The 71,255-nt window shown below is 38.0% G+C and overlaps 6 protein-coding genes across 6 annotated transcripts in view; 2 read left to right on the plus strand and 4 right to left on the minus strand.

The window, feature by feature from the left end:
• Positions 1-19,058: 19,058 nt before the first annotated feature.
• On the minus strand, positions 19,059-24,074 carry LOC127649618 (uncharacterized). The gene is made up of 4 exons (XM_052134818.1): positions 24,028-24,074; positions 22,454-22,692; positions 20,932-21,089; positions 19,059-20,535 (listed from the first exon to the last, which is right to left on the minus strand). Exons 2-4 carry the CDS (start codon positions 22,610-22,612, stop codon positions 20,028-20,030), a joined length of 825 nt encoding a protein of 274 aa, XP_051990778.1. The 5' UTR covers positions 22,613-22,692; positions 24,028-24,074; the 3' UTR covers positions 19,059-20,027.
• A 2,388-nt stretch (positions 24,075-26,462) lies between these two features.
• Positions 26,463-27,907, minus strand: LOC127649342 (CD59 glycoprotein-like). Its single transcript, XM_052134397.1, has 4 exons — positions 27,800-27,907; positions 27,525-27,577; positions 27,148-27,270; positions 26,463-26,806 (listed from the first exon to the last, which is right to left on the minus strand). The coding sequence occupies exons 2-4, from the start codon at positions 27,574-27,576 to the stop codon at positions 26,694-26,696; spliced, it is 288 nt and encodes a 95-aa protein (XP_051990357.1). The 5' UTR covers position 27,577; positions 27,800-27,907; the 3' UTR covers positions 26,463-26,693.
• Positions 27,908-35,498: 7,591 nt separating this feature from the next.
• LOC127649454 (cytotoxin 1b-like) lies at positions 35,499-37,589 on the minus strand. Its single transcript, XM_052134547.1, has 4 exons — positions 37,488-37,589; positions 37,074-37,139; positions 36,156-36,275; positions 35,499-35,741 (listed from the first exon to the last, which is right to left on the minus strand). Exons 2-4 carry the CDS (start codon positions 37,120-37,122, stop codon positions 35,629-35,631), a joined length of 282 nt encoding a protein of 93 aa, XP_051990507.1. The 5' UTR covers positions 37,123-37,139; positions 37,488-37,589; the 3' UTR covers positions 35,499-35,628.
• Positions 37,590-42,173: 4,584 nt separating this feature from the next.
• On the minus strand, positions 42,174-44,719 carry ly97.3 (lymphocyte antigen 97, tandem duplicate 3). Its single transcript, XM_052133411.1, has 4 exons — positions 44,606-44,719; positions 43,981-44,033; positions 42,952-43,074; positions 42,174-42,428 (listed from the first exon to the last, which is right to left on the minus strand). Exons 2-4 carry the CDS (start codon positions 44,030-44,032, stop codon positions 42,319-42,321), a joined length of 285 nt encoding a protein of 94 aa, XP_051989371.1. The 5' UTR covers position 44,033; positions 44,606-44,719; the 3' UTR covers positions 42,174-42,318.
• Positions 44,720-47,123: 2,404 nt separating this feature from the next.
• Positions 47,124-54,487, plus strand: LOC127649774 (gamma-crystallin N-A-like). The gene is made up of 6 exons (XM_052135006.1): positions 47,124-47,148; positions 50,161-50,405; positions 50,472-50,491; positions 51,489-51,500; positions 53,581-53,682; positions 54,099-54,487. The coding sequence occupies exons 1-6, from the start codon at positions 47,124-47,126 to the stop codon at positions 54,259-54,261; spliced, it is 567 nt and encodes a 188-aa protein (XP_051990966.1). The 3' UTR covers positions 54,262-54,487.
• Positions 54,488-57,034: 2,547 nt separating this feature from the next.
• LOC127649430 (activin receptor type-2B-like) overlaps positions 57,035-71,255 on the plus strand; it is a 20,911-nt gene continuing 6,690 nt past the window's right edge. Inside the window, exons 1-7 of the mRNA XM_052134508.1 lie at positions 57,035-57,477; positions 62,208-62,415; positions 62,671-62,780; positions 66,739-66,890; positions 68,732-68,875; positions 69,007-69,150; positions 71,084-71,229. Coding sequence (XP_051990468.1) covers positions 57,426-57,477; positions 62,208-62,415; positions 62,671-62,780; positions 66,739-66,890; positions 68,732-68,875; positions 69,007-69,150; positions 71,084-71,229 — 956 coding nt within the window. The 5' untranslated portion in view covers positions 57,035-57,425. The remainder of the gene's footprint in view (positions 57,478-62,207; positions 62,416-62,670; positions 62,781-66,738; positions 66,891-68,731; positions 68,876-69,006; positions 69,151-71,083; positions 71,230-71,255) is intronic.

Here is a 71,255-nt window from a genome sequence, read left to right on the forward strand (position 1 = left end):
ACGAATGAAAATATATAAACCAACTTTTCAGTGAAGTTATTTAAGTATTTCCTAGGGGGAAAAGGGACATGACATAATAAATCTTTTGATGTAAAGGCCAAGACGTTTATGCAACTCATCTGTGGTTAATGACTACTACTGTCTTGGAAAGTAACAGAGTAAAAGAATGACGTGTATAACGCTTGCCTCTCCTTTACGACTCACAATTGTATTTCATCATATAGACTTGAGAATGTGACTTTATAAAGACTCTAGTGTAGAAGAAATTAACATTCATGTCTAAATATGTCAGCTAAGGTTTGAAGGTGTGTCTTATTTGCTTATCAAGGATCCATTATGAAATCAACCATACCGGTATGCCTGATTCATCCAAAAAACATCTTTCAGTGGTTTCAATACTGGTGAGAACTCTAAACTCTTTACTAATCTGACACAACAGTTCAGGTCAAAAGATTTCTCAATTGAATAAAGTAACAAGTTTAATCGGGTGTGCTTGTTCCCTGCTGATAAAAATAAATAAATACAAATAAAACCAGCATAGACTCATAAGATACATCCAGCTATTTCATTTCTCAGGGGTTGATTTTTATTCAAACAAACAGATTCAATTTTTTTTTTCCTTTTTGATATATGAAGGTCACATTAAAACTGACTTGGAAACTTTTTGCCATGAATTTATTATTTACTTTTGGTACATTTCAAATTACGTTTATGTATAGAGTTGACTGTTTTAGCCTTGTTACAGACCCATACTAAACACTAAAAATTAAAATCAAATTGTTACATGCATGATAATATAAACAAAGTGTAAATCAAACATAAACCATTTTAATATTTATTGTGTGAAAAATGATTCCAAAAATGACGGCGTCCCACAGTTGTGGCATCATTTCCACCACCACCACGTGTATGCTGAGCAAGTGGGTAAAAGTGTCAGTGAAGAGCACGCTTGAGATATGGAAAAATCACTTGTGATGTATCACTCTCACTTGTCTATTGGGCAGATCAAGCTGTTATTTTGCAAATGATGCAAAAAGTGTGAAATTATTATTTAATTGTGTGTCTTTACAATTCTTAATAAAATGTTTACAATGTAATTTGCCTTAGAAAGACAGAGTCAGACACTTTATTTGAAGATGTTCATTCTTTTTAACAATACAGAATTTGTGATGTGCTGGAAATGACAATGAGGTGACTTTCAGAAGAAAATTCCAAAATTATATAAATCTCCTATAAATTATTCCACAGTGCTAAAAATGCACCAAGTCACACACACACACACACACACACACACACACATACACACACACACACACACACACACACACACACACACATGTTGGTCTACCTATCATTATGAGGACTTTCCATAGACATAATAGTTTTTATGCTGTACAAACTATAGATTCTATCCCCTAAACCTAACCCTCACAGAAAACTTTCTGCATTTTTACATTTTCAAAAAACATTATTTAGTATGATTTATAAGCTGTTTTGCTCATGGGACCGACAAATTGCAAACCTGCAACGTCAACAATTTGGGGTTTTACTATCCTTATGGGGACATTTGGTCCCCACAAAGTGATAAATACACGCTCACACACACACACACACACACACACACACACACACACACACACACACACACACACGTTGGTCTACCTATCATTATGAGGACTTTCCATAGACATAATGACTTTTACACTGTACAAACTATAGATTCTATCCTCTAAACACAACCCCTAAACATAATCATCACAGAAAACCTTCTGCATTTTTTACATTTTCAATAAAACATTGTTTAGTATGATTTTTAAGCGATTTGAATTATGTTGACACTAGAAATGTCCTCATAAATCACATTTATAGCATAATACCCTTGTAATTACTAATTTGTAACTTACAAAATTGTCCTCGTAAATCACAAAAACACGCACACACACACACACACACACACACACACACACACACACATGTTTGTGCAGCTATCATATGAGGACTCTCCATAAACATAATGTTCCCCGAACAGAAAGCACGACACTCCAGCCGCCCCCCGCATTGCTCCTTCTTCCCACGGGATTGAGGACGGTGTGGCTGGTGATGGAGGTGATCTGGGGATGGTAGCGGGTGCAGCTCCGCCGGGTACGCCCCCTCGGGCCACCTGCCCCCCCAGCACGCACGTTGACTCCTGTCCGTGCTCGAGGTAACAGCGGCTCGCCTCACAGCCAGTGGATGAGCTCGCCGCTGCATCGCGGCATCTGACGCTGACTTGCCTTCGGGCCAGCACGCCCAGGCTGAGGCTGATGCGCAGATGACCGACATGCTTTCCCGGGCTGCCGATTGGAACCTTCCATCCTCCCCACAGCCATCGCGGTTGGATGACTGGTTCCTGGGGTCTGGGCGCCGCTCACAGCCTCGCCCCCCCCATCTCTACGCCCTGAAGTAGCGCTTATTCGCAAATTGGTGTTCTTCCCGGGCCGAAGACCTGCAGAGGTGCGCAGTTAGGTCAGTGCTCTTATTCCTGCAAGAGAGGCTGGAGGGGAGGCTGTCCCCTTCCACCCTAAAGGTGTATGTTGCTGCTATCGCGGCCCACCACGACGCAGTAGACGGCAAGTCCTTGGGTAAGCATGACTTAATCACCAGGTTCCTAAGAGGCGCCCGGAGGTTAAATCCCTCCCGGCCAAGCCTGTTCCCCTCCTGGGACCTCTCGGTAGTCCTCGCGGGCCTCCAGAGACCTCCCTTCAAGCCGCTAGAATCAGTTGGACTCAGGGCCCTCTCTCTTAAGACTGCCCTGCTGATCGCACTCACCTACATCAAGAGGGTTGGGGACCTGCAAGCGTTCTCTGTCAGCAACACTTGCCTGGAGTTCGGTCCGGCTGACATATGATCCTAAGACCGCGACCAGGCTATGTGCCCAAGGTTCCTACATGCCCTTTAGAGACCAGGTAGTGAACCTGCAAGGTTGGGCAACACCCAATACCTTTGCAAGATTTTACAGTCTCAGGGTTGAGTCAGTATCATCCCGTGTTTTCTCAGGTCCGAGCCAGTAGAACTCGGTAACACGCTGATGGGCTGGCCGGGTGAATTGCTTGCATATAGCGCCCTTTCCCTCGGTTGAGGTAAAATTGTGCGCTTTTTCTCCCAGGAGATCCCACTCCTCAGATATTTGGATGATTCCTCCCCAGCCCTTGTGGGTCCGCAGTTCAGCGGAGGAACTAGCCGTCCAAATCCACTGCGGAGACTCAATCTACCCTATATTGGAATAGGTGCTCCACAGGGTAGGACTCCTACATGGACTCCCCCTGTGTGTATTTTCTGCGGTACAGTCCCCTTGCGAGTGGACCAGCGTCTCCCTTAGGCAGTTCCAGCTGCCCTCTGGTCGCCGTGCTGTAGCAACTCCCCCCTCCTAGTGAGGCTGGATCTACCACTGCACCACTTCCACATGCCGCCTAAAAAACCCATGTGATGTATTCACCACCTTACCTCCCCTTCAGGGCAGGTGTGGTTTCCACAGGGTCTTTTCCCCCTGAAAGAATAGGAAACTGGGTAAGGGCCCCGGCTGTTATTGCTCTATGAGAGAAACATAGAGAGAAAAGAGGCCCAGCCAGGCTCGGCCCATTCCCAGGTTGGCAAGCGTCGCCTTGTTCCCCTGTTCAGGGTAACCAGAAGGATTCCGACAACTACTTTGGGGCATTGGGGAAGGTTACTTGCAGTCTGAAACAGCTGGACCCCTAGTGTCGCTTCAACGACACAAAGTCGAGAGAGCAACAGACGGGGAATGTCTAGGTTACGGATGTAACCTCCGTTCCCTGATGGAGGGAACGAGACATTGTGTCCTCCCGGCCACGTCGCTGAGCCGAGCCACTGTAGTGGCCGGACCATTTCCGGCTCCTCAGAAAAATCCTGAATGAACTCGACGTATTTCCTCGCCTTTGTACCCGTATGTCCAGGGGCGGGACATGCAAATACTGTCTGCATTTTTTCATAGATCAGAGGCATATTCGGTACTCAAGAGAGACCCCTAATGTCGCTTCTCCGACACAACGTCTTGTTCCCTCCATCAGGGAACGGAGGTTATATCTGTAACCTAGGCGATTTTTATACTGTATGAACTATAGATTATATTCCCTAAACCTAACCCTCACAAAACACTTTATGCATTTTGACATTTTCAATGAAACATTGTTTAGTATGTTTTTTGAGTGATTTGAATTATAGGGGACACTTGAAATGTCTTCATAAACCAGTTTGTTACCTAAAAAAAGTCCCCGGAAACCAATTAAACCTGCCCACACACACACACACACACACACACACACACACACACACACACACACACACACACACACACACTCACTCACTCACTCACACACCAAGTAATATCAGGAAGCCCTCAAGAGCATATTTGATGCTACTATCAGACAGGGGTTATGGCAAGCCGTTTTAACATTTAATCATTTTAACCTACTAGTCTCTATTTTCATGCTACTAGTGCTTATTTTTTAGATACTAGTATCTATTCCATTAAGTATTAGTACTTATTCAATAGCGACTAGTGCTTATTATTTAGGTACTAGTGCTTATTCAACAGATACTAGTGCTTATTCTTTAGGTACTAGTACTTATTCAATAGATACTAGTACTTATTCATTAGATACTAGTCCTTATTTATTAGATACTAGTGCTTATCAATAAGCTACTAGTACTTATTCAATAGATACTAGTACTTATTCATTAGTTACTAGTACTTATTCATTAGATACTAGTACTTATTCATTAGATACTAGTACCTATTAAATAGATACTAGTACTTATTCATTAGATACTAGTACTTATTCATTAGATACTAGTACTTATTTCGATAGTCACTAGTAACTATTCTTTTGTTACTAGTAACAAAAACATTTTTTTGCCATTGACTTCTATGGGGATCTGTCATTTAGATATCAACTATTCAGTTCTGACTAGTATCTATTCCAATTGTGACTAGTACATATATATTAGATACTGGTAGTTATTCTTTAGGTACTAGTACTTATTTTTTAGATACTAGTACTTATTCATTAGCTACTAGTACTTATTCAATAGATACTAGTACTTATTCATTAGATACTAGTACTTATTCATTAGATACTACTACTTATTCATTAGATACTAGTACTTATCAATTAGCTACTAGTACTCATTCAATAGATACTAGTACTTATTCATTAGATACTAGTACTTATTCAATAGATACTAGTATCTATTTATTAGATACTAGTATTAATTCCAAATGTTACTAGTAAGATTTTTATTTTACTAGTAAGATTTTTAATTGAACTATACAGTGGCCGTTCTGACTAGTCATAACATAAGACTAGTAAAAAGCAGTTGTGACTAGTAAGATAAGAATAGTTACTAGTAACATCTGGAATAAATACTAGTATCTAATTAATAGGAACTAGTATCTATTGAATAAGTACTAGTAGCTAATTAATAAGTACTAGTATCTAATTAATAGGTACTAGTATCTAATGAATAAGTACTAGTATCTAATGAATAAGTACTAGTAATATTTAAAAAGATACTAGTCAAAATTGGAATACTTACTAGTCATAAATTAATAGATGATATCAAAACAGAATAGCTACTAGTATCTATTAATTTGCAGATATCTTCAATGTCATAAGGAACTAGTAAGGAAATATTAGGAGATATCTTCTTTCAAGCAGATTATTACATAAACATGAGTACTCTCAGCCATCCAATCAGAGTTCATATGGTAATGTAGGCTAAACTACGGCAATAGAAGAAGCTGATTGGTTAAGGGGAGAAAAGATGCGTTTAATATGACTTTTACATATAGACCATACTAAAGACTTAACTGCCAATAATAAAATCCAAACAACCGGTTCATAATTACCAGCCAAACAACCACAATCCAGAGATTGTGACTTTTGGAGAGCATTCATAATTCACATAAAAAAATGTGGATAGTCTGCGTCTGATATGCGATTGAATGTCAAAATTAAAGTAGCATCCACTATATTAGGCTACATGCCTATTCATTATTATATTTTTTATACTGCTCACTCGCACACAGGTCTGCAACACAAGATTTTCATAAAGGTAATAACTTGTCATTTTGGTCTGCTTGGGTTATTTCACGACAGATTTGGTAAGATTTCATAAGGTGACTGAGTTACTAGTTCACAGTTCCAATACGTTTTTTATTAGCCTATTCAGCAATAGTGTAAAAGGCCGGTAAATAAAATACAACCTTAACATTGTAAACACAATAAACATGTAGGCTATGCGAATTTTACTTCCCTTACTTTATGACAAATCCTTCAATAAATGGTATTCAGAAAACAAGATTTAAAAAAATAAGTAGCCATGTAGGCTATAATAAAAAATATACAGTAGCCTAAAGCCTTTTGTGCTCTTTATTACAAACAACATTTAGCCTATTTAAACGCCAAGGCTAAACGAATTTATTTGTATCGAAACTGAAATTGTAGGCCTACGCACGTTGGGTTCGCGCATCTCTCATTCGGTCCAAAAGTTTCCATATTTGCAATGTAACATTTGCATCTATTAATATAAAGTCGAGTCCCAACATAGGCTAAATCCGCAACTTCACATCAAGGGATATGAGTTTGACTAACCGGCACAGCCTTTATATTTTAGGCTGACAAATTAAATTAAGCAACTTTTTATGTTTTGTTGACTGTTTTATGTGGTCTCATGAAAGTGCGTAACTATACCACAAATTTAATTTATCGTGCCATTTATACACCAAAAATAGTTTTTGCATGTAGGCCTAGCTATATGATACGCAGTTTTCGCGTGCATATGATATGGCTACTGTTATACAGCCTACGCACGCACTCCACATCCCTAATCTCAAGAGATTTGCAGTGCGTAGCATATGCACGCAAAAAAAAAAAACTATTTCTCGTATACATAGCACGAGAAATTAAAGGGTAACTAAACCCTAAACCAACTTTTTTTAGTTAATGATCTGTAAGCATGGGGCTTTATTAGTACTGGTCATTGATTCAAGTAATTTTTTTTTGACATTTGTGTATAAAGTGTTTTAATTCTACAATATATGGTGTAAAAACGTCTGAGTGCTGCCCTCTTCAGGATGAACGGTGGCTACTGCAGTTGAATTTTCCTATTGGCTGTTGCGGTACTTCGTGACGTAGGCGGTGACAGCTGACGTAAGCAGGTTCCAGCTCACCACGCCAGATTCATGTACATGTCGTCTTGCGACCGTGTGAGGAATAATAATAGGCTTGTTTGAGATGAGCAAAATCTGCGCAGAACCGATCACCGGTGATCAGCGCGTAATGCATGCCGGTTAGAAATGTGTCCGAGAGCGGTCGGCCTTGCTCTGATGTCATGCTGATGTATGTCAAAAAACTCTCGCGAGCGCAAGGCGCACGTGTCGGATTCTGCAGTCGCGCGCAGTTGCTCTCCACCGACTGCGCTGATCAAAAGCATGATGGGAAACGACTTGCTGACGACACAACTTAATGCTCATTGGCTGCGATTGTCAGCTGATATTTTTTTCCCTTAATTCTAAGAAGTCCATTACCTATAGCCTAATACTATTTACTTTTTCTATAGTACTTTATTAGTAATTAGTACATGTGCTTTATTTACCCTTTTATTTTTATTTTCTTATTTTGAAGTCCTGTTTGTTGTAATTTTCTCTTTATTGTATTGTATGCTTGTGTTAATTTTGTACATTGACATTTTTGTACCACATTATGCCATTAAATAAATTAGTCAATCCATCAATACATGCATACACACATCTAATGTGACGGTTTTACAATTAGGCCTCATGTTTGTGTGTTTTTATCTGATATCTTTATCTGGGTATGTCTTATTCCTGGAGTGCAGTAAACACAACCCACACATGCTAATTTCTTAATTTAGAATGTGTTTTTGTTTCATATTATTTTTGAATAATAATTAGCTGTACACAATTTTCCTAATCATTAAACATGAAATTCAAACTTACATTAAGGTGACAAACAATTGTGTAATATATTTATATAGAATATTTTTCATGTAAAAAAGGGATAGTTCACCCAAATATTTGTTTTTCTTTGGGTAAACTATCCATGAAGTAGGATACACATCATTAGGTTAATCAGCTGTGCCATATCCCACTCTGAAGTGTTTATCCCATAATTAGGGATAACAATGTAAATTTAGTGCAGCATCTGTATGCTCAACATTTCTCATTATGGCTTTGATTATAAAAGGCACCCACAAAGTTAACAATTGTAGCAAGATGGAGAATGTGTTATTAACACTATCAGACTCCCAGGGAGCAATAACATTAACAGTAAGCAAAGAAATTGCTGAGACAATAAAGAATGGTGATTAAAAAAAAAAAAAAAAAATTGGTTGCTTGATGATGGAATTAATTTTATTTTATTGATTGAAATTCCTTTTTACAGATAAAAAATATGCAACCCAAGTGAGAAATGCAGAACAGAAACAAGGTAAGGCATTTTTTTTAACCATAATAATATTTAAAATGATCATGGGGATTTTTTATTATTTTTTACACGACATAAGTTTCATTAGATGCAAGTTGCAACATACCACTCTAGATTTATATCCCTACCATTTACTGAATAAGCCATTTTAAGTAATGAGCACTGTTCACCCTCGGTGATTCTCCTCATCATAACCATCTTCGTGTACAAACAGTGGCATTTCAATTGCATCCACTTCGTCTGCGATAAAGAACGCGAACGCGATCTCTTCCATTGCTGACGTTTGCAGTCCACAACACAGCGAGATTCAGGAAGTGTCCGGCTTGCCTGCACTTTTTTCACTCCTCCCCTCACTGCAGCCGCCTACTCTCACCTACATTTCAGGCGAGGCAAGGCGCATCTCAAACAAGCCTAATAACATAGAGTCTGACAGCAGCTGTCAATTAATCCGTCACTACGAGTCTTAGGTGCCCCCCCCCCCTTTTATTTTATTAACTGAAAGTAACGGCGCGGCACGTTACAGGCTCACGCGAATGATGAAATTGTAATTGTTTACATATAGACCAAAAAGAAAGATTAATAACTGAATTTACCCAAAAGACAGTTCAAAAGTTTATATGTTTCTTAATTCTTAACAGTGTGTGCTGTGGAATGATCAAAAGCTGCAAACGTTCGCTGATGCTTATAGCAACTGTAAGTGGCCACTGGAGGCCGCTAGATGTAGTGCATTCTCAGTCAGGTAATTCATGTGACTGGGTTTGAGGCTGTGAGCCCAGGAACCTGTATAAACTGATCATTCGATTTGCACATGCCTGACTTCTCTCATCTCAGAATATCAGGGAAATGTAAGTTGACTCAGGTTGTGAAATCCTGGTGCTGTTCACTTTACAATATTAATTAGTTGATGTATTTTCGTTTTTCATGGTGTTTTTGGTGAAGTTTGCTTTGTCTTATATCCACACATTTGTGTGCTGTTTTAGTTCAGAGACCTTCAAGCTAGCGGCTAATTCTGAAAAGCAGCAAATCTAAAATTTGCACCCTTGGTGAGCGGAGCCAGGTGTGTATCATTTGGCTCCATGTATAAAAGGCGTCAAAGATGTAAAATGTCTATTTTGACTGTTATTGGAAATTGTTTTGTTGTTTATCTTGTACCAGGAAAGTGTATGTGTTAAGTGAGCAAATTATTGTCTTTGGTTGTTATTTTTAAATAACTTTAAAGGTCATTTGATTTGCATTGCACATGTACAAATGCTTCTTGATGCTGTAAATGAGGTGAGGATTTTTCTTGTGAATTTGTGTCCAAAGGTTCATTAACCAGCTATTTGTGTTTACTTTTAGTTTTCACGGTGCTCACGCTGATTTTGGAAGAATAAAAAATTATTGCACCCGTTAGAGACTCTCTGCCATTATTAAGGAGCCAAGGGCCGCAACAGTGAAAACTCGTCGCTGAGTCATCCACCAATGCAGACGTCTTCATCAGCCAGTGGACTCAAGATCATCTGATGTTTGCACGCCAATATATGGATGCCACAGCTGCAGTGAGAGACTTTGTCTGACTAACTGGGTAAAACCAACCTCAGATACACATACAGGAGCACTACATTAAAGTCAACGTGTTTTTAAAGGACTATGTGCTCAGCTAATTCATCACATGGGACATTGGACCTCTAGAGAAATCAAGAACTGCCATATTCTAAATAATTCCAAGAAAGGTTTTGAATGTGTAATACAAAATACGGTAAATGCTAGATCCATAAGGTTGACCAGTACAAAGTCTAAGAGTCTAAGAGTAGGTCAACGTCATCTCATAAGATTTTAATTCCTGAACCTAACAATATCTGAGGAGCAAAATTGTCTGACTGAAGATTATCAGCAGTATTCTTGTTTATGACGTTCAGTAGCTGTTTCTGTTTACTCTCCTTGCTGTGTCCACAAAGTGTAAATGTCTGATGTGAGTGGTAATATATAGTTTTAAAGATAAGTTAAAGCCACCACTCATCCAAATTTGAGTCTAGACATAAAACACTCTAAGGCTTTAAAGTACAAACAGATCCGTTTAGACCAACAAGATGTCATCACCTGCTGAGGAAATAGACAAGACCCCAGAAGCACAACAAGTCAGGTCGAGCTCCCGTGACCGTAGTTTAACAACAAAGGGTCAAGAATTACATGATCAGGAAGCAAAGAGGAATGAAAAGGCATTCAGCAAAGCCTATGATTCTTGGAAACACACAGCAAAGGAATTCAGAGTAAAATTGAAGGCTTTCTGCTTATCTGAGGACCTTGATAAAATTCAAACTAACATTAAATCCAAACAAGCTATAGTACATCAAAATTATGAGCCCATTCGACGCTAACCATACCACTACTCCTGATATTGTCAAAAGAATGGATGCATGTGACACTCTTACAGCTGAGATTTGTGACCTTGTCAGTAAACGACTTGAGAACATAGATGAGGCTTTCAATGACCAACTAGAGAAAGAGAGGGTGAGAATAGGCTCAATAAGGATGAGTATGAGTCAGTCTTTGGAAATACTGAAAACAGAAACAGTAATTTCAGAGTCATCACAAGGATCTGGCAACCACTCAAGCGCCACCTCCAGGTCCTCTAGCAAACGTGCAGATGCAGAAGCAGAACTGGCCGCCAAGGTAGAACAGGCAAAAGCCATGCAAAAAATACACTTTCAACAGGCGAGACTCAACAAACTGGAGAGTGAATGGAAACTCAAGGAAACACAGATGCTAGCAGAAATCAAGCAAAAGGAGGCTGAAATGAAACTAAAGCTAGTAGAGGAAAAAACAAGGTTACAACAGCTACAAGCGGACAAGGAAGTGAAGGTAGCAGCAGCTCGGGTAAGAGCGTACAACAATTTTGAGGGTTTTGAAAGCTTTGAGGAGGAGACTGACCATAAAACTCAGTATAGTGGGCAAAATGCTGGACTCAGAATCCCACTAAATCCACAAGCAATGCCATTCCAGCCTCATCCCGCACACTCAGAGGTGCCAGTAGCTCAGGAGGTCAGCCTAGCCCAGGCAATTGCAAGCTCACTTACCCTAAGCCGTCTACCTGTCCCGGAACCAACCACGTTTACTGGTGATCCCTTAAAGTTCATAGACTGGAAGATATCCTTTATGGCTCTCATCGACCAGAAGCCTCTCCCGGCTAGTGAAAAAATGCTCTATCTAAAGAGTTATCTTGCTGGTGAAGCACGCAAAGCCGTTGAAGGATTTTTCTACCGAAATTCAGAGGAGGCATATCAAGGTGCCTGGGCAGTCCTACAAGATAGGTATGGAAGTCCATTTATTGTCCAAAGGGCCTTCAGAGAAAAGCTCATGAAGTGGCCAAAGATAGCTGTAAATGACCCTATTGCATTAAGAGAGTTTGCAGATTTCCTTCAAGGTTGTGTTGAGGCCATTCCTCATGTTAAGGGCCTGGGTATTCTAAATGATTGTGAGGAAAATCACAAGCTCCTTAAAAAGCTACCTGAGTGGATGGTGCGCAGATGGAGTCGTATTGTTGTGGAAGAGCTAGACAGATCTGGAGACTATCCAAGTTTTGCGCATTTCACAGAGTTTATGCAGAACGAAGCTCGTATAGCTTGTAACCCAATTGCCTCACCCCTTCTGATGAATGTTAAAAACACGGACGAGAGGATTCCAAGGAGAGCCAAGGCGCTCAACACAAGCACTCAAATGAAAAACCCCACCTCAGGAACTCTGGAAAACGTGAAACCAAGGCCACCTTGCTTAGTTTGTAAAGATGAAACGCATGGTGTTGTTAAGTGTCCAACCTTTGCAGCAAAGACTACAGATGAAAAGAAGGCCTTTATCCATGAAAACCACCTGTGTTTTGGGTGTTTAAGAAAGGGTCACACAACCAAAGACTGTAAAAGGCGACACACCTGCAGTACATGTGGTAGACGTCATCCAACCTGCTTGCACCTAGAAAGAAACCAAAACCCTGTCAAATCTGCAAGCAAGGATCCCGTAGCCACAGGAGACCATGGAAGCAAGGAAATTCACAAGGTGATGGCCCATGCATTGACACAGCATGTTTCTGCCACCTCTAGCATTGTTCCAGTTCTTGTGTCATCAACAACAGAGCCCCAGAAAGAAATTCTCACTTATGCTCTACTCGACACACAGAGCTGACTCAACGTTCATCTTGGAAGATTTGGTCACCGAACTAAATGTGAACACTCAGTCAGTGCAACTTAAACTCAGCACAATGACAGCTGTCAACACAGTCATAGCAAGCAAGACTGCGTATGGCCTACAAGTTCGGGACTCAACTCTGAAACTTATATCCAACTACAGCAGACCTACACACGAGACTTCATCCCAGTCGACAAGTCTCACATTCCTACAAGGGGTACAGCGCTTCAGTGGCCTCATCTGAAACATCTTATAAACAAGTTACATCCACTCCAAGATTGCGAGGTTGGACTGCTAATTGGTTATGATTGCCCGTCAGCACTAGCTCCCTTGGAGGTCATCACAGGTGGTGAAAATGAACCTTTCACGCAAAGGACAATGCTTGGCTGGAGCATTATAGGGTCCGCCAATCCCCACTTGGATAGACAAGGAAATGAGAGCTTTGTGCATCGTGTTGCAGTGAAAGAGGTGCCAGTGGCCACCGATGTGCTGAAAGTACTGGAATCAGACTTCAACGAGAGGAGCTATGAGGACAAGTACGTGTCGCAGGATGACGTTCATTTTATACAGCTCCTTAGTGATAACATTAAGCAGAAAAAGGATGGACATTTTGAGATTCCCTCCCTTTCAAGGGCAGTTGTCCTCGGCTCTCCCTAACAATAAGAAGCTGGCTACTGTTCGGCTGCAACATCTTAAGAAGAAGTTAAAAGCCAACAAACAGTATTTCGACCATTACACCGCCTTCATGGAAGAAACTATCAAGAAAGGTGATGCAGAGCCAGCTCCTCCATTCTTGGAGGGAGAAACTGTGTGGTATATTCCACATCACGGGGTGTACAACCCCAAGAAGCCAGGCAAATTAAGAGTCGTGTTTGATTGCTCGGCAAAGTTCCGGGGATTTCTCTAAACGACACTCTACTCACAGGCCCCGACCTAATTAACTCTTTAGTAGGAGTCCTTTGTCGCTTTAGAAGGGAAGCAGTTGCTGTGATCTGTGACATCGAGAGGATGTTCCACCAGTTCAGTGTCTCACCCGAAGTTCGCAACTACCTAAGGTTCCTATGGTGGGAGGGTGGACTGTTAGAAACAGAACCGCAGGAGTATAGAATGACAGTCCACATTTTCGGTGCTGCGTCCTCCCTGGATGTGCCAATTTTGGTCTTAAGTATCTGGCACAGCAACACAAAGTTGACCACTCGACAGCTTCAGTATTTGTGGAGAAGAACTTCTACGTGGGCGATGGGTTAACCAGTGTTCCAACAGTCAAAGAAGCTAAGGAACTAATTGTCGAAGCACAGAAACTGTGCAAAAGTGCAGGTCTACGTCTGCACAAGTTTAACTCAAATCAAATGGAGGTCCTTTCCTGTGTGGCACCCTCAGAAAGGGCAGTAACCACTGATCCTCTCAACCTTAATCCAGACACAACACCAGAAGGACACATATTGGGCATTCAGTGGTCATCAGAAAACGACACATTCAGCTTCAACATTGACGCAAAGGACCACCCCCAACTCGCCGTGGTCTATTGTCAGTCGTTGCATCTCTGTATGACCCACTCGGGTTTGTAGCTCCCTTCACTTTGAGTGGCAAGTGCATCCTACAGGAGCTATGTCGTAGAGGTATTGGATGGGACGATCCTATTCCTGAGAACTTGCATTCACGGTGGGAGGAGTGGAAGAATGGTTTACAGAGGTTAAAGGAAGTTGCCATACCCAGATGTTACCATCCTCAAAACTTTGGTAAAATTGTTAGGGTGGAACTGCACCACTTCTCAGATGCCAGTAATGCAGGATATGGTTCATGTTCCTATCTCAGATACAAAAATGACAAGGACGAGGTTCATTGCAGTCTTGTAATGGCCAAAGCGAGGGTTGCACCTACTGAAAATCACAAGCATTCCAAGATTGGAACTCTCAGCCGCAGTCACCGCAGCCAGGATGAGTGTTATGCTGAAGGCAGAACTCGAGATGAAAATTGAACAAGAACTCTTCTGGACAGACTCACAAGTAGTGCTGGCTTACATCAGCAATGAGGCACGAAGGTTCCATGTGTTCGTGGCAAACCGCGTTCAATTGATAAGAGAGATTACAGACCCAAATCAATGGAACTATGTAGATACAGCACAGAACCCAGCTGACCACGCCTCTAGAGGTCTTCATGCAGCAGACATCTCTTCGACTCGCTGGTTATCAGGGCCCAAGTTTCTATGGGAACAGGAAGTGCTACCTACACCTAGGCCTTCAACCGAGCTGCTCACAGGTGATCCTGAAGTTAAATCGATTAAAGTGTTTGCAACTCAAGTCAGTGACTGGAACGACATTCTAAGTCGCCTGAGCCGGTTTTCCACCTGGACAATGCTTGTTAAGGTGGTTGCAAGAATCAAAAGACTAGGATCTAAGCTAAAATATCACGGTGAAACTGTGACTGTCGAGGAACGTAGGAGGGCTGCTGAGGTGGTAATTCAGCTCGTCCAGCAGCAAGCCTTCCCTCAAGAGCTAAAGGCACTGCAAAGGAGCCCTCATGGGGACATAATTCCAAGTTCCAGTCCTCTTCTTTGTCTCGACCCCATTCTGGATGGGAGACTTCTTCGCGTTGGCGGAAGACTTAAGGGATCCTCCCTCAGTCAAGAACTAAAGCACCCCATCATTCTCCCAAAAGACAGTCACATCACCAAGCTTATCCTGTCACACTACCATGCCCAGATCTGCCACCAGGGTCGGAGCCAGACCTTAATGGAACTCAGGTCAAATGGATTTTGGGCCATTGGTGGGAGTAAACTAGTCGCCAAGTTAATACATAGATGTGTGAAATGCCGGAGGCTCAGACGACCAGTTGAGGAGCAACGAATGTCTGAACTCCCCAGAGAACGCTGGGAAGTCTCAGCTCCCTTCATGTTCTGCGGTATGGATTGCTTCGGCCCATTTATCACCAAGCGAGGTCGCAAAGAGTGCAAAAGATATGGACTCATCTTCACTTGCCTGTCTTCTCGAGCAGTCCATCTTGAAATGCTTGAAGACATGTCCACGGATGCCTTCATTAACGCTTTAAGGTGTTTTATTAGCCTTAGAGGAGCTGTTTGCCAACTCCGCTGTGATCAGGGCACAAACTTTGTGGGTGCGAAGAATGAGTTCAAGGAAGCCCTCAAGCAATGTGACACAGAGGCACTGGAAGCCTTTCTGGCGGATAAACAGTGCGAGTTCATTCTCAATGCTCCTTCAGCAAGTCATGCAGGCGGTGTGTGGGAGCGACAAATTCGGACCATCCGCAACGTGCTGAATGTTACGATCGCTCAGTGTTCCGGTAGACTAGATGATGCCTCGCTTAGAACGCTGTTCTACGAAGCTATGGCCATTGTAAACAGTCGCCCATTAAACGTTGAAGGAATCAATGATCCTTTGGCACCAGAGCCCCTGACTCCAAACCACCTGATCCTGATGAAAGCTAAAGTCGCCTTACCACCTCCCGGAAAGTTCGTAAAGGAAGATGTGTACGCCGCAAAAAGATGGCGCAGAGTACAATATTTAACCGAACAGTTCTGGAGCCGGTGGAAAAAAGAATACCTCCTGAATACATCCATTAGGCAAAAGTGGCATGTACGGCGGCGCAACTTGAAAGTGGACGACATAGTCATCATAAAGGAAGATACACTCCCAAGGAATCAGTGGCAACTAGGACGAGTTGTTGAAACTACAGAAGGGTCAGATGGCTTAGTTCGTCGGGTAAAGGTACAAGTTGGGGAGCGGAAACTAACACAGAAACAGAACCACCGATGTAAGCCCTCAATCATCGAAAGGCCGATCCAAAAGCTGGTGCTCCTCCTTGAAAACAATTAACGGTCTGTCAAGCTTAAGTACACTTACATCAGACATGTTGGTTTAATAGTTTTATTTAAGGTGACCCTATTTTTCTTTGTGATTTATAGCTCTATACTTCAGTTATACGGCAGTTATACAAATCTAGAAATCATGTATGAGTAACTGTTTTGTTTTCCATGCTGAGTTCATTTATCATAACATGATTGGTGGGAGTGTAAGTGGCCACTGGAGGCCGCTAGAGGTAGTGCATTCTCAGTCAGGTAATTCATGTGACTGGGTTTGAGGCTGTGAGCCCAGGAACCTGTATAAACTGATCATTCGATTTGCACATGCCTGACTTCTCTCATCTCAGAATATCAGGGAAATGTAAGTTGACTCAGGTTGTGAAATCCTGGTGCTGTTCACTTTACAATATTAATTAGTTGATGTATTTTCGTTTTTCATGGTGTTTTTGGTGAAGTTTGCTTTGTCTTATATCCACACATTTGTGTGCTGTTTTAGTTCAGAGACCTTCAAGCTAGCGGCTAATTCTGAAAAGCAGCAAATCTAAAATTTGCACCCTTGGTGAGCGGAGCCAGGTGTGTATCATTTGGCTCCATGTATAAAAGGCGTCAAAGATGTAAAATGTCTATTTTGACTGTTATTGGAAATTGTTTTGTTGTTTATCTTGTACCAGGAAAGTGTATGTGTTAAGTGAGCAAATTATTGTCTTTGGTTGTTATTTTTAAATAACTTTAAAGGTCATTTGATTTGCATTGCACATGTACAAATGCTTCTTGATGCTGTAAATGAGGTGAGGATTTTTCTTGTGAATTTGTGTCCAAAGGTTCATTAACCAGCTATTTGTGTTTACTTTTAGTTTTCACGGTGCTCACGCTGATTTTGGAAGAATAAAAAATTATTGCACCCGTTAGAGACTCTCTGCCATTATTAAGGAGCCAAGGGCCGCAACAGCAACGCATCAAGATCCAGTGGCCTAAACTTTTGAAGTGGATGTTAATTATTCTTATTTAATTTAACGATCTTATTATATCTGTCCTGCACGCTCAGTTGTCATCAGTGTGAAAATATGGATCTCAAAAATCAGTCACTGCTGGAATTATGCAGAAGATGCTGGAAAGCCAACAATCCTGGAGGATTTTTTCTGAAGAACTGTGAGCAGGTGCTCAGGACAAACATGGGACTTTAATGCATTTTCAAGGTATGACACGCTAATACTGAGAATCAAATAAAACGTTTGAACTGCCTCATTTGTGTAAATGCAGATTTATTATCTTGTGGACTAGGCTATAACATATGTTAATACATAGTATTTTGTTGCAGTGCTAAATAAAGATGTAGCCTAATTTATGAGTTCTTATTTGTGGAAAAAAAAAAAAAAAAAAATTATTGATATTTTGCAGATTCTGCAAGCTGTAGCTACATATTATTTACTTTTACTTATTTATACATATTACTTGTTATTTCATGAGGCTAACGAGTGCAATGCGGATATTGATAATACTATGGAGCTAGGCAGCATTATTCCATATTTTACTACAATATTTAAATAATTTTAAAAGTTTTTAAATTATTTTTTTCGTGATTTTACATGGCCTGTAAATCACAATTTTTAAATTCTCTGAAAACGTCCACGTTTTCAATGATAATGTAGCAATGGCGTGAACGCGTTTGAGACCATATAGAGCTATTATGAAGGCGCTGTCCCCTAATTTAGACTGGGAGAGGAACGTAACATGTTAAGAAATGTAGCCTACTGAAAGAAACGTTGAAATTAAGAGAATGTTTTTTTTTCTTCTTTTATATTTTTTTTTTTTGCTGAGTTTATGAAGTTTCAATCATTTTAGGTTTTGTCATGATGCCTGGCAGAAGAGTTATTGCACTTGAATTGATACTCTTGAATAGAGGTCTCTTCACATAATTTCCATAAATTAATATTTATTTTAAATTATTATATAACTGTAATTATATATCGACCAGTAAACTATACAATTCTCTACAGGCTATCATAAATAACAAAACCTTATCCCATGAAAATGTGACAATTGTTGTTTGAAAAGGACAAATAATACGTTTATGCACTATATTTTAAAATGAGGATCGTTTTTATAAAACTATTTTTTCTTTTTTCTTGAAGACTCCGGGAGGGCCTGATGACTCTTGGCCTGTTGAATGCTGTTGTTAAACACAAAGAAGCCTTCAGACCCATTTTCTGCAGCCCACAACAGCCACTTACTGCAGACACCCTTGAAGACTTGTTTAATATTCGCTACTCAGTTGCTGGAAGTAACAGGCGGGCAGAAGAAAACACTGCAGTAGCCTTCTGGAGGGACTACCTTCTAGATGCAGAAGGCAAGTTATGTAACTGATTTGTATGTTAATGTCATCTTGTGCAATGGGGATAGTTAGTAACAACATAAAACTATTGAAGTTTCACATGCTTTTTATTACGGAAGAAAAACAACGAGAGGTAAAAGCAACGAAGAAAAAGAACAGAACTCTAGCAGCACACTAGATGGCACAATACAACAGTGACACCTATTGGCAAATTACTATATTACAACAAAAACAACATCCACCATTTACATCATAAAACAGAATTTTCTTATTTATTTTGGATTGGTATCCTTAATAACAAGTTGTGTATTCCTTAAAGCAAGGTTAACTTAAGGTAACCAAACTGTTGATGGACCCCATTGACTTCATAATATGGAAGTCAATGCATCAACTGTTTGGTTACTGACATTCTTCAAAATATCTTCCTTTGTTTTCAGCAGAAGAAAGAAACTCGTACAGGTTTGGAACAACCTGAGGGTGAGTACATGATAGAATTTTCATTTTTGGGTGAATTATCCCTTTTTTGTTAAGTAGAAAAGTTTAGCAAAAACTGGGTTTATTTGGGTGACAAATTGACACGTTTGTGTCAACCTTATAAAATCCAACAAATTGGATAAGTTCTATCCATAATTCATAGTACTCTTTTTGAAACCCTTTTCTTTCAATGTATACAACTGTTAAATGTAAACAATTAAAATAAAAGGATTAAAAAAAAATTAAAGGTGTTTATTTATTTTTTTAATGTATGAAATATACAAGGAGGCCACAGTGTAAAATTGTGGAAAAAAAACTTGTTAGTGGTTTTTATTCAAATAAAACACTCCAAAGAATATTTGTTTGGCAGCATGGAAGTTGAGAAATTGCCTATTCTACATTGACAAACAACTAGGTTTAAAACCTTATAGTAAAAAACTCAGCAACACTCAGCAAGCAGGTTTTCAGATTTTTCACATAGTTAATGAAAGTTGATGGGAAATTTCATTGCAGCACATTTCATATTTTAATTTTAAGTCTGCAATGCCTTCAATGGCAATCATAACCTCTTCCTGTTGTTCCTGGCTGAGGTCAACACTGGGTGGATTGACATTAACGGCAGGGAACTGGTCGACCATTTCAGCTGGGAAGTTGTTAATGCTATGTTGTGCCAGAAGTCCCTCTAAATTGTGCTCCGTGAATGGATCATCACCAAACACATTGTTGATAGACGTGCGATTTACCCCATGTTGGTCAGCATGCCATCAGTCCAGATCTGAGAGGGTGTTCGGTTGTGTTCTGTTCTCAGACGGTGATGATTCCAGGCTTCACGAAACCTGCTCAATCTACTTTGAATTTCAGGTAAATACACAAGATGAAGAGAAAGCTTGTGGACGTCGTTTGCAGGATCTAGGGTGCCATTGTCCTCAAAGCTGTAGAATTCATTGTAGAAACTGTGCAAAACATGCAGGAAAACATCCCTCCAAAGACGCTCTATTCTCTGATTGTGTACAGATTCCCCTGTGATGTGGCTTCTGTGCTCCACACCATGAACAACATTCATGAACAATGCCACTTGTGTGTTCTCTCCACCATGATCTGACCGCACTCTAGATGGAAGTCCATAAACACATGTGGCTTTTAAGAACTGTGTGAGCACTGTGGCAGCTCTGTTGTCTGTATTACAGTTCAAGTATGTTATCAGGCGGGAGTATCCATCTATAGCTCCATGAATGACTAAGCCCCATCTGAAAAAAAAAACCCAGATATTTAACAGCTCTAGCATACTGCTATAACTCACAAAAAAACTAATAAGCAAAAATTAAAATGATTTGTGGATTAGTTGTTAGTCTTAATGAATAGTAAATTTAACAAAACAATCTGATCAGCCAAAACACAGACAATTAGTATGGGTGTATTTTAATGTCAATTTAGATTTGTTTTACTGGTTTTCACACAGTGGACGTGGAGGGTTCAGCTAAACAGATTTGCTTTATGTAAGAAAAAATATTTGAAGGGATTTTTTTTAAAATTTCAATCAAGGTCAGTCACATCAGACCACAAGGATTAATATATATAAATGTGTAAAATGTTAAATAAAATGTATGTATATATATATTTTTTTTAAAGAAAATCCTAAATACCTGATGAGATGCATATTTCCATCCATGTGCCACAGACTGTTTGGATATGGCACATAATATGTTCTTCTGGCCACGGCAGCACTCCATCTACGTGCAGCTGCTGCTGGGTCAATGTTCGTCAACATTATTCTCACTCTCTGTCGTGATACCAGCAATCCCTGGTACACCCAATTTCACAGACAATGCTTAAAGGATTAGTTCAGCCAAAAATGGCAAAAATTAGCCCATGATTTTCCATCATAAAAGTGTTCCACATGGCTCTGAGGGGTTTAATAAAGGCCTTCTGAAGCGATGCGTACGTGTAAGAAAAATATCCATTTTTATTACATGGCTTGGTTGAATTGTAATGTAGAATGCGGTGTGTTATTTCTTGATAACAGACCGTTGCCATGAAAAACAGAGCGTTGCCATGGACACAGTTCTGTTCACTCTGCAGGACAGCTATCAATCCGAAAGCAATACAATAGTTTTTAAATCAATAAACTCCTTTTTTAAATCAATATTTTGTCAAATTATTGATTTATTTGGTAGGTAGCCATGTAAGGAGCGATGCGGTTGTTATAGCGAATACAACCCCTTCAGGCTGATTCAAGACACCGACGCGAATCAGCCTGTCTGGGTTGTATTCGCTATAACAACCACATCGCTCTACATTATCCCTTAACACATTACAAAGTAAAATTCTAGCTTCCGGCCAAACGCACATACATAGTCTACTTGCACCTAAACGCAACTTAGTTTTAAATATGGATATTTTTCATACACAAACGCATGGCTTCGCTTCAGAAGGCCTCACCCCAGAGCTGTGTGTAGCACTTTAATGATGGATGGGTTCACTTTTATGATGGATAGAAACAGCCATTCATTGCCATTATAAAGCTTGGAAGAGCCAGGACATTTTTTAATATAACTCCAAATTGTATTCGTCTGAAAGAAGAATGTCACATGAACCTAGAATGGTTTGAGGGTGAGTAAATCATGTAATTTTCATTTTTGGGTGAACTACCTAGTCCCAAACTATAATGCATGTTTGAATTTATACTGAAAGCAACTTATCTCACGATACACAGTAATATTTTTGTTTTATAGGCACATTTATAAAAGCTACTTATTGTCCTAATTGAACTAAGGCCAAATTCTGGCTTTATCTAATCCATATCTGTGAAACCAGGTGTTATACTTGAAAAACTTGAATAGTTCACCCAATAAAGAGTATTAACTTACACATGTTGCATACCTGTATTACTCTCTCGTATTTGTATATGCATGTTCATAGTTTGCAATGTACAGAGATTTACAAGTCACTTTTTTTTTCAAATTATTGCAACACCTGCGTGTGACTGGTCAGTGGATTCTGGCTAACTTAAACTCCTCTGATATGAACCGCATACTAGAACAATACTCTTACTCTGGATCAGCCTACATTTTAAAAACTATCTAAAAAGTTCACATTTAAAGTAACAAAATGTAAAATTACAATAATAATATACAACAATATAGAGATAAAAAAGTTTGGTACTACCTCATTGCCAGATCTGGGATATAACCCATGAAGTCGTCTAATGTGCTGTTCCAACTCCTCATCAGTCAACGATCTTGACATGGAATTCCTAGTTGGCAGCCCTAGAGCTTTTGTCCTCTTGTATAAAAATGATGCCAAACATCCCAAAAGTTGGGCCATGCGCTTGATGGTGTAGCCCTGGGTCACCAAGAATTCCAGCTGTTGTCTCGTCACGGTGATCTTAGGTCTCCCTCGCTGACCTATGGATATACACACACTGTTAAGCAAAACTGACTAAACAACAATTAATGATTTATTGTGTGAAATAAATATTTAAACACAAAATTTTACTTGAGAATATGCAAATCATGTTTTAACAGAAACTATGAATAATAGTAATGCATTTTGTCTTGTGGCAGTGATAGGATTTTGGTTTTTATGAAGCATAAATATGTAATATGTGCCAATACCACAAGACAAAGTTCTGAAGCTGATGTAGGGACACCTAAATATCTTTTATTTTATTGCCACATTTATTTTTGAATACATTCTTGTATTCTCATATGTAAGTATATGAATACAAAACCTTAAAAAATATGTAAAACTCTTAAAATTATTTTTATTTACAGCTAGTTTCCATTGAACTAAAAAAAAAAAAACAGCAAATGCACCAGGATTATACAAAATTTGGGTTGTTGAGATTAATATAAACTGTTAATTCCTTTTCTTCTTTAATTTTGTTTTTTAATTCCTTGCTTTGCTTAAATAGTGTCATTTGATCTTAAATGTCATTATGCATGTATATTTCAACGTCTAATAAACAAATTTAGACAGGTATTGTTTACTGGAAAACCCCGTAAGAACAGAATGTTTGGTAGCAGGGGCGTTTCTAGACTTTTATCAGTATTGGGGCAAAAAGCATTGGGCTCCCCTAACATTTTCCAGTTTCTTGAATAATAAATACTGTGCATCAATAAAGTACTGTATGACTTCACTAGCTCAAATTATCTGCATAATTATAACTAAACATGCATTTTAATTAAATCGAAACAATGACATCATGACAACTTTATATGCATTTTTGAACTGCAGAATCTCAAGACTCTGCCTATTTGATGTATTTATCGTTGGGAATTACATTATTGTAAAAAAAAACAATTGAAAACTCATTGATAACAATAAGAACAAGTTTGTTATGTTAATGTATTCAATTCAGTGCTGTTTATTTCCTTGCAATAAAAAAAGAACTGCATGTGTTCACATATAACAAGTTTTTTTTTTTTTTTACCTATTTACATAAAATCACTAATTGAACTTTTTGAAAATAATATTAAAGGTAGCCTACCACCATGCTGCAGAAAAATACTGTAGACTAACGTTATACAGTGGATATTAAATTATTCCTGCATTCATGTAGGCTACTGTAAGGAGGTATTTGCAAGGCATTAGTTCATAAAACCAAAGCCAATGTCAGTAGTTTAATTCGTTTGAGTGCTGTAGCGTTTTGATAACTTTTTTTTTAATTATCAGCAGTCATCTAAGTTCGGTAAACACTAGGCCTACATGTGCATAATGGACACGGAGAAGTTACTTACTTTTTAATTAGTCTTCTCATTAACACCATATTTGTTCACTCGGAAAGATTTGGGGATGGAACAGACACTGAAACAGAGAGGCGAGATAAATAAACGGGACCAACGTAAAAGTGTGTTTCCGAAAACTCAAGTAAAAATATGCTTACAGACCTGAGCGAAGTTCTAGGAACTGTGAAGGCGTCTGCCCTGCGCTCCTCGAGTGACACGGACTGTCTGACGAAAGCTCTGAGATCCGATAGACTGCTAATAAGTTCTTCCACTGTTTCAGGAGCCAGCATGCCTTCAATTCTTCTTAAATTCAATAAAGTCGAATCAATGGCATTCAGATGTGCGCTTCCTAAGATTCCATGTCCATGTGCTCTTTCTACATGACTGCATTTTCTGCGAATTTGTTCAACAACCTCCGACATGTTGCACCTTAATTCTTTCTCCTCTTCTCCTTCCGTTTCCTGTCATCTCCCCTTAATATGCAGTTGGTTCATTAATATTCAACATATTATTTGCATACTGATTATTTATATAGTACTAGTATCTATTAAGGTAAGGATATCTTTGATCTAAAATGTTACTAGTAACTAAAAAATAAGCACTAGTTCTATTTTTTCTTAAAAGTTGGGTATAATTAAATACTAGACACTATTGGAATAAGCACTAGTATCTAATAAATAAGGACCAGTATCTAATGAATAAGTACTAGTATCTAAAGAAAAGGCACTAGTACCTAAAGAATAAGCACTAGTATCTAAAGAAAAGGCACTAGTACCTAAAGAATAAGCACTAGTATCTAAAGAAAAGGCACTAGTACCTAAAGAATAAGCACTAGTATCTAAAGAAAAGGCACTAGTACCTAAAGAATAAGCACTAGTATCTAAAGAAAAGGCACTAGTACCTAAAGAATAAGCACTAGTATCTAAAGAAAAGGCACTAGTACCTAAAGAATAAGCACTAGTAGCTAATGAATAAGTACTAGTACTTAATGGAATAGATACTAGTATCTAAAAAATAAGCACTAGTAGCCTGAAAATAGAGACTAGTAGGTTAAAATGATTAAATGTTAAAACGGCTTGCCATATTAAAATAGAGACTAGTAGGTTACAATGATTAAATGTTAAAACGGCTTGCCATATTAAAATAGAGACTAGTAGGTTAAAATGATTAAATGTTAAAACGGCTTGCCATATTAAAATAGAGACTAGTAGGTTAAAATGATTAAATGTTAAAACAGCTTGCCATACAGGGGTTGCCATACAGACGATTCAAACTATCCAGGAACGCCCCCTTGTGGACAATGTGAAAAAGAACATTCTAACATGATTAACCATGTTCCACCTCTACAACATTCTGTCCTATGTGATACTTGGTACACACAAGGAGATGAAAGAAAGTGTGATAGCCTCAGTCACTATTCACTTTCATTGCATCATTTTTCCATACAAGGCACACAAGGCAAGTGAATGGGGACTGAGGTTAACATCTCTTTTTGTATTCCATGGATGAAAGAAAGTCCTGTGGGTTTAAAACAAAAATGATGGTGAGTAAATGAGGAATAAAGGGTGAGTAAATTGTTACTTCTTCTTCTTGGTCATATGATGGAATACACTCTCTTTAATACGGAATACAAACACTGAAAATAATGACTAGTATGATTGACTTAATTTGTATTATTTTTTAGTTTTTCTTAGTAAATCTACTTAAAAATGGGGAAAGGTAACACTTGATGCATGTTATGTAATCTACGAGACAGCATCACCCAGCATTACTGCGAATAAATACAAGATCTAAAGTAAAATGTACTTACCAGAAAAATGTTCTCAAATTAGCAAATAGATTTGATAATATATAATTTTAATTTTAGAAATAAAATAATACTTGTGTGATGTCTTTGTTAACTACTACTTTACAAAAGTACTTACGATGCGATCTATTTGTAGGTTACATTAACGTATTATTGTGTACGATTCTAAAAAATAGCATCTAGGTCAATGGTGTTGGAGCCATTATATTTTGTTGTAATCTTTGTTTGAGCCACTAGAGGGCGTATGAGTATCGAAAATTTAAGGAAGGTGATGACGCGTTACAGGTGCGCAATGGAAGCTCAAGCAAACAAGCAAACACATATTAATACGTTTTATTTGCTTATTTGTTTACACACCCACTTACCTCGTCAATAAACTGTGCAGTGTTACTTCTCTCCATATGATGGCAATATCTCACTATTAAAGTGGGTTTTGTTTCAGGGTACAGTCTTCACATTGGACAAAACGACTCACAATAAAGTTCCATTTATTAACATTAGTTAACATGAACTAACAATGACAATGAAAAAAGATAAAAAAAATGATTGTTTGATCAAGATACCTAATGCATTAAGTATATGGTATGCATTAAAGAGTTACCAACGCTAGTGTAAAAATAGAAGACCAAAGTATGGAAACTTTTATTTAAAATGTTTTTAATTGAGAATTGTTTTTTTGAAAAGTGCCTTTAGTTACAGAATCACCCAAAAACAAATGAAAACCATTGATTTAATATGCAAATATTTTGTGTAACATCCTGTAATTACTTTATTATTGTTATTGTTTCAGTAGAGAATTCCACATTGTGTGGAACATTGACTCAGTTTGTGTCATTTTCCCCTTAAAGACTTGTGTTGGAGTCACGTGGGTTTAAAGGACAGGTGTATTGCAGAGGTCTGTCTGACAGCACCGAGTCTTGATATAGGGGCTGGACTGAAGAATCATGCAATCTGACATGGCGATACACCTCTGGAAATAGGAAACTAGAGGAATATAAAAGAACATGAAACAAAATGAGTGTCCTCGCCCATCTTGACATATTTTGTTCTGCCTGGTTTAATAATATATATATTCATACGTGTAAGACACAGTGAATGGTGGGAGTATTTGGATACCTCTATATTTCTTTGATGTGAAGGTATGCACATTATGAACAGTAAAGAAATAAAAATGAAAGCAAGAAAAGGACATTTTGTCAATGTAAACTTTGAATGTTGGTTGGACATATACCCTTGCCTGAAAGATTGGTTATTTAGGTCCACTAGGGGATATTTGAAGTTATAAGATAGATAATCTGTGATCGGATGATATAAGGTAAACTCACAGGGAGACGTGGTAAATCTGGCAGCTACGCATGCATCTTGTTTATAGCCACAGGTCTCTTTGGTGATTGAACATCTTCCACCAGGTGTGCTGGGAACACACCTGTGACATTCCAAGGCAGAGCCTGCAACACAGTGTGCACATACTTTAGTTAAAGGATTTAAAACATGCGTTTATGACACTCGATATTGCGTAAATGTATTATCGGCAGATTACAGTGCTACGAGATTTTAACTTGATCTTTATGGTAATGCAATAATGACACAAATAATGGAGCGTTTAGTTACACAACAAGAATTCTTAGACTGCTGTGACATTTAACTTTCAAAGTTCAGACTGGTTTCACTTGCAGCCTTTAGGAAACAACCAGCAACTCACCATCTGCCAACACTAGGGCAAGAACAAGTGCCAATAGCAGAACCTTCATCATACTGTTGGATAAACAGAAAGAACTTCAGGAACATTAGATTTTAATGCAAAGTAGTTGATCCTGATAGTAGTTGTTATACTAAATTGCAACTAATATAATTGTGTCTGGCCATAATGACTCTCATTAATCTGAACTGAATTAACCTCAATGCAATATGTGTCCAGACAGAGGACTCAACCTATACACAACATAAAAACAATGACTGGATAGTGTGGAAGCATACCTTCACTGTGATGCAGAGCTGAGTTGATCATTTATTGACACTTGTGTCTGTCCCTTATATACTGCGATGTGTCCTGGAGTGAATCAGTTCCCGTAATCCGATGTCAGGAATTTGGAAATTCTGTGTTGAAATTAGGCCAAAGAAACTCAAAGTCAGTATTGTTCATTGTTTGCTCTTGGTGTGGACTCCAGTTGATAAATCCTTTTTTATTATTTGTTAACAGGTTCATGTGGTTGTGTAACTGTTTATTTTTGTTCTGTTCCAGTCTGTTCCTGTTGCTACAAAAGATCTCTTTTTTATCCCTTATCTTTGTTTTTTATCTGCTGTAACAAGCTTGTCCAAAGTTTAGAAGCATAGAGGCAGTTTTGGTGAGCCTTCGTACACATTTTAAATATTATACAAAGAGTTGTTCATGAGCAGCCATGAACTCCAACACGTACTATGATGTGCAATTATCTGAAAGGAATGTTCAGGTTCAATACAAGTCAAGGTCAATTGAAAGCATTTGTAGCATATTGTTGAATATCACAGACAATCATTCCAACTCTTCAGGCAAAAACCAATGTTCCAGTGATGGAGGTGAATGGGGCCAGTCCATAAACATTTCAATACACACGGGATAGCCATATTACGTAAACATTGCGCATGTTAATGTGACTTTACTGTGATAAAACCGCTTACAGGGTTTCCCTACGTTGCGCTGTCATGTCAACGAAGTTGCAGTATTGGATATGTAAGCGCAGTGTAGTTCTAGCGAGAAGACTAGCAGCTGTACATCATCGCACCATTAGCTGGGTAATTCCTAGCCAATCACATGTAAGCCGTTGCTTTATAAGTCTGCTCACAATCTATCACATTTCTGTTTCAGTGTGCTAATGCGGCAACCTCCACCACCCCACCATCACCAGTTGAGCCCTGTCCCGCACGGGGGTTAGGCTCCTCGCCCCTGCCTCCTATCTCCGGCAGGATATGACGGTTCTGAGTACAACTTCTTCGGACCGCCAGACGGGGCTTACACCAAAGAGAGACGTTACCTTTCTAATTTTGTTCTATATTCATCAAATATATGTCATCTTTAATCTCACTCAAGTCTACAAGTCTTCCTGATAGAAATAACTTTACCACACTAGGATAATGTTAACATATATAATGTTTACATCTTGTGGCTATACTTCTGAAAGTAGTATTACTTCTATTCACTTCCATTGTAAGTGACTTGCTGTAATCACAATTGTTTTTAATGTTTTTAATAAATGAGGGACGAATCAAAATGCCACAAATGCTGTTGATTGAGATTATCTTGTTTTGAATCGGGAACATTCTTTTATGGATATTTATTTGTAAATACTGTATGTATATGTGGTTCAATGTAAAATTATCTTAATTATCTTTTACCGTTTTTATTTTTAAATCCCCTTTTCTCCCAATTTGGAATACCCAATTCCAACTACTTAGTAGGTCCTCATGGTGGTGCGGTCACTCACCTCAATCCAAGTTGCCTCCACTTCTGAGACAATCCATGCATCTTATCACATGGCTCATTGTGCATGACACCGCAGAAATTCACAGCATGTAGAGGCTCATGCGACTCTCCGTGATCCATGCACAACTTACCACGCTCCCCAATTAGAGCGAGTGACTCTACCCTCCCTAGGGCCAATTTGGTTGCTTATTAGGCCTGGCTGGAGTCACTCAGCACACCCTGGATTCAAACACGTGACTCCAGTGGTGGTAGTCAGCATCAATACTGGCTGAGCTAATCAGGCCCCTTGATTTGACAGTTTTTCATAGTTCAAGGCAGAAGCTTAGCGACTATATGCAGAGGCTACTAAGTATACTATGTATAAAGAGGGACAAAGATAACTTTTGGAAGCACCAAGCAGAACAAGTGAAACAATAAGAGTATTATAAGGCAGACAAACTCGAGAAAGAGTAGGAAGGGTTTTATCTAACCAAAATGAACAACTCACTTGGTTTTAAACCTGTAAAACCTGAAATGACAAGAGCTTAATGGAAACGATGATTAAAGATATAAGAAAGTGGGACCTGTTATAGGATCCATTCAGAACTGCACAAGCTACATGTGGCTAGCTAAGCTACCAACTACTATACAAAAAATAGCTTAAATAAAACTGAAAAGCTGAAAGATAAACTTTTTTACACTACAAGCTTTGTGGCAAAGGTAGCTTGCTCCATATTATTTATACATCTGAAACATTAAAATTAGTCATCTAAAATTTGTATTTAATGTTTGCATTTTAGAAAACAGAAGCTTTTCAAAAGTAGCACAACAAAACATAATATTGCCAGCTGCCCTTTCAAAGAAGCCAACTGTGGTGTTATCATGATAAAGTGATGGTGTCAGATGGTAATACCATGTTACTGATATATCCGATAAACACGGACAAAATTCCCTAGGGGGGCAAAGAGCAAATATATAATCTCTGAGAGAATCAGCACAGAAGCTCGCCATCTCATAAACAACTGAGCAAGAATTACCTTGTTATTTCCTTCTCACCTCCTGTCCCTGTCAGCTCAGAGTCACCTAAAACTCAATTGAATCCTGTATCTTATTACATGTACACAATGAAACTGACTATACATGTTTAGTATCATTTAAAAGATCTCAGTACGACTGGTACTATGGGCTCATCCCCACAGCAGAATAATATCTGGTTACACAGTTTTAAGAATGTTTAAGAGAAATTCTGACCACTGCTTTGGGGTGCACCTCCTCCATCTAAATTACCTCCTGTATGCAGATAAGGAATGACCCCAGGACTTCAAAACTTAACCACTCCCAAGTACCTTTTGTTCATGTTTTCTCTGGTTTGAGTATTTAAAGCAACTTAGCACACTGATCAGTGGAATTTTCTGTAGCCAGAAATCCACATAGTTTCAAACTACGTACTTTGCTGAAGTCAGGAATGCATCTGTTACTCTTAAGATTCATCTTTGGGGGCCTGGGTAGCTCAGTGAGTAAAGACGCTGACCGCCACCCCTGGAGTTGCGAGTTCGAATTCAGGACGTGCTGAGAGACTCCAGCCAGGTGTCCTAGGCAACCAAATTGGCCCAGTTGGTAGGAAGGGTTAGAGTCACATTCGGTAACCTCCTTGTGGTCGCTATAATGTGGTTTTCGCTCTCGCTCTCAAGTCAAGTCAAGTCAAGTGGTTTTTATTGTCGTTTCAACTATATACAGTTAGTACAGTACACAGCAAAACGAGACAACGTTCCTCCAGGACCATGGTGCTACATAAAAACAACAAAGGACCAACACAGGACCACATGAGACTACACAACGAAATAAAATACCTATATAAAATACCTATATATACCTATATAAAGTGCATTTGCAAACATGTGCAAAAAGTACGGGACAGTACAACAAATTTCTGACAATGAACAGGACAATAGACAGTGCAGCGCCGACCAGTACTCAGTAGTGCAAAAAGATGACAGTTTCTAAAAATGTAAACATAACATACTATGAGATAATGTTCTATGCACATAGCAGTTATTGGGGTAGCAGACAGTTATAAAGTGACAGTAATTAAAGTGCAACTCAGGACAAGTGTGTGTGTGTGTCAAACCAGTCTCTGAGTATTGAGGAGTCTGATGGCTTGGGGGAAGAAGCTGTTACACAGTCTGGCCGTGAGGGCTGGCAGCCTCGGTGGGTGTGTGGTGAGTTGTGCATGGATGCCACAGATAATAGTGTGAGGCCTCCACACGTGCTAGGTCTCCGCGGCAATGTGCTCAACAAGCCACGTGATAAGATGCATGGATTGACGGTCTCAGATGCAGAGGCAACCGAGATTCGTCCTCCGCCACCCAGATTAAGGTGACTCACTACGCCACCACGAGGACTTAGAGCGCATTGGGAATTGGCCATTGCAAATTGGGGAGAAAAAGGGGAGAAAATCAATTAAAAATGTGAATTATTTCAATGCATTTGAGTGTTAGGTGTTTTGTATTGATTATTTCTGAATTGGTTAATTATATGATTGCTTCGATAAATATTTACCTGACTAATAAATTGTTAAACTTGATTCAATTCTGACTTATTCTGAAATTCGTTTCCTTCAGTACCTTTACTAACAGGAATCCAAATAAACGAGTGCAATGTAAAAGTATAGAATTAACTAGAATAATCAAGTATCCAGATCTAGATATGATCTCAATTGATGATCAGTAATGATTGGAATCTCAATCTAAATTCGAAGTCTAATATAATTGGAGTCAGATTAAATTATTAATGGAGTCAGATTCGGTCTTAACTATCTGAGTTATAGTTATGACACTTCAGCCACACACACAAGAAATAGACAAACGGGCAGATACCTTTACCACTTCGCTGGATTCTGCCATTGGGCCAGCGAGGTGGCATTTTTACAATGTCATGGTACTTTTACGTGTGGCTTACTGTTATAATACTCTTGGTGGAGGGTGTGTGCAGACGAGTACTTCACAAGCGGCACGTGCATCTGCTGAACACAAATATTTTTAAAAGAATATCTCAGCTCTGTTGGTCTATACAAGTCAACAGAGTCCAAAATTTTGAAGCTCAAAAAAGCATATAAAGGCAGCATAAAAGTAATCAATAAGACTCCAGTGGTTAAATCCATGTCTTCTGAAGCGATATGATAGGTGTGGGTGTGCACAAAGAATGAGAATTGCCAAAAATAAAAGAACTCTTAAGAGAGAAGAGTGCGTAGAAGGGCTGTTTGAAAGTGGAGATTTATAGTAAAAAAAAAAGGACTTCAATATTTATCTTTCTCTTATTTTGTCTTTTACTATCTTTATCTCTTTTCAATGTGTGATGTTCACAGTGTGTTGAAGATTAAATGTTACATGGATAACATGAGTGGTGGTGGCGTAGTGGGCTACAGCAGATAACTGGTAATCAGAAGGTCACTGGTTCGATCCCCACAGCCACCACCATTGTGTCCTTGAGCAAGACACTCAACTTCAGGTTGCTCTGGGGGGATTGTCCCTGTATTAAGTGCACTGTAAGTTGCTTTGGATAAAAGCGTCTGCCAAATGCATAAATGTAAAATCTTAACCTTAACGTACAGTCAGAAAGAGAACACTTTTACATTGTTGGATAATTTTATTTAGTTTTTTCTTTTCTTTAGCAACGTCACACTGTTTACATCATTACAACATTCCCTTAAAAGAGAATCGGACCTCTGATGTATTTCAGTGATACAATAAAGGAGTTTTTAATTGATATGATGTTCACGGTTTTCCATAAAGATTTTTTCTGAGAAACAAGGCTGGGCATAGAAATGCATCAATTCTACAACTACAAACTCTTCAGACATGTTTTGACAGTTCCCTTCACTGGTTTGTGTGCAGCTATGTTGTGTTTTATTGTCACTGTTAAGGTGGCAGACCAGGTTTTAGATAAAAAAGGACTTTTCCCTTGAATGCTCCATGTTGGCAGGGGGCTGCATCAACTTTTACTCTCGTGCCCTATCATGAACACGCACAAGACATCAAAGGTTGGTAAAAATTTTCACAAAATAATACATAAGATTTCAGGTTTGTTTCTCACAACTTTATTGGATGCTTCCATAACTATCATATGTCTCATGCAGGGCCATATTAAGGTGCTCTGGGGCCCCGTGGCTTAACGTTTCACTGGGTCCCTGTCAGTTGTCATAGCGGGGGGGGAAATTTGTGCTCAATCACCATTATGTTAAAGACAGGTTTACATTAGCGTCTTCATGCGTGCCTTTCTGAGAATGTCAACGGGGGAGAATACAGTGTAGGATGCGTTGACTGGGGCCCTCCCTGTGAGTTCAGACCCCACCCCATCCCGCTGCCATGGGCCCTGGAAAACCCATGCGCTAATACAGCCCTGGTCTCATGGAATTATTCATTAGACTTCTGAATTATACTCCTGTAATCTTTTAAAGCTCAAAGTGTTACTCACCATAAACTGACATTGTATGACATCACTGAGCATAAAATTGTTTCACAATTTCTCCCTTTGTGTTAAGAAAAATAAAGAAAGTCATATATGATTATAACAACATGGGAGAGTAAACAATGACTGAATGTTTATTTTTGTGTGGACTAATCCTTTAAGAACACAAAAGAGCATCCACAATAAACAGTAGATGAACATAAAAGAATGCATAATGATAAGATGAGGATAATGAATCACTCTTTTCTGATAACTGTTAATAAAAGGCGCTTGACTGTTCACAATTTAATGAACCGATCAGTGTCTTCATCGACAGCGAGAACAAAGTAGTTTCTGTTTACAGTGTTCAACCAAATTTATGTAAAGTTTAATGTTGATTTAATGTTATAAAACATGATGAGCGCTGTCGGCCTCACCATCATGTTTGTGCTTATTCACGTATGACATTTGTGAACTCCTCTTCCATCAAACAAGGTATTGTGGGTAATATTAGAGGTATTCCTCAGGCCCGGAACCTCATTTCACCCCCTGTACCTCATCCATAATTTGGAGTTGTGCCCACACCTCTTTAGTATTCTCTTATAAATAGTGTAAAATAAAATGAATTAAGTACAAGGTTATCCTGTAAGAAAACAGGCTTCCTTCCGCTCTGACAATGTTCCCCAACTCTGAGGATTGTTTTTTTCCAGCAGGATAATGCTCCATGCCACACAGCCAGGTCAATCAAGGTGTGGATGGAGGACCATCGGATCAAGAGCCTGTCATGGCCAGCCCAATCTCCAGACCTGCCACTGAAAACCTCTGGAATGTGATCAAGAGGAAGATGGATGCCCACAAGCCATCAAACAAAGCCGAGCTGCTTAAAGTTTTGCAAAAGGATTGGCATAAAGTCACCCAACAGCAATGTGAAAGACTGGTGGAGAGCAAGCCAAAACACATGAAAGCCGTGGTTGAAAATCAGGGTTATTCCACCAAATATTGATTCCTGAAATCTTCCTAAGTTAAAACATTATTATCGAAAAATGTTCTTTTGACCAGTTATCATTTTCTGCAAATAAATGCTCTAAATGACAATATTTCTATTTGGACATTGGTAAAAACATTGTCAGTACTTTATAGAATTAAACAAAAATGTAATTTTACTCACACACCTGCTGTACCTAGTAAATCCAGATCAAGTGAATGCTGTGGTCTCTTGATTTTATCCAGAGCTGTAGCAAGTAAAACACATGTATGATATGACTGCAGTCATTTGGGGGTACTACTGAAATTATGTAAGTTGTGCATCTATTCATATTCAGTTCCTGAGAAAATACACATGTGTAGATTATGTGTAGCTTATGTGTATTTTATGTGTAGGTTATGTTTGACATCCAGTTCGTCCTGTTCTAGATTTGTCCTGATTTGACTATATGTGCTGGGTCTCCAAAGACTTGAATATGTAAAAGTGTTTGCTGAAATTTCTATGCAACTGAGGGTTAAATAGTGTCTGTCATATCATTTAAAATTAGGTGTAAGGTGTGATGTGCAATGCAGAACAACATAAAAAGTTTTTTTTAAGTGCATTTATTTATAAAATGACTCGTTGCTCCAGTTAGACATAATCATTTAGGATGGGTATGGAAATGCTTAACTTTGTGGTTAATTTGTCACATTTGGGAAATATTGTTATGAAGTAGCAATTTGCCGATATATTTGGCAATTATTATATAACCTTCATTCATTCAACGATTGCAGCAAATGCTGAAATGAATCACAAATATCTATAACTCACATTGTGGACCGTGATTTATTGTTTGACAAAATCTATATTAAACAAGAACGAGAAAGTCTTAAACATCTCTGTTACAGTAAACAATATATTTCTCCCTCATTGTTTGCTTTATTAAGAGAACTGGATCTAAATGACAACATTATTGCAGAGGTCCGTATGGCAGCATTTGGTTTTTATGGCAGTGTTGCTCTGAAGAATCAGACACTCGGCCGTACTGCTGCATCTCCGAAAGCCAGTGACTGTTTGAACAAAAGAATAAAAACATACTTGAGATCCTTGTTCAGCTAGACATATTATAAAAGCTCCAAATGTATCTATTCACACATCTAGAGAATTTATCTGCATATAATATATTACCAAGAATCATGTACAGCTGGCTTCTACAATCCATATTACTGTAAATGTGCTCTAACTTCAGTACAGACTTCAGAGAACATTTTTAAGTGTGTATGATGTCATAGGAGAACATTTGAAGTTCCTTCCCATGACATCATAGGACAAGCTTTCCTATGGGTTCAGTTCTAGAGGGATCTTTACTGAACCCAAAATAGTGCAAAGAACCATTAAAGAACATTTCTTATTTTTGTAATTTCTTATTTCAGACATTTTTGTCAGCTCTAGTAGACTGATGTGATAGGAAGAAAGAAACTCACAGGGTGAGAACATAAACCTGGCAGATATACAGGCATCTTTTCCAAAGCCGCAGGTCTCTTGCGATGGAGTGCAACGAGTTCCAGACAGAGGAACACAGTGGTTGCATTTCAAGGCAGATCCTGCAACACAAAGCCAATGTATTATACCAAACATATGAATCTTTAAATCAGCGCTGTTGTCTATTTCAACTATTTCAAACCCCTCAGGTAACAAACAATAAAGCTGACTATTGCAAAATTCTTTTGACAGATTCCTATATTACTGATTATAAATGTAACGTGATTATGCATCTTTTAATGGATGCTTGAATTGAAAAAGTGTACCCTTTTTTTCTGGGGTGGTATGGGAGTGTCTTTACAAAAGTAGAACCAAAGCATTCAATTCTGGTGACCTCGGAGTAGCATTTTGTCTTTTTTAAGAACTATTGTATAGCATTAATGTAACTATAGCCTGGTTTCACTTGTAATTTTACAGATGAATTTACAATAAATTGCAACTTTCACTTCAACAGACGTCACAATCAGTCTCATGTTTTGAATAGGTAACCACATTTCATAGATCTGTATACGATTCACTCTTATGATTTATCTGTCAAATTTTACTGGGGCTTGTGCAAAAATCAAGGTTACAGTGAGACACTTACAATGGAAGTAAATGGGGCCAATTGTTGGAGAAATTTGAAACATATCATTGGAAAAGCACGTACATTAATTCTTCTGCTAAAACTTATGTATCATTTGAGCTGAAATGCTGTCAACTGAACTTGACTTTGAACCCAGAATATTCCCAGTATAATGAAACGCTCAAGTTCTCATCTGTGGAAATAAAACAGACAGACTGCCAGTTCGGGCTTCACTGCCAGCCTCTCAGAAAGAACAGATTGGCTTTAAAGTTGAAACCCAAAGCTCCAAACTTACCATCTGCCAACACCAGGGCAAGAACAAGAGCCACCAGCAAGATCTTCATTATTCTGTTGAATAGAGCTGAAAACATGAAGAACAATAAACAATCAAATATAATAATAGTGCGGTGTAATTTAAAGAATCCATTAATAATCCATGCGTGTGGCAGACAATATACCAAATGGACTTATGCCACCCTTAACTGTCTATTTTCAGTGCTTTTTCAATATGTGTCAATGTATGTCTATGTTACAGTGCGTCTATTAAAAGGTCTTTGCTAAATAGATCCGAACCGAATGTAACTGATTAAGTTCAGAATCAGACCATAAATCAGAACTGAACTGAATCTAGGTGAAACCTGCACAAAACAAACACTGTAAACATTTAATGTAATTTAAGAGTGTTGCTTTATGTAATATAAAAATGTACCTTTCACGCGAAGCAGTGTTGAGCTCAAACTAGTTCATAGACACCCACATTATGTCTGTCTCTTATATACTTGTAATGTAATCTGAACTGAATCATTTGCAGTAATTCAGGAAATCCCAAGGTATTTTGAAAGTGTTCTTTGTGTGTTAAAACAAGGCCAAATAAACATATAGCTTAATAATGTTTGCTGGCATCCGCTTCAGTTGATGAGAACTGATTGTTCCATGTGGTTGTGCAAGATCTTGTTTTTTTCCTGTTTTACAACAGTACAAACCACCCTGAACTAGTTTCTAACATTGACAAATGTAAGTTGAGAAATTAGGTTTTGATAAACAATGTAATCTTCATCAGATGCTTACAGTTTTTCTCAATCGCTTTGGCACAACATCAAACTATATGAATAGCTATAAGAACATTAGGTCATTTGTTCATTTATAGTCATTTTAATTGCTTTGGCACAAAGTGCATTGAGCAAGCCTTGCAGATCAAAACAGTTTGCATTAATTTGCTATTGAATGATTATACTCTCAAATGCAATTATACACATGTTCATTGTGTAAATCCCTACATGCTAAATAGAACAACCAACAATCACAATAACCTGCCACACATATATTAGATAAATAATAGATATGTGGTATTGTTGTAATAGTTGTCAGATGGTTAGACTTAGAATGGGAACCAATTCAATTTCCTCACAATTTAAAGCAATGTATGTCCAGGTAATTATTCATCATTGTACACTACACAGTGCTGTAATCTCCTTGTCTTTCAGTATTGACAAGTACAACCTGTATATGCAGAATATGTTACGCAATGTGGGATATGTGTAGCAGCACGCGGAGGACCAACAGCATATTAGGAAGGTGGTCACAATGGCACATCGGTGTACTAACATGATATTCTCTTGCATTAGGCAGAAGCTCCTCATCAATATTGCAAAAGGTTATCAGAGAAGTCAACGATACAGCACATCAGCAGTGACAGACAGATTACGTCAATCTTATTACGAGAATGCCCTGAACACCGTCCCGTTATTGTGGGTGGACTGGAATCTGCTATTGATGGACAAACTGGAAACCACAACCTCTTTCATCTCTAAACTAAGTCTGACTGCATTGTGATGGAAGACATTACTATAACTGAAGTGAGCAAAAGGGACGGGGGCCAATATCACTCATTATGAAAGTGTGAGATATACTGTATGATACAGATATAGTAACCTTGTATTATATTATATAATTTACAGTCTGAATATGTGTAAAAACTGCTCACAATCAGAGCTGGAAATTCATGTGTTACAGAAAGCATGAGTACGCTTACATGTCGTGGTTTGTTGGTTTGTTTATTTTGGGTTCAAATTTCAAGCGTGCACAAAGTTTTAAATGACGTCTGTTTGAATTTTGCTTTCCTAGTGGCTTTTTGAACTGGCCGACAAGAAAAATATACACTCACATATATACTATTGTCAGTTTTATTAAATCTTCCCTTGCACATATTACTCAACAAATGCATATAACTACGTTAACTTAATTTAGTCTTGTCAGCACTTTATCCATTTGTATTGGGACAACATAAATATTTTTGTTGGCATTAACTGAAACCGCACTAATTTGTAGTTCCTTTGCATTGCTTTGAATGAAACTGTATAGGGAGAGCAAATGTTGAAATTAAGTGTCATTTTTTGTTTTGTTTTTGTGTGTGTGTGTGTGTGTGTGTGTGTGTGTGTGTGTGTGTGTGTGTGTGTGAGCGTGTATTTATCACTTTGTGGGGACCAAATGTCCCCATAAGGATAGTAAAACCCGAAATTTTTGACCTTGTGGGGACATTTTGTCGGTCCCCATGAGGAAAACAGCTTATAAATCATACTAAATTATGTTTTTGAAAGCGTAAAAATGCAGAAAGTTTTCTGTGAGGGTTAGGTTTAGGGGTAGGGTTAGGTTTAGGGGATAGAATATAAAGTTTGTACAGTATAAAAACCATTATGTCTATGGAAAGTCCCCATAAAACATGGAAACACAACATGAGTGTGTGTGTGTGTGTGTGTGTGTGTGTGTGTGTGTGTGTGTGTGTGTGTGTGTGTGTGTGCAAGATGAATAGAAGGGGAGAATAGTTAGTATTTAATGTTTGTTAAGTTGATGAGTGCAGCTTGAGCAATGATTGAGGATGACAAACGTCTAACACTTCTGTAATGCTTTGCCATTGAGCTATTTTTGTGGTAAGAATGTACTTTGTTGACATTCTTCCCAATACATTTACCGTGACATCGCAAACTGTTGCTAGCCAATTGTTGACTGAAAGAATAAATGCTGACGCTTCATTATGAAGTAAAACAAACATAATAATAATACTACGTAACAAATCTAAATAGTTAGTCTGTACTCCCAAAGCCAATTAACTTGAATTTCTTTAGTTCATACAACTAAACCGTTGCTTGTTGGAACTACTCAACACTGTTGCGTGGAACCACTTGAACCCACTTTTTTCAGCTAATCCATCAGTTTATTTTTGAATAAGTTGTGTCAGGTGGCAGTCTTTCCTCATAAGACTTGTTTTTCTGCAATTGTTGGGGCTGTCTTGAACTAGTTTTAAGTTAGTTAGTTAGTTCGTTTTGAAACATTGCTGTATTGCTAATGCCTTTGGTAAATTATCTAAATACATAACCTTATAATATTGGTAATATAAAATTATTTTGACCTATCACAAATTGCTTATTTGATTATGTGTTTGTCTGCGAGTGCTGAATCTGCTTAAAGCTTTTGTTGGAATTTATTTGATCGATGAGACAGTTCATGAAAAATGGGCCATTTTTCACACTGAAACAAATCATATTATTTACTAAATCATATTACTTGTGATCTACACTAATGTGTGTTTCTCTTCTTTGCTTTTGGTTAATGTTATTCTCATTAAATCAACATGGACAAAGCGATTCATGGACATGACGTGGAGAGTACACATTTTTAAATAAAGTGTAATTTTATGCATTTTTGAGCAAGATGGGAAAAGGGGGAGGCTAATGGGAGGTTTCATGTTGTTATTTTGTGGTTTAGACGTGATTCTGGTGATGCGTGGAGTTTTTGCTTAGGTTGAGGGAAGGTACACATCATGCTATATGTTGCTTTACTCTAGGAACAATTACTACTTAGCATTTATCATGCTAATGTATGCTATTGCAAGCTAGAAGTTAGCTAACTAGTATAACCTTGTTACATAAATCATCAATTTGACATAAATATATTATGTCAAATGGAAGAAATGAATCATGTCAAGGACACATAGTCTTTTGAACTAATATGACACCAGATATAAATACAAATGATCTGTCAACTTTTGTCATCTTCAGATCTTGTAGTTACTTTAGATAGAGTTTTAATTGTTGGTGATTTCAACATTCACATAGATAACGAAAATTACACTTTGGGATTGGCATTAATTGCGATTCTCAACTTTCTTAGAGTCAGACAAAATGTGACAGGACCAACCATAATCATTTGCTAGATTTCATTCTGTCATCTGGAGTGGATGTTGATAATATAGCAATTCTGCAGCAGAGCGATGACATCTCAGATCATTACCTCGTCTCTTGTTTGCTGCGATCAGCTAATGTCACTCAATCTTCACCACGCTATCGTTCAGGTAGAACTGTTATTCGACCATTAAAGACAGCTTCACTGATAATCTTTCAGAATTGTCTCACATACTCAGTAAGCCAAAAAGTCTAGAAGAACTTGATGTAATAACAGAAAATGTAAATACAGTCTTCTCTAGCACTCTTGATGGTGTCGCCCCCCTTCTATTAAAGATAATTAAAGAAAAATGCCCTGCACCATGGTACAATGATCACACTGATGTTTTCAAGAGAGCAGCTCAGAAAATGGAGTGGAAGTGGATGAATACAAAATTAGAGGTATTTCGCAGTGCATGGAAGGATAGTGTCTGTAGCTACAGACTGGCACTCAAAGCTGCCAGATCAGCATGTTATAGCAAACTCAATGAAAAATAACGACAACAATAATAGGTGTGTATTTAGTACTGTGGCTAAATTGGTTAGTAAGCATCGACTGAACCAGATATTCCGTCGCATCACAATAGTAATGACTTAATTAATTTTTTTACTGATAAAATAGAAATAATCAGAAATAATGGCCCTGGATTGGAATTATGCAATCAACTGTCAGGGTGGGGAGGGTTACTTTTGAAATGTATTCCACTACAGATTACAGAATACATGCTGTAAAATATTCATATTCCGTTAGATTACTCGATTACAGAATACATGCTGTAAAATGTAATTTGTAACATATTCCTTTAGATTACTCAAGGTCAGTAACGTAATCTAAATACTTTGGATTACTTCTTCAGCACTGGTAGATTTTTTCACTTGTTTTGACTATAAAACTCTGCCAGTACAGTAAGACAAAATACACATGTTAAAAATACATTCTCTGAAAAACTCCGATTTTTAGATATTTTTAAAGGAAAACAATACAAAAATTATTATCAAGAATACAATTTTTGCCCTGATATCAAAGATCCAAAGGTTTTTTTGTAAAGCTGCTTTGAAATTATGTGTGTTCTACAAATATACAAATAAAAATGACTTGACTTTTTTGTGTCGTCAATGAGAATGTATTTAACACTTTCATAACTGTATTGAAAATTAAATAACTTCATCAATAAAAATGCTTGCATGCATTGTTTATTTAAGGCAATGTTAAAGAAATGTAACACAAATAAAATGTAAATTGGGAATACTATAACTCTAACAAAACAGAATTGTTTAATTAATGTGTAACATGATTCAGGTAGAGGGCATTGTTTGCACAGCTCAATCAAAGGTGTTGCAGAAGTCTTTCTGGCAGCACTTGATGTTGATGTAAGCGTTCTGTTTCACCATCTCACAGTCCGACATGGCCATGCACTTTTGGTAATGTCCGTCTATTTAAAAAAAAACAAAAAAAACAGAACATTTATCAAACCATTTTTCAATCTATGAACATTTATAGAAACATTAATGTTTGATATATTCAGGATACAGCATATGTAATATTATCTATATGCTTCAGCTATTCATTTCTGAATTTATGTGCTTGTATGGTGAAACTTCTGGGATCTAGTTCTTGGTGGTGGCGTAGTGGCTAAAGCACAGGGCTGTTAATCAGAAGGTCACAGGTTCTAACCCCACAGCCACCACCATTGTGTCCTTGAGCAAGGCAGTTAACTCCAGGTTGCTCTGGGGGGATTGTCCCTGTAATAATTGCACTGTAAGTTGCTTTGGATAAAAGTGTCTGCCAAATCCATAAATGCAGTTCTTGAAATTAGTTGTATTTAATTCTTTTGAAGCTAACATTTTGATCTTGGAAAAAAGTCCAGTTTGTCAACTACCCATTTGTAGTTTAAAGTCGACAAGTACTTGAAAGTACTAATGATACATCTTATGGACTCTGGGCATCGCACTCACATGGATGTCTGCGGAACTTGGCAGCAGCACACGCGCCTTTCTCCGGTGGGCAGGTTACTGCGGTGACCTCACAGGCTCCTCCTGCTTTAGCTGGGACACAGTAATTGCAATCCAGGGCCATACCTTAAACACACAGGGGCCTATGTTACATTCTCAATTTTTGGTGTGTGCACACACACACACAACCTTATTTATAATGTTATTAAAGAAATAGTTCACCCAAAAAAGGAAAATTCTCTCATCATTACTCACCCTCAAGCCATCACAGATGTGTATAACTTTCTGTCTTCTGCTGAACACAAACTATGGTTTTTAGAAGAATATCTAATCTCTGTAGGTCAATACAATGCAAGTGAATGGGTACCAAAACTTTGAAGCTCCAAAAGCACATAAAGGCAGCATAAAAGTAACCCATTCAACTCCAGTGGTTAAATCTATGTCTTCATAAGCGATATGATAGGTGTGGGTGAGAACTATAACTATCTCTATCAAACTCATATCAATCTCTTTCACGTTCACATTCTTCTTTTTATGTTATTGGTGATTCACATTATTGTGCATATAGCCACCTTCTGGGCAGAGAGGAGAATATATAGTAGAAAAGGACTCACTCATACCTATCATATCACTTCAGAAGACATGGATTTAACCACTGGAGTTGTATGGATTACTTTAATGCTGCCTTTATGTGTTTTTTGGAGCTTCAAAATGTTGGTACCCAATCACATGCAGAGGGCCATACTATTATAAAAATCGTTGTTTTTATTCAGCAGAAGAAAAGAAGTCATACACATCTGGGATGGTATGGTGAGTAAATGATGAGAGAATTTAAATTTTGGGGTGCGCTATCCCTTTAAATGCATAGTTATTTGTACTCAGAATAATATTAGTCATCATAATCTTTCTGAAATGTTTCTTTGTTTATTCTGCTTTTTATTTTCAGCACAGATCTGTATGCCAAGCAGGGTTGGTTGCGTCATAGACAATCTGAAGTCCGTTTTATGACAGGAAATCACTATGCAAACTCACTGCCTGTCACCACCAGCACAAGAGCAATAGCCAATATGAGGACCTTCATCATTCTGTGAAACAAAACAAACATCACAACTATTGAATTAATTGGACACATTTCACATTTAAGTATAAAGAAAATAACTAATATTTATTCTAGTCTGCAAATTTTACACTGCATAGAAACAACAACTAAACATCCTTAAAACTAATATATATATATATATAATTTACTTGAGAATCAAAATTGAGATAATAGACTTGTTTGCAGAGAATGCATGGTGAATTTAATGTATTTATTTTAACCCATTGATGTTTAATAATTTTTATCAGTAAACAAGACAAAACAATATAGTAAGATTATGATATACTTGTGGAGAAAAGCACTTGTATAAATCATAACTTACCAGAAATGATGTATTATCATAATTAATATGACTGAAGCACCACATTTAACCACATGCCATAAAATATCTCCCAGCAGATCAATAAAGTGCTATCTTATCTTAACTTATCTCATATGAAGTACATACATCTGATTTACATGTAGATAATGTGCACGCCTTAACGTAATGTGTAAAAAGTCCCAAAATAAAATGTGACCCTTTCCAGAAAGAATTGTACATTTGTCAGTGAAACTCACCGTTGTACTGCTGTTCTGTGGTCTGATGAGTGAAACTGTACTGCTCTTTATGTCTATATGAAACCTCACCTTTTTCCTACAGGTTTCTTATCTCTCTCTCTCTCTCTCTCTCTCTCTCTCTCTTTGCAAACAGACCAAGGTCTATCATTGGTTATGACACAGCAACATTAAACAGTACTTCCCAACTTTATCTGTGTACATTTGTGTATTGTAGTGTTTTGATGTAGAGACTTCTGCCATTTTCAGCTGCTGGCCTCTTTAGATGGGGTTAAGGAAGTAGAATGTGTAAGTTTCCTGTGGCCATTACACAACCTTTCCCTCACTGAGTCCATGCATACTATACTACTGTAACTATTTCTGCCATATAAAGATATTGCAGAACTAGCAGTACTAAGTTGCAATCTTTGCTGGAGTATTTTGAACTTTAGGTTGGGCCAGTGGTTGTCTCTTCATCGGACTGAGATGGAGGCGTCAGAAGTTTCTGGGGGGTCCCATGAGTAAGACTAGGCCATGAGTCAGAGTAGTATGTAATCATGCCATACTGAATTTAGCAAAAAGGCCAAAGTATACTTTGGTTGTCCTTGTTGCTGACCACACACGGACAGTCCTCGTTAATGCACATCGTGGGCGTATGCACCTTCCATTGACTGTAATAAAAGACATTTACAAAGCAGTTGTAGTGTGCATGCATCAAACTCGTTTGTATTCGCTCGTGGTCAAAAGAGTATACTTTGAAAGGCAATGCGGTCATCCAAGTACAATCTAATCCAGAACGCAGAAAAACAAAGTATGCTGGCCTTATGACTCCAACCAAGCCCAAAATACAAGTTAATAACATTAGTTAACATGAACTAACAATGAATACTTTTACAGAATTTTTTAATCTTGGTTAATGGTAATTTAAAGGGATAGTTCACCTTGAAAGTGAAAAAGTGAAAGTGAAAGTGGAGCTCTATAGTAAATAATTCTTGTTTTGTTTCTTACCCACACATATCATATAGTTTTTGAAGGTATGGATTTAACCTCTGGGATCTTATGGGTTACTTTTATGCTGGTTTTATCTGCTTTTTGGAACTTCAGATTTCTGACCAGCATTCACATGCATTGAAAGGACCAACAAAGCTGAAATATTAGTTTAACAATCTTTGTTTGTGTTCTGCTGAAGAAAGAGAGTATTCATATCTAGGATAGCATGAGAGTGAGTAAATGATGAAAGAATTAAAATTTTTGGGTGAACTATTCCTTTAAGTTCACATAAACCAAGATTAATAAATGCTGTAAAATTATGTTAATGTTAACAAATGGAACCTTATTGTACATTGTTAACAAAGAGTTATAAGGTCTATTGCTTCCTTGTAGCATATCATGGTATCATGGGGTTTGCAAGCCCAGGCTGAACTAGTTAAGGGAGCTGTACTGATCAGGTGATTGATTTACAGTAAACCAATTAAAGGGATAGTACACACAAAAATACACCCTTATGCAGAGGTTAAATTGGTCCGATATTTTGTTCCGGCACCTTTGATTCAAGAAAGAAAAAACTGTGAAACTATAGTATAATTATACAATGTATTTGTATCAAACTACAAAAGGGGGGTTTTCAATAGGGGGGTTTTGGCACCAGATTCTCCACCTGATATTAGGATTTCCCCACTTCCAAAATCCCAATTTAACCCCTGCCCTTGTGATATTCCAAATCCCTATGACTTTCTTTCTTATGTGAATGACAAAATGAGATTTTAGGCAGAATGTTACTGTAGCTTCAGTCACATAGATAGATAGACAGACAGACAGACAGGCGGACGGACAGACAGAGATGGACGGACCGACGGACAGACAGACAGACAGACTGACAGACAGACAGACAGACTGACAGACAGAGATGGATGGATGGATGGATGGATGGACAGACGGACGGACAGACAGAGATAGATATATAGATAGATAGACAGACAGACAGACAGAGATGGATGGACGGACGGACGGACGGATGGACAGACAGAGATGGATAGATAGATAGACAGACAGACAGACAGACAGACAGAGATGGATGGATGAATGGATGGATGGATGGACGGACGGACGGACCGGACGGACAGACAGACAGAGATGGATGGATAGATAGATAGACAGACAGACAGACAGACAGAACAAGTACCACCCCAGTGACAGCTTTGAGAGTGTAGTTTATTGTTCCATGTTTATATTCTTGCAGCCAGAGCTGTGTAGGCCTGCCTTGTTTTTGGCTCCGGACCGTAAATCTGAGCTTTAACACAATGCATTCTGTCATTGTGTATCTCACCCGACTGAAGTCCAATATCAGCAGAGCCCAGTGTAAGAGAAACTGTCCATTATGCAAAAAATGCTAAGCTCGCTATTGTGGAGATTTTGTGGGCAAAACCTCGCAATAACCCTTTATAACATATAGGCCATAAATACCCGACAGTCAAGATATTTCCCTCTGGTTGCTGTCTTTCTAACTCTTGTGGATGGTTGCACTGGAACCAAGCAGGGAACAATGTCACAGTATTCAGGGAAGGTGGGTACTGTAGTTATATTTGGAGTTTGTTTTTTGGGTATATTTCCTGACCAATCAAAACAACAATTTATGCACATACATAAATTGACGTACACTGCAGTTTTAGTTATACACAAAATATAGTCATGCATATATATGTTCAATGGATATTCAATGTTAATTTGCACAACTGTTTTGTGCACGCTTGCACACCAGCAAAATGTGTCCGTTTTTTTAGTACATGACATTATATTGACAGATGACTGGACATAGTGGTCCCAAAAAGTATTTGAACACTTAAATCACACTTAAAAATGTATGAATATCATTATTTTCTTGTCTAATTCAGTGAAATTATAGAAATAATAAATTGCATGTGTGACCTGAGTGTCCAAAATTGTCCAAATACATTTGGGTATCTGTACCCAAATCAGGGTCAGAAATTTTGGGTGGCTCATAATGGATCCAAAATGTTTAATTTGGGAGCAATAAATGCCCTCGTAATGAGGGTGTTTTTTTATTTGTAACCCCTGATATAGTTACTATATTATAGTCCTGATTAATTATACTATAGCATAAAATATGAATTAATGTTGATTTAATTTGTAAGCGGGCAATATAACAATCTTCAGAATTTGTATTAATGAACCAATTAAAGGTATAGTTCACCCAAAAATAAAAATGAAGTCATTGTTTACTCACCCCTGTGTTGTTATAACCCTATATGACTTTCTGTCTTTTCTTAACACAAAGGGAGAAATTGTGAAAAAAAAAATGTGATGTATATGATGTCATACAATGGCAGTTTATGGTGACCACCTCTTCAAACTAAAAAAATGACAGAAATAGACAATTCAGAAGTCCAATAAATTATTCTATGATTGTTATGAAAGCATACAATAAGGTTTGTTGTGAAACAAACTGAAATCAAATGTATTATTTAGTTAAAATGTTCACTGACCGTTGATCTCCTATGCACGTTCATGATAGGGCACAAGAGCAACAGTTCACTTAGCCTATATGACATTAGGGCGTTCAAGCAAAACTCGTTTAGTTTATCTAAAAACAGGTCCTCCAAAGCGATAGTGACAACAGAACACAACGCAGCTGCATGCAAAACAGAGAACAGAACTTACTAAACATGTCTGAAGAGTTTGTAGCCGAAGAATTAATGCATTTCTATGCCCAGCCAAATTTGTTCTTGTTTTGTTTTTGGACAGTTCACAGAGGAGAGAATTATCTGCGCAATGCCAAAAATAGAAACCAAGCGAACGATAGAATGGACAATCGCTCATCACTGCTGGTTAGGACAAAAACACTGATAACCATAGAAAATATATCTTTTAACGTGTGTCATTAGCCGTCAGTTTAAAACACGTTGTGACTGTGGCTGCCTGTAGTCTAATCTATGTTTCTGTTTGATTTCCGAAAACTCTGTTAAAAAAAGGCTGGGCATAGAAATGCATCAATTCTTTGGCTACAATCTCTTCAGACATGATTAGTAAGTTCTGTTCTCTGGTCCAATATTTGGCTGTTTTTATTGGGGGAGAAATTGCTTATTTTTCTTTAATTACTGTGAAATTAACAGATTTAATGAGATTCATTATTATTGCCATTCAAAAAGAACCATTCATAATTGACCTAAATCGGAAGGTTATTAATGCAGTTGCTCGATCTGTACTGTAACAAGCAATTCTAATTTGCATTTGCTCTATATGCTCTGCTGGTCTAATGCCAGTTTAGTGTAAGAAACATTGCATGATGGAAAGAGTTCACAGTGTGATACTGATTTATGAATCTCAAACTGTGAACTCATGGAGCTTCATCTTCACAGAGTCTGTTACACCACAAGTAATTGCCTCAATATGTCAATACATTCACGAGTATTTCCTTAAAAGGACAATTCACCCAAAAATTATAATTATGTCATCATTTACTCACCCTCATGTTGTTCCAAGCCTGTTTGACTCTATTTCCTCTCTGGAAAATGAAAGATGTGGCCTCCATTCACTTTCACAGTGAGGACCAAAGATGCAATGAAAGGGAATGGGGACTGAGGCTAACATTTTGCCAAACATCACCTTTTGTGTTCCAAGGAAGCGGGGTTGGGGAGTAACGGAATACATTTAACGGGATTCAAATTTAAAATACAAAATATAAGTAACTGTATTCCACTACAGTTACAATTTGAATGACTGGTAATTAGAATATTGTTACATTCAAAAAAATTATTTTGCATTTTATTGTCATTTGTTTCATTTAATATTTAGTCATTTTCAGATGGAAAACATTTATAAATATAAATGATGCGATCCAAAGTGTATTTGAACAGCGGTGAAACACTTTCTTATGATGTGTTACATTTATACGAGCAGACAGAGAGGTTTGAAGTACGTTTGAAGTAAGTTTGGAGCAGAAGAAATAGAAATAAACTTTGTGTAAATTGTTAGCTTTACGCTAAGCTAAAATTTTTAGCCAATAGCTAAATATTTCTAATATTTCTAGCCATTTTACATGCACGTTACCAGACACGATCATATTTTTTAGCAAGAAAATTCATGTTAGATCATAATTTCTTATTTTCTAGTAAGACCTTTAATATTAGGGCAAAAATTTTATTCTTGATAATAATTTTTGTATTGTTTTCGTGTAAAAAACATCTAAAAATCCTTAAAAAAAGATCAATTTGATTTATCTTGTTTTAGAAACAACACTGTATAAGATATTTAGGTTTTTCAGAGAATGTATTTTTAACATGTGTATTTTGTCTTACTGTACTGGCAGAGCTTATATAGTCCAAATAATGGAACAAATCTACCAGTGCTGAAGAAGTAATCCAAAGTATTTAGAATACGTTACTGACCTTGAGTACTCTAACGGAATATGAATATTTTACAGCATGTGTTCTCTAATCTGTAGTGGAATACATTTCAAAAGTAACCCTCCCAACCCTGCAAGGTGACGTTACTTAAAGTTTTTGGGTGTATTATCCCTTTAAACAGTTCTATCCATTAGTAAATGTGACAACCCTCGCTAGTGTTCTACGAGGGGCAGTGTTTCACAGGCAGGAAGCTGGAGGTGTCTGGAGACTGTGATAACTTCCAGGATCATGGATTCATGAACAGAGCAAACTCCATCCGTGTGGAAAGTGTGGCTTGGTTGTGCTTTGACCATCCAGACTTCAAAGGACAGCAGTACATTCTGGAGAAAGGAGAGCATCCGGACTTCCAACGCTGGAATGCCCACAATGATCACATGGGCTCCTGCAAGCCAATCAAAATGGTAAGGATGAATATGCACTAGCATACTGCAAAATAATGTCTCCTGCATATGATTTTTGTCAAAAAGTATGGGAAACAGTATGCAGTGTGCAGTGATACTTTTTTCAACAAGTAATGGTGAGACATGACAAAACACTACATTGTTTTATGTCGTATTGTATTGGGTACGCTGCAGCTGAGAATAACCTGGCAGTGATGAAACACGCCTCTCTCAATGGAAATCCAAAAACTTTTAAGTTAATTGGTTCTGTACAGTTCATACAAGCGAACCAATTAAAACATTCTAATTAATTTGAGCTCCTGCAAAAAAATAACTGCGCCCAGATAACAATTTATGTTTTAAGAATGTTTTCCTAACATTTCCATTAGGTAGAGAAAATGTTATTTGAAAGTTCTGGGAATGTTCCAAACGCCCAGTTTTTTTAAAGTTTAAAGTTTTTTTTGTTATAGGACAGTTTTTTTTTAACAATGTAGTAACGTTTAAAGAACTTTCCACTAACTTTGTATGAATAACATTTTCATGCTAATGTTTATCAATGACAGAAAAACATTAAAAGAACATTCTTGTCACGATTCCCTGGTTGTCTGCCCCGTGTTTTCCATGTCACCGTCACCATGGTTCCCAGTGACATGGAAAACACGGGGCAGACAACCAGGGAGTCGTGACAGAGTGTTGGGGACCGGGGACCATGGTGACGGTGACATGGAAAACATGGGGGAGACAACCAGGGAATCGTGACAGACCGGGAACCATGGTGACGGTGACATGGAAAACACGGGGCAGACAACCAGGGAATCGTGACAATTCTTATGATGTTACAGAGAAGCATAATTCTCGTGGGAAGATGTCGGGATTCATCAGGCATGCCATCCAATCACATCACAGCCTCCACTTTATAAGACCTATCAGCTGTCTCTCATTGTTGGCATACTTCCATTGTTTTCACCCTCCTCCACCCCATCACCACCAGTTTAGGTCCCGTCCTGGGCGAGGATAAGCTCCGCTCCCCTGCCATCATCGCTTTTTAAGCTTTTTAAAGAACATTAGCCAAAGTTCTGAGAATGTTCCCTGTTAGCTTTGAAGTAAATTATTTCGGTAACTGAAATTGTTTATCAGTATGTATTTTAGTTCATACAAAAGTGCTTTATGAGTTCTATTAATTATAAATTATTTTGTTTAATTTAGTATGTTTTATTTAGCTTGAAATTATTTGCTAATTGAGGTCATAATTATTTTTGTGCCAAATACATTCTGTAAAATTATTATAGCTAAATAATGGAAATGAAATACTAGGCCTATTTGTTAGTTATATTTTTAAATAATTTTCTATCTTTAATAGCTTCAATAACTTCAGTAGTTCTGTAGCTCCTTTTTTGTTTTGCCTTAATATCAAAATATCAATACGAGAAAGGCTAACACAATGTAATTATAGTAAAAGACACATGCACAAATGTATTAATAAAATAAGATTGTTTTACCTACTAGTTATTGGTAATTCAATATATAAGAACTGATTCAAGAGAAATTTAACAATTATCAAATATTGTTAAAACTGAGGTTGATAACACGTCTGGTTCATTCCTCCGGTCATGTCAAGTATGTTGCATTGGGTGTTTAATACTCTGTAGAATGTACTCAAAAAGTAGTCGGTTTACTTAATTAAAATGAACTAAAGCAACACAATTCTAGAACATTTTGTCACAACTTCATTTTTTTGTGTTCTATGCATTTAAATTTGTAAAATGGTCTGTGCTCAAAAATGAGCCACCAGTTAAAGGAGTAGTTCGCCTAAAAATGGAAAACACACTTTTACACACTCATTTACTCACCCTTATGTTGTTCAAAACCCATATGCTGGGTTTTTCTTGGAACATAAAAATTTATATTTTAAGCAGCTCTTTTCTATAGAACAACAGTTTATAGTCAAGCTTCAAAAAGGACACAATCTATAAAGCACTATTAATCATAACAGTAGTTCAAATGGCAAGTGCACTATATTCCACGCTTTCTGGGGCCATACAACAGACTACTTTTGTGATATGTTATAATGATTTTAGTTTTTTATCTTTGGACCTTGCCAGCAGTGATCAATATGAACTGTTTTTGTATGTAAATGAGCAGCGTTGTGTTAAGATTCTACTGGGGGAAAGAACTCTATGAGGGACAAACTTTAGAGCAGTCATTTTTCAGATACATCAGTGATGAAAATAATTATTCAATTCAATTCAAATGATATTCGTCTTTTCTTTGAGACGGCACAACAAAGAAATAAAAGATAACTGAAACAGGCAAATTGCTAGCAAGGCAAACGGTGTTTGTCTTGTAATGTGTAAACTTAAAAAAAAAACATGTATCTTTTAAAACCAAAAATTATGAAATTGTTGGCCTTTATCGGATTTCAAGCCTTTAGTCAGAAAATTATTGCATTCAACACCTTTACTATTATAAACGACCAAAGAGGACCATTATATCTATGACCTCAACACCCGTGACCCCACACCCCAAAATAATAATTGATCTATTGTCACACATTATACATACATTTCTGCATATATACAGTGAATTTATTTTTTTTTTTTCACATATCCCAGCTAAGCTGGGGTCAGAGTGCAGGGTCAGCCATGATACGGCACCCCTGGAGCAGCTAGGGTCAAGGGCCTTGCTCAAGGGCCCAACAGTGGTATCTTGGCGGAGATGGGACTTGAACCTCCAACCTTCTGGTCATTAACCCTGAGCCTCAACCACTGAGTCCCAAAATTTTTTGGTACCCACAATGTTCAAGACATGGTTATGGCCTTGATTTAAACTAACAGTGCAACAGTTTCACTGTCCTTACACTTGCTCACCTGGCATACATAAATGATTACTAAGATAAATTAAGTTGCACTAATGCAAGAAAATGTATAAAACCTTTATGAAGTTGAGTGAAGTTGAGTTACTACTATAGTACATTGATTTGACCTATTCCAACTAATCCAACTGACTTAATATGAATGTAAGACATTAAATTGCTTGTAAAAACTTTCTCAAATTCAATTAAGTAGGTTCATGACTTTTTAATGATTTTTGACTGTGTACTGCACATTTTGGCAAGATAATACCTGTTCCCATGCATACAGACCCTGTACAAAGTATAATGCATTCTGCCAAGGGCGTAGATTTGGCTTGAACATAGGGGTAGGAGTTGGCTTGAACATTGCATGAGTAGTGGTCTTCTCCAGACCATAGGATTCAGCAAGAACTGTCTCGGCTCCATTAAAGTCTATGGAGATGGCGCGTAAGTTACATAAAACTTGAAAAAGCTTTATTATTGAAACAAAAGCTGAAAGTGTTTTAGCACAGTGTGTAACTAGCGGGTCGTGACCCGAAAATGGGTCACGGGTCTGTTCTGATTGCGGACAGCAGTACAAATAACACAATATTGTTAAGGATCGAGTTGGGTCATTATTTGATGTCCAATGTAAAATCTGCATCCTGAAGCAAGACCAGTTGAGGGCGACTGTAGACAATGGACAATGTACGACAACTAACTATCTCTTTCTCTCTTTTCACTCAAATCCATTTCAGTTTTGTTGCGTGATTGGTATGATAAATAACTATATATTTGTTTTGCCAAATCATTTGCACCGTACAATGTGAAACTAAATGACTGTAGTGTAAGATAAAAATGAAAGTGTCTCTATCTTGGTTTAGTTGGGTGATGTACGAGGAGCCGAACTACCGTGGCCGCATGTATATTGTGGAGAGAGGAAACTACTGCTCATTTATGGAGTGGCAAGCTGAGAATCCCAACATTCAGTCATCCGTAGGGTGGTCAACAATTTCTAAACCTTTAAACCCAGCAGCCTGGCTCTAAGAATCAACACAACTGCTCTATAAGACGTTCTAGTTTATTGACCATCTGGAACAGCTGAGCTTTGATTTGTAAATCACAGAGCGTTTTGCTTTTAATCTCAATGATAACAGACAGAATTTCAATGATAAATCGGTTGTTTAAAAAGAAAATGTCATTAGCACTGTAATATTGTATCTAAAATTTTGTCTGTTTTACTTTGTGGTTGTCTTGAGGCAACGAGCTGAAATAAAAGTGAATTGTGAAAGAGTTGCTGCTCTCGTGGTTTATTATTTTAGACCTGAAATCAAATATGGTGGCTTCCGTACGTCAATAAAATAAATCTCACTGGTTCGTGCGACATGCCATCATGCTCCTAGGTCAAGAGATGCAGTGAGAACCAGTGAGGTTCGATATTTTCGACAGAGTCATAATTTTTATATCAGAGATTTAGTAAGGATTTATTTGATTTGAGAATGAATAATGACTTGACTTCACAAGACTTGGAAGCCATACGGGGCAGTGGTGGCTCAGTGGTTGAGGCTCAGGGTTACTGACCAGAAGGTTGGGGGTTCAAGCCCCAGCACCACCAAGATGCCACTGTTGGGCCCTTGAGCAAGGCCCTTATCTGCTCCAGGGGGATTGTCCCTGTAATAAGTGCACTGTAAGTCGCTTTGGATAAAAGTGTCTGCCAAATGCATAAATGTAAATATAGTGCATGAGTCATAACGATTCATATCACTTAGGTTTCAGTTTTTTTCTCCTTGTTGGAGCTTGACAAACCAGAGTCACTATTCAGTTTCAATGAATCGCAAATAATAGTTGTAAAGACTATTTAGATATTGACCTTTTGTGTTCCACGAAAGATAGAAAATCATACTGGTTTGGAGCAGCATTAGTTTGAGTAAATAATGACAAGTGTTTTCATTTTTGAATGAACTATTCCTAACAGATAATACCTAGAACCAATACACCGATCTGAAGAACCTACAATGAAATATGAAAAAACCTCAAGGGAACTCAAAAACACTTTTGTTGTCTATGTTGCTTCATTGGCTCAAATACAACACACAAAACCTTTGCTCGTTTTTAAAGTAAGAGCATCACTAGTTGTGGATGACTGAAATGTCATTGCAGTTCAGCTGTAATATGCTGACCTATCATGAATTTGCCACTGAATAGAGATTTTGACACCTGTTGTGAAGTAAATTAAGTCATTTTCTGCAAAATACAGCAAATGTTTTGAAACAAAGTTAAACTTTTTGGTCTATCTTTCACTCAGAGTCTGAGCAGCTAGTTAAAAGATAGCCTTGTTAGCTACTTGGTTGGAAAACAGAGCGAGTCTTTGTATTGGAAAGTCTGATAGAGGGGAATATCCTGGGTTTGTTCGTGACAGCTAAGTATCCGGGGGTCTGGGGGAGGAATGTGACCCTCTGAAGTTTTTGTTAGCAGGAGGGAACAGAATGGACAAAGCCATGACCTTTGGGGTCAACCAGCACTCTTTCTCTCACTCTTTGTGTTTTTTAATGCAATCGATTGGCTGTATAGAGAAGAAAAGGGATGACAGGACCAAGATTAGCTAAGGTTCGTTCACAAAAGATTTGAAACTTTCAAAAGTCCACTCAGGTCTTAAAATAATGCAGTTGAGTATCAGATGATATGTTGTTATCTTGAAATAGTACAGTTTTAAATAGGTCAATTTAAAAAAAGAACAATTGTACACAATGTATATTGTTCAAGCTTATAGCACTATTTTATTCATGTTATTTTGTTGCTTTATTTTATTGCTCACTTGCATTATATGTTGGAAATTTGAGTCCAGTGATGAAGCAGGACGTCAGTCATTTGCTTCAAAGTCCACAATCTTTATGTAAATACAGTTTTTAAAAAAAGTACAAATAAATAGTTTATAGGGCAATATTAATTTCAACTGAGTTTTAGAAATATAATTAGTTGTATAGAATAATTCAATTAGGATTTACTGCTTTTAGTAGAATTATGATAACACAGTTAAATGATGAAGCATTATGTTTTATTTAGTTTAATATTTAATTTTAATGTACATTTTAAAATGGTTAAACATACAGATTGCAAAACTGACCAATATCTGTTGTTCAAGCTTATGGGGGCATTATTATTTAATTTTATTGCTTTCAGTTGAGCTTTACACTTAAGATATCTGATATCATGGTACAATTAGAATTAGTAAGTGCATTATCTGCTGTTCAAATTCATGGGACAATAAGTTTGTATTGCTTTCAGTTGAGTTTAGGTGTGTGATAGATAATAGTGTGTGATAAAACATGACAAACGTCATTATTTTTATCCTCAGTGTCTGGTAATTAATGTTTAATTTTAATGAATTTTAAACTGCACAGGTAACAAATAGTAACATTAAAATTGTGCAATTAATAATAATAATAATGCTTTATATAATAAGCACTTTCTCACAGTCAAGGTCCCTTTACAATAGAATGAAAATATGACAACATACAAAACAGCCACATCGTGCTAATCTAATAAATAAATAAAAATAACAATTTAAAGATGTAGAGGTGTACTATACAGTACTGTGAAAAACATGAGTTTAGACAATAAGACAAAGATGAGAAAGTTGAACACAATATCTGTTTTTTGGGACAATTTTTATTTTAATTTGATCAATGTTATTGCTTTAGAGTCCCATGATTGAGTGTAGCTACATCATTAATTCAGTCCACAGTGGCCCTGATGAACATCCGGGTTTCCCCGCTGGCACCGCTGTTGTTCGGCTCTCAGAAGCCATTTTGGACGCTATACAGCTTTTCGCTTGTCAGTCCCTTCCTGCCCCTCTCCAACTGCCCCAGCAGCGTGCTGTTCCTGAGAGAAAAACACAAGTGGGGTTATTCCTTCTCCAAGCGTTCACCATTCTCAAGAGCTCCTCAATGCAGCCCAAGTATGCCCGGTCAGAATGAAATGTTGGATGTTCGAGGCATCAGGGACTTTTATTCAGAGGATCTTGTTTCTAAAGAATATATCCTTGTTATTGTAAAGGGGAGGTTGTGTTAATATTGTAGCAGTGAGGAATTGCACGCAGGCCCCGCGGCACCTTTGCGTTCATGTGTTTGCGCGAACGTTTCATTTCGTTTTTAAATGCTTTCAAAGCCTAAAGGACAATATCTATCGCCAGGATCCGTAAAGGAAGGAATATGTCTGTTCCCTGGCTGACTTTTGCACTTATCTGGGGAAGTTGGTGCACAGGTAAGGGTTTTAAATTATTTGGTTAATCTCAAGTCAAAACGGTAGTATCATAATAGGCTAGTTAGTTGTATTGGTTGCTTAATAGCACTTTGCGACATTGTATTCAAACAAGCACAGCGAGTGGTACAATGTTTCAGTGGCCGTGTTGCAAAATCTAGCAAGTTGCCTACTTGGGGGGGCGTTCACACCGAAAATGTATTTACGTTCACCAGCATTGTTTTTCAATTGTTTTCAAATGCAAAAACACACTAGACGGACGTGTTTGGACGTCTCGCACAGGAGCGTCGCTTTTTTCTGTAATTTTCAAAAGAATGTCAACTTTTAAAACGCATTGCGTTCGCTTGCATTGTATCCGTTCTGAACGTTCCTTTAGACCGCGTTTTAGGCTGTCCAAATTCGAACGTTCGAACTCATGGTTCCAAAATGTGTTGAATGCCGAACTTTCGGAACGTGATGCCTCATAATTCGCCGAACGTTCGAATTCGAACGTTCCAGCGCTCATATAATGCTTAAAATGACCGTGTCTATGAAGGCAGCTCGTTAGGTTTTCAAACACAACCAGTGTAGCCATTCCAGTGTTTGGGTTCACGTATTTGTTCACCCTTCCAAAACACCCGGATATTGTGATTTGTTTGTCAATTTAGGGTTGATTTAGCTGAAGAAAGATTATTTAAAAGTAGATTGGGGTTTCCTTTCTCGTTTTTAACATGTTTAAAGACACTGAACGAAGTAAACAGCAGCTTGTTTACAGCAACTGTTACAATGACCCTTTAATTTTTTTCATGCAACATTTGTTTTTTGTCATTGTCGGTTTATAAGACATTTAGATCATTGGATTGCTCAAAATCTTAATTATATTAAAATAAAGAACAAATTATATATATTTTTTTAGGGGATAACTGGCTATGAAATTGCCTTCTATATTGTCCATTTGTTTTGTCCTACATTGGCTATTTGTGGTCATTGACTAATCTTTTTATTGTGTTTAATCACAGGTTGTATGTTTATTGTAAAAAAAACTGATAGATTAGTGAACATATCAATGACTAAATTAAACAGTAAAATGTGATTTATTAAATTTAGTTTTATAAATTAGATTTATTATTAAATAAAAAGGACAATCATGTTTTTATGATATCAGATAAAACAAATGGGGAAAAATAAAGCCATATAAAAACTAAATCTAATTAAAGTTTAGGAATATGACAGCAGGGAGCACAGAATCCAATAGTTTTTGTTTTGTTTTATTTTTATAGCTGATCAATTTCTGACTTACGTTTTAAACTCGTATTAAATATCAAAACATATTTCTCAGTTTGTTTGTGCCCCATATAAATGTAGTTATTCATGCCACAATTGACTTTGACTAAAATTCTCTGTTAGTTCATTCAGATTGTTTGACCATTAGACAAAACTGGTGGCTTTGTTCAACTATTCTTCGTGTGTTTTGCTGATTAGGAAACAGTGAGGAACAGTATCTTTTTATCCTGAAAGCTGATTTGTAATGGAGTCCCTTACGGGTCCTACGAGGAGGAAACCCCCTCAAAAGAAAAGGGTCTTTGATACACCCTCTAGATCAGTGTGTGTGTGTTTTAAGAGGGGTGTTAGCGGGATGAAGTAATGAGAAAAGCAGAGTGCTATGGGTTTTGGGTAGATGGTTGCTGATCTAATACACTATCATGTGACGCCTAGTATCAGCGACAAAGGAGCCATAGAATCAAATATGTCCCTGTAAATCAGTAAATCCACACCATGTTTAAGCATTAATCCATTGCCAATGTCATAAATGTAAACTCATAACATTCACCCTGATGGTAAAAAAAAATCTATCCTCCTTTTTACCTTCTCTCTTGATCCTGGGGGTTTAGGTAATAACATTTGCAGGGGATGGGCAGCCTGCAGCTATATGTCGAATTTAAAGAGACAGGGTTGTTTATTTTTTGAAAGTGTGCAATGAGCGAAAATTCCATTGGTAGTGTAGCCTGTAAAACATTAGTTTCTATTATGTCATAATCAACAGTTTTGTTTAATGTTAAATCTGACCTGAACTCCATGGTGTTGTGTGCATCTTACGCTATGTCAACATCTTGTGATCCATGACCCAATTCTTTGTGCAAATATGTGCAGTGCATTACAGCGTTTAACACAGAGACCTGTCTCCAGACAGCTGATCCAGCATCTGGATTTGTTTTGGTGGTTTTCTAAAGACCACATAGCTCAATTCACTGGTCTTAAATCAATGCTTCCCCTGAAACATGTGGTCTGTGGTTGAATGTTTGGTATGCTATTGTACTGCGGTTTGATGGGTAGTTAAACATACGTTTTTTTTTTGCTGAGTGTTTTTTAAAGTGCTTAAAGATCCTATTCTTTTTTTGATTGATAGACAAATGTTGCACGATTCGGACAAAGTCATATTGCGGTTATTTTGAAAAATATTGAACTGATATGATTAAAAATAAAAATGGGAAGTGATTTCTGTGGACAAAAACTTGGTAATAATGCCCATGTTCCTTAGACTTAGGCCAATATTTGAGGGTTTACACTTGAGTCCTCTTAAAAAGAATCAAACTTTGACCTTTTTCACTTCAGCCACAAGATGAGAGAGAGAGAGAGAGAGAGAGAGAGAGAGAGAGAGAGAGAGAGAGAGAGAGAGAGAGAGAGAGAGACTGTTCATATTCACATTGTACCTGTCCACTTTGTGATAGGGTCCAATATTTGTCAGCATTAGTTTTTGGAACCCAGTCAACTTGAATATTGTATTATAATGTTATATTGATTTATCATTATTATACAACAATAAACAATTTCTGTAATAAAATCATAACTTGCATGGGGCATTTCTATTCAGTCCATTTAAACCAAAGTGTTTAAGCTTTTATTTTGGCGCACATCTGCATGAAGTGTTCCTGTGCAGCGGGATTCACAACAGCTGGATAATGCGCTCCTCATTTTAACATCTTCACCTCCTCTCAAAATAAATCTTGATTTACATAAATGAGTGATATTGAACAAATTGCGACAGAAAAATATTATAACGGTATAGTGAAATTTTATATTCACAGTTATAATAAAAATAATGATTAATAAATAATTAATTAATAAATAATAATAATATATAAGAAATATACAGTGCCTGGCCAAAAAAAAATAAGTTGCCGATACTCAAGCCTATGATTGGATGATTATTGCAGAGATTAATATGACTCAGCCGGCAACAATACTTTTCAACCTAACAGATGCAGTGTGTTGCTTCTTATTTCTTAAACAACCATGTTGGAAGACGTATCCCGTGTTCGTGGAAAAGATGTTACTGTGTTTCAAAAGGGGCAAATTATTGGCCTGCATCAAGCAAAGAAAACAACGTAAGGAGATTGCTGAAATCACTGGAATTGGGTTAAGAACTGTCCAATGCATTATTAAAGTCTGGAGGGATAGTGGTGAACCGTAAGCTTCACGGAAGAAATTTGGTCGGGAAAAAAATCTTGAATGATCGTGATCAGAGATCACTAATACACTTTGTAAAAAATCGACAGTAAAACTCGCAGCTATGCTTAATAGTGAAAGTATGAGCATTTCCACATGCATGATGTGACGAGAACTTTCAGATTTTGGACTAAACAGCTGTATGGCCACAAAAATGCCTCTTGTTAGTGAGTCTACTTGGGAAAAAAATGACTTAAATTTGCTAGGAAACATAAAGATTGGACTGTTGATCAATGGAAAAAGGTCAATGGGTCTGATGAGTCCAGATTTACCCTATACCAAAGCGATGAGCGGGTCAGGGTAAGAAGGGAAGCATGTGAAGTGATGCACCCATCATGCATACTGCCCACTGCACAAGCCTCAGGAGGCAGTGTTATGATCTGCAAATGCTTCAATTGGTCAGTTCTAGGCTCAGCAATGTTATGCAGCAATAAAGCAAAGTCAGCTGACTACCTGAATGTACTAATGGACCAGGTTATCCCATCAATGGATACTTTCTTCCCTGATGGCACAGGCATATTCCAGGGTGACATTGCCAAGATTCATCCTGCTCAGATTGTGAATGAATGGTTCGGGGAGCATGAGGAATCATTTTCACACATGAATTGGCCACCACATAGTCCTGACCTTCAACCCCATTGAAATTCTTTGGGATGTGCTGGAGAAGACTTTACGGAGTGGTTTGACTCTCCCGCCATCGATACAAGATCTCGGCCAAAAATGTATGCAGCTCTGGATGGAAATAAATGTTGTGTAGTTGCATAAGGTTGTGGAAACAATGTCATGATGAATGCATGCCATAATCAAAGCTAAAGGTGGTCCAATGAAATATTAGAGTATGTGACTTTTTTATCTAATGCAATGATATTCGTACGTTAAGTGTTGCAATAATGTGTCTGCTAATACCTTTTAAAGCTACTGTAAAATATTTCCAATGTGCTGATTATTTTGCTGATAATCATGAAAAATAATCTTTAATAAGCTGGACAATGTATGGCCAGTCATTATGTCACATATAAATCCATTCAAGATGATATAAGACCACTACACTTTGCACGGGGGTCAGGGTTTTTTATTCTGGCTTGCTGACTGTACTTGTATAATGCAGAGAAATATGCATTATATATATATATGTTTGAAATAAAACATAAATAATGCATATGTTTTCATTTAAATATTTATAATGCATATATTTGTATGTAAATATATATAATGCATATTTTCATGTTTTAATGTCACTCTGTCAGAACCCAGTCAGGGGGAGGTGGCAACTAGAGAGTGTGTCTACTACAATGATAACTGGCGAACGGAGAAGACCAATCAGAGTGGTTTTGAGCGATGTGAGGGGGAGAAAGACAAGAGGCTGCACTGTTATGCATCCTGGATGAACTCCACTGGAACAATCCGCCTGGTGAAAAAAGGCTGCTGGCTCGATGACTTCAACTGTTACGACAGGTAGGTAACTGATTCAGGCTGAGATGTCAAAACACCATCTTTTACTGTGGTGCAGCAGTGCTAGAATTGACTCCGCGAGGATTGGAAAGTTGTCTTTTGCATATGCCCTTTGCAGTTTTCTTTGCAAACATCAAGTAATTATTATTATAATTAACTATATAGCAGTCTTAAAATCAATCAGTGCTTTAAAAAAATAAACAATAATTGTAGATTCCTACTTTTGCCTGTTTTCTTCTTCTGTGTGTGAATGTGCAGACAGGAGTGTGTGGCCACAGAGGAGACTCCACAAGTATTTTTCTGTTGCTGTGAAGGAAACTATTGCAATGAGAGATTTACACACCTGCCCGAGGCCATCACTCCTGCAGGTAAATCCCACCCTCCATATGTTACTACACAGCTGTGGGGCCCCTGTCATGCTGGTATTCTCATTGTATTTACTTTTTAAAGTTTATCTGTAATATGAAATGTGGTAGTTTTATATTTGCATGCGAGAAGTCATAATTATTGCCATTCTATAGAAGATAACATGCACAAAAAATGATGTAAGCAATCAAATGTTGTTTTTTTTAATTAATTTATTAGTAATGGAATGGTATGCAGTAAATGTTTCTTCTCAAAAGATTACACTGAAATTAGTGTCCTGAGATATCTCATCGGTCTCTGTGACCGCACTAGACTGTGTAAACAAACACTTTGCTTGATCAGCCAATCAGAAGTAGGGATGCTCTGATACGTGGATCAGTATCGGCTCTGATATTGATGTTTTTAAATGGATCGGGTATCGGTCCGACGAGCCCGATCCAAATCCAATACTGTTTGTTCGTCATGTTCGTTACTGTCAAGCCCAAAATATGACAAAAGAAACATAGAAACACCATTAAAGTAGTTCATATGACTCGTGCATTTTATTCAAATCCACTTGAAGATGCGCGATAGCTCTGCGAATCACAAAAGGCGGTGTTTTTATAAGTAAATCTATAAAATGCACGCGCAGCTCCAGCGCGTTATTGAATGGCGCTGCTCTGTTTACACACATGCGTGCCTATTTTTAGCCTTCACACGGTGCGCAATATTTGAGCGCTACTCAAGAACAACATATCAGATGTAGATCCTCAATAGTTCGGTTCACTTATAATATACATTTAGAACAGCACTGGAGGTGCTTTACCAGAGTTTGAATAACATTTACATTTATGCATTTGGCAGACACTTTTATCCAGTGCCTTTTATTACAGGGACAATCCCCCCGGAGCAACCTGGAGTTAAGTGCCTTGCTCAAGGACACAATGGTGGTGGCTGTGGGGATTGAACCAGTGACCTTCTGTTTACTGTTATGTGCTTTAGCCCGTTACGCCACCACCATTCAAAGAAGCGAATTAAACTACTGCATATTAAACTACTTTCTCATAATGTAGTAGTTAAAGCAGATCATTCAGGTTCAATGTTGTATTCAGATTCATAACAGTTGTCAGCGGAGGGTGATATTTTACTACTGTTGTGATTGTAAACTGTTAGAAGACACACTAATGCTGCTCTACTGTTTGTTGGTGGTCTTGACGTTATCTTTGGGGGGTGGATTTTAAAAAGGGGGGTGTCTAATTTAACTGCTTAGTCTCAGAAGTTCCAGGATGGCTAAAATCACTTGCAGCGCCTTTAAATAAAGCAATAAGCCACAAGAGGATAAGCCTCGTTACATTGATTTTACCATGGTAAAATGGTGTTGTAAGGAATAACTTGAAGCAGTGTGCTTAAACCCATTCAGTAGAAACAATTCTGACAAAGGAGAAACATTTAAAAAAAAATTTTTTTATAGATGCAATCCATATTCCCGGAGATAGGGGTGTGAATCCTTAGGTTGAAAGCCAGTTGATTCAATTCACAATTCATCGATTTTTGATTTGGATCAAAAGCTTCTTTTTTCTTTTTGTGGCAATTTCAGAACGATTCAATTAGATTCGATATACAATGAAATTGATTTTATTCAGCGCATTTATTTTTAGTATCCTTTAAAGGTGCATTCAGTAACTTTTTTGTCATCTTGGACTTATACTGGCACCTAGCATCTTGGATGCAGCATCATGTAAAATCAATAGTTTTCCATTTCAGATGACATTGTAGAAATGTAATTTTCAAAGTCAGCCATGATTATGTTGATCAGTGAGTAAAAGTGTGAAATAACAGGACGGATACTGAGATTAAGCAGTATTATTCGGCTGGTCATGTGATTCTAATATGGCCGCCCCCCCCATGTGCGGACCCTCTCCATGTAGAATAAAACAGCTTTTATAATGTTACTGATATGACTGGAGTCTTCATTATAATGTGATTGCTCATGATTTCCTACATATATTGCAAAATTACAATTCATGTCTTTAGCAGTGGGGATTTCTTTAAGACTGCAAGGGAAGCTCAGCTTCCCCTATAATGTCAAAAAAAATAATGGTCAAATATGTACTATTGTGTAAACAATTTATTGACTAAAAATGCGTTAGAACACGTTCATCTCGAAGACGAGTTCGTTCAGAATCAGCTACATTACATATATCGGGTCGGCTGACTCGATTTACTTCTCATACATTCCCGTAGCGTCAGTGCATTTCCCTGTTGAAGCCGAGCGTCCATTGACTTCAATGGGGCTGCTCTGAACAGTTTTTTTCAGTGCTCCAAAAATAGACGGTCATTGGATAAATGCTGCGATTATGTCCGCCCACGGACGCTCAGCGTCTCTGGGGGTGAATGAGAGTGGGCTGGCCCGGACTCCGGGCTTCAGCGTGATGATTGGAGGATCTGTCGAAAGACTGCATCTCCTTTTGATTGACAGCGAATCTGTACTATAAGAAGTCACTGAAGCTATTTCGCGCTCAGTCCCATCACGGATTTCTCAAGTGTAGTCGAAAGACAAACTGCTGCAACCTATTTCTTTATATTTGTTTGGTGAAATTGCTAGTCAATTTGCATAATACATTTCACACAATTATACACCACATTCCTTGTTTCAGTTTTACGAAGTTTAATATATTTTGTTTTAGAGCGTTCGTTCGTTCGTTCATTCATTCATACAGTAGGCTAGGCTAGCGTCGTACGGGTGAAACTGTGCACGATGGCAGACGGTGCTAATATTGTCGACCTGATTTTGGCGAAGCCATTTGAAAGTCTTCCTTACGAGGAAAAAATTAGAATTAAACAGCAGGGCAGATCAACACCTAAGATTGATTTAGTGCAAATAATAGGGAAAAATAACAGGTCTTTTCAGCTCTCCTGGTATGACAAAGTTAGCTGGCTGACTGGAAGTGCTGTGACAAATAAAATGTACTGCTGGCCATGCCTCTTGATGAAACCATCTCACGGATGTGTTGTTTGGTCAAAAGTGGGGTTTGGAGATCTGTCTAACTTTGACAGGGCATATAAAAGACATGAAAAGAGCAATGAACATGTGAGTGCATGTGCAAGATTAAGTTGCATGGGCAGGATCAGGGTTGAGCATGCAATCAATGAAGGTGCTCGCGTTCAAGTGACTAAACATAATGAAACAGTCAAACAAAACAGGGCCTTCCTAAACCGCCTTATTGATGTAACATCCTTGCTTGGCCGACAGGAGCTGTCATTTAGGGGACATGATGAGAGTAGTGAATCATCCAACAAGGGCCAAGTAACACAATGGGCCAAGGTCGTTTAAGCAGCCTAGCTCTGCTGGCCATTGAGAAGACACTGGTCAAGTCACTGGAAAAGACGCCTAGTTGGTACGACAGAGTCACAGTGCATTTTCTCGAAAAGGAACGTAGGGCAGAATTTACTTTTAAATAAGTTTATAATGTAGGCCGAAAATGAGCTTCCCCTCTTTGAAAGACCAGCAGCCGCCACTGGTCTTTAGGTGTTAAACTTTATTCATGAGGCAAAAATGACTGAGTGCACCTTTAAATACTTCCCCTTATGTGTTTTAAGCAAGAAAAAAAAGAAACTACTTAAGATTGTTTGTTTATTGCACCAAAAGGAACTTGAAAGAACTCATTACATATGTGCACATATTGGCTACTTGGAATTCAGGAATGACTGCAATGTGCAAATAGCATAACGTATAAAATTTTCCGTAATTGACTACAAAAATCAGCGATTCATGCGTTTGAATCAGACTACATTGGTCATGTTGTGTGTTTTGTGCTGCTGCTAAATAGTGCTGCAGAGTTCTGTCGCATAGGTGGAAAATTTCATGTTCAGGAACCGTTAATAGGACCGAATGTCATAATATGGTTTTTCCCTTTTTTTTTTTTTTTTTTTTTTTTTTACATGTTGTTGAGCCCATGTTTGTGTTATGTTTACTTGTAGTAAAGATCCAGCCCCCAGAACCGGGGCCGTCTCTTTTGGGCGTGCTGGTTTATTCTCTTCTGCCATTAGCCATTCTTTCACTCGTCCTGGTGCTCGCCTGCTGGACGTACCACCAGCGAAAACCACCCTACAGACATGTGGACATCGGCCAGGTTTGATGACTAAGCTCTATGTTCTTAATATGTTTTTTTGTTTGTATTTTTGACACTTTTTAATGAGAGGATAGTAGACATATGACAAGATATAATTGGCTGAGTGGGGTCAGGATTTGAACTTTCAAGTGTCCATATGACATAACCGTGTATACTGTATATCTAAGAATGTCTGGTAACCACTAGACTACAGTTAAAAAAGTTTAACTTGAGTGCTGTTTTTTTAGTTATGCTTGTAATTTCTTACAGATGTTTAGTGATTATTGCAAATTAATGATGTACTATATATTGTTCATTTGGACTTTAAAAGTCTCAAATAATGTATTCTGTGCAAGCACTATATTGGCACTTTTCCACAGCACGTTACGTTTCGACTCTACTCGCTTTAGATTTCTGAGTTTCCTTTTCCACTACTGTTTAGTGCCTCCTCAACGTGGCTGATCGTCATAGTTGCGCCACCTCTACTGCCGTGACATCATCTTAAATGCGACACAAAACGATAAACGATAACACGACCGCTAGCTGTTAGCTACTAGCTCATTGTGCTGCATAAAGCAGTTGTTGCATGATGATTTTACACAAGTGTAACAGTTAAATTGGCCTGGTTGTAGAAGCAAGCTTTCCAGTAGCTGGTCAACTAAATAAAGTGAAGCTTTCAAGCAGAGTAACATACCATCCTCCATCGAGTCCAGGGCACTCTCCCTCACATTGCTCGCCAGTCTAGATAGCGTCCATTTGGTCGAATCACTTCCACTTTTCCTTGATGGTTCTGTAGTCACAAGTTTATTTTTTACTTTTCCCTGCTCTGTTGGTAGGTCCGGTGGTAGCCGTGTGCAGCCAACAGCAGATACACTTCCTGAAAGACTTTTTGTTTCACATCGTTTCATTCGTCGCTAAAGAGAGGAACGTCTGCACCTCGTTTATTGACCACAACGTGGTTTTGCACACAGCCATTTCTTTTTACAATTCGAAAGTCGCGTGAACAAATGATACTGCTATCGGTGTAGCTAACTTTAAAACTAGCGGATTGATGTCCCGCGTCGCAAATCCAGTGACGCTTGTAGTGACGATTATCTCTGACAATCAGTGGTCTGCAGGGTTTTGACGTCACATTTAGTATCGACTCAGATCGCTTCGAACCTTGACCGAGGTGGTACTAAAAAAGTAACCAGGTACTATCCACAGTGGAAAACCCCCAAAAAGTGAGCAGAGTTGAGTTGTACCGTGCAGCGTAAAAGCTCCACATATGTCTGTGGCAGACAAACCTCTTGTTCGTCGGGAAAGGAGGAAGCAGGAACCGGGTTATACAACCAAAAACCTTTTAATGAAACAAAACACAACATAATACTGCTAGCATTAAACTGCTGCATAACACAAAATTTCACACACATGAACACTGCTGCGTGCGGCTCTCTCTCGAACTGGCGTGCCGGCTCCTCCCCCTCTCCCGGTTGATTGGGCTGATTCAGCGCCGGGTGTCCATTGTTATGACCTGGCCACACCCTCCTCCTCGTCACATATCCCCAACTTACTCCCCCCTCCCTTCCTTGAGGGGAGATGTTGATCCTTCAGCCATCCTCCCGCCAGCCGGTCTTCCCTGCATCTTTGGAATCTGAGTAGGACAATGGGAAGGAGAGGGAAAGTGAGAGCAAGAGAGCCCAAAAGAGAGAGAGGAGAGAAAGAGGAAAAATAAAACGGGAACCAATTTATACAACCAAAAAAGACTTTTAATTAAATAAAACAGATTTTCAGCATTACAAAAGCACACTCATAATGCTTATAATGTTTTAATGCTGGTGTTTCATTACATTTTGTGACAAACATACATTTCTTTTGATTAGGATGCTGGTCTTCCTCCACCATCTCCTCTGGTTGGACTGAAACCACTGCAGCTGCTGGAGCTGAAAGCAAGGGGGCGCTTTGGCTGTGTGTGGAAGGCCCAGTTACAAAGTGAATATGTGGCTGTGAAAATATTTCCAATTCAGGTAAATGTTTCACTCTCACACCATTAAGACTTGTTTTCAAGCTTGAGTTTTTCATTATATAAATAAATAAATAAAATCATATGACTGCATTAGTTTGTATTGTTATTCATTCTGAAATTGTGTTTTAATAGGACAAGCAGTCATGGCAGAATGAGAGAGACATTTTCCTCACCGAGGGTTTTAGACATGAGAATATTCTACTCTACATCTCAGCAGAAAAACGAGGCACCAACCTACAGATGGAGTTGTGGCTGGTCACAGAATTCCATGAAAGGGTCAGTGTGTGTTTGTGTGTGTTCATGTTTTGTGAACCCTGTGGGCAATATTTCTATAAATGTCCCAAGAAGAATAGCAAAACATTTTGAGGTGTTTCACAGTTCTACTTTTGCTCACCCCTAATACAGGTGCTGGTCATATAATTAGATCAAAAAGTTGATTTATTTCAGTAATTCCATTCAAAAAGTGAAACTTGGATATTATATTCATTCATTACACACAGACTGATATATTTCAAATGTTTATTTCATTTAATTGTGATGATTAAAACTGGCAACTAATGAAAATCCCAAATTCAGTATCTAAAAAAGGATTTTTAGAAATGTTGGCCAACTGAAAAGTATGAGCATGTACAGCACTCAATACTTAGTTGTTGCTCCTTTTGCCTGAATTACTGCAGCAATGCGGCGTGGCATGGAGTCGATCAGTCTGTGGCACTGCTCAGGTGTTATGAGAGCCCAGGTTGCTCTGATAGTGGCCTTCAGCTCTTCTGCATTGTTGGGTCTGGCGTATCGCATCTTCCTCTTCACAATACCCCATAGATTTTCTATAGGGTTAAGGTCAGGCGAGTTTGCTGGCCAATTAAGAACAGGGATACCATGGTCCTTAAACCAGGTAATGGTAGCTTTGGCACCTTGTGCAGGTGCCAAGTCCTGTTGGAAAATGAAATCTGCATCTCCATAAAGTTGGTCAGCAGCAGGAAGCATGAAGTGCTCTAAAACTTCCTGGTAGACGGCTGCATTGACCTTGGACCTCAGTAAACACAGTGGACCAACACCAGCAGATGACATGGCACCCCAAACCATCACTGACTTTGGAAACTTTACACTGGACTTCAAGCAACGTGAATTCTGTTCCTCTCCTCACTTCCTCCAGACTCTGGGACCTTGGGAATGCAAAATTTACTTTCATCAGAGAACATAACTTTGGACCACTCAGCAGCAGTCCAGTCCTTTTTGTCTTTAGCCCAGGCGAGACGCTTCTGACGCTGTGTCTTGTTCAAGAGTGGCTTGACACAAGGAATGCTACAGCTGAAACCCATGTCTTGCATACGTCTGTGCTTGGTGGTTCTTGAAGCACTGACTCCAGCTGCAGTCCACTCTTTGTGAATCTCCCCCACATTTTTTAATGGATTTTGTTTCACAATCCTCTCCAGGGTGCGGTTATCCCTATTGCTTGTACACTTTTTTTCTACCACATCTTTTCCATCCCTTCACCTCTCTATTAATGTGCTTGGACACAGAGCTCTGTGAATGCCAGCCTCTTTAGCAATGACCTTTTGTGTCTTGCCCTCCTTGTGCAAGGTGTCAATGGTCGTCTTTTGGACCGCTGTCAAGTCAGCAGTTTCATGATTGTGTAGCCAACAGAACTAGACTGAGAGATCATTTAAAGGCTTTTGCAGGTGTTTTGAGTTAATTAGCTGATTAGAGTGTGGCACCCGGTGTCTTCAATGTTGAACCTTTTCACAGTATTCTAATTTTCTGAGATACTGATTTTGGGGGTTTTCATTAGTTGTCAGTTATAATCATCAAAATTAAAAGGAATGAACACTTGAAATATATCATTCTGTGTGGATTGAATGTATACATTATCCAAGTTTCACTTTTTGAATGGAATTACTGAAATAAATCAACTTTTTGATGATATTCTAATTATATGACCAGCACCTGTATATTTAATTGGCTAGAATTTGCTCTTTGAGTGCAGTCTCTATAAAATGATAAAAAAAAAAAAAAAAGCCTTAATCAGTATTCATAAACTGTTGGTAAAGTCATGGACATTTTTGGTCAAAAAGTGTGAGAGCCTTGTTACAAAGAATGAGGAATGTGAAGAGAAGTCCCCACAAAGTTATGTGATTTATCTGCATTGTTTGAGATAATAACTGTTTTTATGATCAGGATTTTATTTAAACCCAAAATGTATGCATTGCAGGGTTCTTTAACAGATTACTTGAAGGGGAACCCATTGAGTTGGCCTCAGTTGTGCCATATTGCTGCAAGTATGTCCCATGGTCTGGCGTATCTTCATGAAGATCTTCCTTACAGAGCTGAGGGACCGAAACCTGCCATTGCTCACAGGTGCACAAGCCAAAGCAATTCTGATT

The sequence above is a fragment of the Xyrauchen texanus genome, chromosome 9 (genome assembly GCF_025860055.1).
Source record: "Xyrauchen texanus isolate HMW12.3.18 chromosome 9, RBS_HiC_50CHRs, whole genome shotgun sequence".
Lineage (NCBI taxonomy): Eukaryota > Metazoa > Chordata > Actinopteri > Cypriniformes > Catostomidae > Xyrauchen > Xyrauchen texanus.

Excerpts from the sequence above, each read along its gene's own strand:
- LOC127649618 (XM_052134818.1), bottom strand. The coding sequence starts at position 22,612 with ATGGCCCAACTTTTGGGATGTTTGGCATCATTTTTATACAAGAGGACA. Across the intron at positions 21,090-22,453 it reads ATCCCAGATCTGGCAATGAG|GGATTGCTGGTATCACGACA; the intron begins GTAGTACCAAAC and ends TGGGTGTACCAG. Across the intron at positions 20,536-20,931 it reads GGAAATATGCATCTCATCAG|ATGGGGCTTAGTCATTCATG; the intron begins GTATTTAGGATT and ends TTTTTTTTTCAG.
- LOC127649342 (XM_052134397.1), bottom strand. The coding sequence starts at position 27,576 with ATGATGAAGGTTCTGCTATTGGCACTTGTTCTTGCCCTAGTGTTGGCA. Across the intron at positions 27,271-27,524 it reads TGCCCTAGTGTTGGCAGATG|GCTCTGCCTTGGAATGTCAC; the intron begins GTGAGTTGCTGG and ends ACTGTGTTGCAG. Across the intron at positions 26,807-27,147 it reads CAGATTTACCACGTCTCCCT|TTTCCTATTTCCAGAGGTGT; the intron begins GTGAGTTTACCT and ends ATATTCCTCTAG.
- LOC127649454 (XM_052134547.1), bottom strand. The coding sequence starts at position 37,122 with ATGAAGATCTTGCTGGTGGCTCTTGTTCTTGCCCTGGTGTTGGCAGAT. Across the intron at positions 36,276-37,073 it reads TGCCCTGGTGTTGGCAGATG|GATCTGCCTTGAAATGCAAC; the intron begins GTAAGTTTGGAG and ends TTTGTGTTGCAG. Across the intron at positions 35,742-36,155 it reads CAGGTTTATGTTCTCACCCT|TCACTGGCTTTCGGAGATGC; the intron begins GTGAGTTTCTTT and ends TTGTTCAAACAG.
- ly97.3 (XM_052133411.1), bottom strand. The coding sequence starts at position 44,032 with ATGATGAAGGTCCTCATATTGGCTATTGCTCTTGTGCTGGTGGTGACA. Across the intron at positions 43,075-43,980 it reads TGTGCTGGTGGTGACAGGCA|GTATGGCCCTGGATTGCAAT; the intron begins GTGAGTTTGCAT and ends TGTGTGTTTAAG. Across the intron at positions 42,429-42,951 it reads CAAGTTCCGCAGACATCCAT|ACGGACATTACCAAAAGTGC; the intron begins GTGAGTGCGATG and ends TTTTTTAAATAG.
- LOC127649774 (XM_052135006.1), top strand. The coding sequence starts at position 47,124 with ATGTCACAGTATTCAGGGAAGGTGG. Across the intron at positions 50,406-50,471 it reads CCTGCAAGCCAATCAAAATG|TATGGGAAACAGTATGCAGT; the intron begins GTAAGGATGAAT and ends TTTGTCAAAAAG. Across the intron at positions 53,683-54,098 it reads AAAGTCTATGGAGATGGCGC|TTGGGTGATGTACGAGGAGC; the intron begins GTAAGTTACATA and ends ATCTTGGTTTAG.